General features: G+C 48.4%; 3 protein-coding genes across 4 annotated transcripts; all 3 read right to left on the bottom strand.

The window, feature by feature from the left end:
- Window positions 1-8,828: 8,828 nt before the first annotated feature.
- On the bottom strand, window positions 8,829-12,033 carry slc35d3 (solute carrier family 35 member D3). Its single transcript, XM_023797214.2, has 2 exons — window positions 10,998-12,033; window positions 8,829-10,347 (listed from the first exon to the last, which is right to left on the bottom strand). Exons 1-2 carry the CDS (start codon window positions 11,431-11,433, stop codon window positions 9,542-9,544), a joined length of 1,242 nt encoding a protein of 413 aa, XP_023652982.1. The 5' UTR covers window positions 11,434-12,033; the 3' UTR covers window positions 8,829-9,541.
- Window positions 12,034-12,500: 467 nt separating this feature from the next.
- Window positions 12,501-29,712, bottom strand: pex7 (peroxisomal biogenesis factor 7). Its single transcript, XM_023797232.2, has 10 exons — window positions 29,316-29,712; window positions 28,802-28,859; window positions 27,704-27,854; window positions 26,730-26,807; window positions 26,504-26,612; window positions 22,361-22,467; window positions 21,648-21,761; window positions 20,723-20,778; window positions 17,184-17,283; window positions 12,501-13,277 (listed from the first exon to the last, which is right to left on the bottom strand). The coding sequence occupies exons 1-10, from the start codon at window positions 29,419-29,421 to the stop codon at window positions 13,197-13,199; spliced, it is 960 nt and encodes a 319-aa protein (XP_023653000.1). The 5' UTR covers window positions 29,422-29,712; the 3' UTR covers window positions 12,501-13,196.
- A 3,596-nt stretch (window positions 29,713-33,308) lies between these two features.
- Window positions 33,309-39,115, bottom strand: hey2 (hes-related family bHLH transcription factor with YRPW motif 2). 2 transcript variants are annotated; one of them, XM_023797048.2, is made up of 5 exons: window positions 36,659-39,115; window positions 36,098-36,167; window positions 35,855-35,938; window positions 35,575-35,656; window positions 33,309-35,112 (listed from the first exon to the last, which is right to left on the bottom strand). In XM_023797048.2, the coding sequence occupies exons 1-5, from the start codon at window positions 36,739-36,741 to the stop codon at window positions 34,427-34,429; spliced, it is 1,005 nt and encodes a 334-aa protein (XP_023652816.2). In that variant the 5' UTR covers window positions 36,742-39,115; the 3' UTR covers window positions 33,309-34,426. The 2 variants fall into 2 exon arrangements, with proteins under 2 accessions (XP_023652816.2, XP_023652815.2); XM_023797047.2 differs by having other exon boundaries at window positions 36,098-36,170.
- Between the last annotated feature and the right edge of the window lie 26,995 nt (window positions 39,116-66,110).

The raw sequence follows: 66,110 nt of genomic DNA on the forward strand, positions 1-66,110 counted from the left end.
TAGGTCCTAAATTAATTATAATCCCAAATCCCAAAGATTTCTTTAACTGTATGCTACATGTTACCCCAATACAATAATAGCATGCATTTTCTAACAGAAAATGAATCATATAAATCAAAGCAAACCCAATAGCTAAAAGCCATATACGAAAAGAGCAGTTATTAAGGAGACAGCACCGAAAAGTGAATATCACCTGTTGTACCTTTGGCATTGCTTCTGTGAATGTTACAGAATGCCCTGATCTTGAGACAGACGTGGTAACTGAGGCTGTTAGTGGTTTTGAAGGGGTGGGGATCGATCTCGTCCAGGAAATGAGGCAGTGGGAATGTTCTCTGTTTGTCAGGCTCATCGTTCTATCTGTTCATCTTCCGCAGCAGCTTAGGCATACAGTTAAGATCACAGTCAAGTTATATTTCTGCAAAATGCAGTAGGACCGGATGCTTGTCTTCTGGGGCACTTTTTTTCTCTCTCTCTCTCTCTCTCTCGCTCTCTCTCTCTCTCTCACACACACACACACACACACACGCACGCATGCCCTGTGCAGAGGAATCTTATTCTAACCTGATGACAGAAGCCTCTACATTCATCTCACAGTTTGCTCCTGGTGACCTGCTCATTTGAGCATATTTTTTTTGCACCGAGTAAACTTCAAAAAGCTCTTTGATGAATACGAAGAGCAGCCAGCATCACTGTGTTCCACCACGATAAATTATCAACAGAAGTGGAAAATTAATGCATTCTGCTTTAATCTCTATATGGAATTCAAAATGGTAAAAACAGTTGAAGTCAGCATAAACACCAATGTGAAGCGGACATGTGGTACTGAATATGTCGAAGAGTAAACGAGGGGACCCCCCCAAAGAAAACATTACTGTAAACGGCTTTTAGACATTTCACGATCACCCGTCACACGTTCTGAGAGCAGAACCTGTTCTTCTGATACTGGTGCTTTGAATGCGAGCTGTGGGATTTCTCGGGTTTCAGTGATGGCGCTGTGACCTTCAAAAAGAACGTCTGACTAAAACGGTGCATGTGACTTGAGGTCACGGTTAAGACGTGACTTTTACAGTTACATTCTTTCATCTATCCAGGTCAGTACTAAGTTAACAGGAAACACTGTGAAACGTTTATTAATTTCGGAAACATGCCGGATACTAAAGGAAAAAAAAAATCCGCAAACGAATAACATCCGCAATCTGTTCTCTGCCACTAGATGGAGCAATTTATCCGTCATCAAGGCATAATTTGGAGAAGTAACAGTTTCATGATAAACGGGATTTTTAAACTTCATCCTTCTTCCACAAAACTTATCTAATACAACGTCGTGATGTGAAGGTTAGACACATCGAAGCATAGGGAATGAAGCAGGGACACCCTGGACAGGATGCCACCCTCTTATCTCACAGAAAATCAAGTTAACATTTAAGTTCAATTCCTTCATTTTTAAACATATCAAGCACTATGATGGCTACAATCTCACAAGGACAATAGGAATTTTTCAGCTCCATTATAATCAGTGCTTGTGTCACGTCCTGTCCGGTATGTATGCCTGACCCGCCTCTTTTCCCCCTGGGTGTAGCCTAACGTGTCACGCCTGACATCATCCTGCCTCTTTATAGCTGCCCTTATGTTAATGACGTCCAGCTGTCTCCCATTTGCCACTGCGTTACCTGTGCTTATAAGTGCTGCCCAGTCTTTTCTTCCCCAGTTCAGTCATTGTTGTGTGTTCGTCACATGTTCTGACGCTTGATGAAGTACCCCTGCGCGGGTTTGTTCAGTTCGAACGCCGCATCCTGGGTCATTCTTCCTGCTCGACGTGACAGCTTGAAGTGAGGAAATAACAGATACTGCTACTGCCTTTGTTATTCAGTACCAGCAGGTATTGAGGGTTGCCAGTGTTACAGTTTTAGTGTTGACCCTGTGAACTTGTGACAAGCGTGTTCACACACCAGCATTTATATGCAGTCATGTCTGGCAGACCAAGGCAACACGATGGCAGCAAAAAACAAAAACGCTTGTTTTAAGAAGAAAGAATATCCATTTATTAAAGTCCTTAAAAGGACTAAGACAGGCACTAAACTGCCAAACAACACATAATAGGGAAACACAGGGAGGTCAGTCGCCGGACACACTGGCGTGCACAGATAGAGACGCGGTGGTGCTGAAGCACTTGCCCTTTTGCCCTCAGTCCAAAAAAGTGCCCTTTTGAAAGACGTGATTTTTTTTTTTTTTTTAAAGCTGCGCGATTTAAAAAGGTGTGAAAATAATGGCTTGATTTGTGCCCCTTCTTCAAAGACACCCGAACCCTGTCGCTTTTTCACTGTCACCGTGTCACGTGAACACGCTTGCAGTTCATTTGTTGTGAGGCGTGTAGCAGCGGCATGACATAGGACTACTTGGAGTAGGCATAGTAGGCTAACTATAGCGACTGGGAGCCACGGCGGACAACACGGCAGCTCTTTCCCTTCCCAACCAGTCAGGTAACCCATGAATCGAGTGAAATTATTCTGTTTGCCCTCTAAGACCAACCTGCAATTGTTTTGTTGTGAAGTAGCCTGTCAGAAACTGCACATGACAAACTTTGCCAGCTTGCCCCCTCCATCCATCCATATGGATAAACAAAAAAACGACACATTTAAAATGTAACCTAAACCATTTAGGCAACCCCACTCTCCATCAATTCCAACCTTTTTGCATACACTATTGAAAATATCACGTTATGCTATAGGCTACATGCCGTTAGGCAGAGGGCTCTTTTGAGCCCATTTTTCGTTACAAATTTTAGGATGATCTCACGGAAATCTGTGAATAAATACAAAGTTTTCAAACTGAAGTCAGTGACGGGAAGACATCACACTTTTTAGAGATGGAACTGCAGAAAAACCTAAAACCTTGACATGATTATGAATAATAGAATTATGGACGTTTCTCCGTTTTTGTGGATTAGCCTTTCCATAACTAACGTCAACTACTGTCCTACTTTGGTAAGATTGAAATTAATGTCTTTGACTGTCTTTAGTAGGTGTGATTTTTGATTTTTAGAGAATGTTTTGAAATAAAAGTCAAATTGCATTTAACCTGTGCGTTTTTTTTATTATAAAAAGAAAAGGTTTTCCACATATGCAAAAACTGCCCTTTTTTCCCCCTGGAGCACTTGCCCCCCAAAATGTCTGTGCACGCCACTGGCCGGACAGTAAGTCATACTCGCGGTGGGTAATTTATAAGATGGCTAAAGACATCCGAGAATCAGGCGAGATTCACGCATGACAAGGGAAGGTGGCACACGACAATCGGCAACAAAACAAGTATTAACAATAGCACAAATGAGGGACTATTTACATTTTCCCAGCATGCTCCGGAGCTACACTGCCCCCCTCCCTGAGGTCGACCATCCCGGCGACCACCACAGCCAGTCCTTTGCCACATCCTCCAAATAGTCACAAAGGACTGGTGGCAGGCACTGGTACTCCCATTCCAGTGAGAGCTTACATGCAGAGCAGCTGGGGATTCCCCTGGCCTCAGCCTTTCTTCTTCCACAGCTTGGTGGGGACCTGTTGCTGACTACCAGGCTGTTTCTCTTGTGGGGCCTCCTGCTCGCCAGATTGGTTGGTGCCGCATAACCTCTCCAGGTCCTAGTAGTACCACCTATGCTGCTCCTACAGCTTGCGGCACTGCCTTGCCAGTTGGGCCCCCAGAGCTCGGCATGCCCCCTCACACTTGAACATTACAGTCTCTGCAGCCTCGGCCTCCTGTTCCCAGCGCTTGCGGTCATGCTGCCACTGGACGAGCTGCTCGTGTAGTTTTTCCAGTGTGCGCTACTCCTCCTCCATGTCCTGCCACAGTCACTCCTCATCCTGCTCGCTCTACACCTGCTGTTCATTCAGCTTATGACGCTCCTGAACCAGCCGGACCTCCATGGCACGCTTGCCTCCTCACCGGCGAGCAGTGCCGCCTCTGGTGGTCACGCTCACAGCTGAGGCATGCCGTGGGTTCTTGCAGGCGGTTGAGCTGAGAGCCCTTGTGGGGAATCCCTGGGAGCTCCTGCCCTCCTTTGTTGCCACCGTCTCGAATGGGGATCCAACGGGTGGGCGGGCAGGCAGGGGCAGCATAAGGGTGCGCTGTACAGGTTCGGGGCCTTTTGGAAGGATGGGACAGCCCCTTCCTCACTCTGCCGTCTCCTGCTCATCTGCTGGCAGGTTTGGCACAGGGTTCCAGGCAGTAATGTTGGTTTGGCACGGGCTTCCAGGCAGTTGTGTGCCCGGTGCCCTTTCTCCCTGCCGCACCAGCACACAAGCTTCTTGTGCCGTGATGTCCTCGCCGGAGAATCGCCTCCGTATCACTGGTGCCTGTGGGTTTGCCAAGCTCGAGTGGGCTGCTCGAAAGAGGTTGAGGAGAAGAGTCCTCTAACTTCTGGAGCCAATATAATGCTTGGCACACCAAGATATCATGGCAGTAGCAAGAAACAAAGAGGCATATTTAAAGAACGAACAACACCCTTTTATTTGTCCCTTAAAAGCAGTAACACAGGCACCAAACAACCATCAAGAAGTGAAACACAGGGAGGTCTCATGGCACACAGTAGGTCGTATACACGGTGAGTAACCAGACATTACAAAGAGACAAGTGGATCAGGCAAGGACCGAGTACAAACACAGGTAAACACAGGCACATGTGATGATTGGGAACAAAACAAGTATTCACAATAACACAAACAAGGGACTGTTTATATTCTCCCAGCATGCTCCAGTGCTCCAGTAATCTTGCAGATGTGTGGTGGTGGCAGGTCCATCAATTGTGGAAAAATTAATGCTTCATATATATATATATATATATATATATATATATATATTATATTCATAGGCATTCATGTTTGTCATATTTTACAAATGTGTGGGACGAGTCCTCTTCATTAGCGTATGTATTTTATTTAATTTATTTGGCTCTCCAAACTTGACGAATCTGCTTCCATCTTTTGCAAAAATAAGTGAATATGCACGCCGCGCGAACAAGCATGTCATCACTAGCATAACCACTTAAACCATAACACGGGTACTCGTAAGAGAAAAGTAAAGAGGTCCTGGTGTTGTGTACTGGTGAGTACTGCTGAGTACTGGCCCAATTCACGCACCGATTATAATCTTACGCGGTCTAAAGCGTCGTTATGCGGCATATGACTGTAATTGTTGCCAGAGGCAGGAGGATAGTAGGGTTTTGTGAAGCAACAAACAAGTGGGTGTCAGTTGAAGCAGGAAAGCAGTAAAATTTTTGATGAGAATGAAGCCAGTGAGTCTCCTCTCATTGCATCTCACAGACAGGTTATTTTTTTCCATTTAATGTATGTCCAGCAGGGGGCGCAGTATCGATTATGGATGTTTGGTTAAGGATGTGACAGTTGCCCAGCAGGGGCGCTTAAAAACACCAGACCTGGTTTGAGATGCTCCAGCAAGATGCCTGAATGTATCAAAGGGAAAACACACGTGTGACCTGAACGGCCAAGCTAAACCTGGATGTGTAATTCTGGAAAGATCCATCCAGCTACCCGACCTTCCACTGCTTGCTCTGATCGGAGTCACCTGGAGCTCATGCCAGGAAGCAGGAGGAGTTAGACTGGGGATGCCAGTCCATTCCAGGGCACACACACTGCCAAACACTCTGGGCAATTTAGAGGCACCAATTAGCCTAATTGCTTGTCTTTGGACTGGGGTGTGATAACAGTGCATCACCATACGAGTTCCACAAAACGCAGAACGCGGGGAGGATTCAAGTCCGCAACCTGGGAAGTAGGAGGCAGCAGTGCCACTCGCTCAGTCACCATGCCATCCCAGTTTGGAGAAATAAATATAATAAATACAGCCCCTCCTGTGGAATAGTCACTGGTGCTTCCGCTGATTCTCAGCGACAGATGCAGTGAGTAATCAATAAATCTGAGCCTATTTTGCGAGAGAAACAAAATTTTATGTCTATCCAGCATTCCCCCTGCCACCTTCCACCTCCTCTCCCCCACTACAGGAAACCCCTAACTAAGGCGGCATTCTGTAATTGCTCTCCAGACAGTGATGCATTACGGCACTTAAACCTCAAAGTTGATGGTTTATTAGCCACATGACCCACACATACATTCTGTGGCTACGCCTCTGCCTTTAGTTATGGGTCGGAGATGCTAGCAAGCGTTAGCAGCGGGTAGCAGGAGGAGCCACGCAGCTCAACCCATCGGCCGTGCTGGTCTGGTCAGGCCGGCGATTCACAGCAAACATGAGCCGTCTGGTGATTAATGGTGTAGCGTTTGGCTCTGTTGGTTAGGATGACTGACCAATGACTAGAAAGTTCAAATCCCATGCCTGAAAAAATAACAATATCACTATTGGGTCCTTGAAGAAGACAATTTACCCCAAAGACGGAGAGAACGAACACTGTACCCTGGTCCTGTGCTACACTCTCACTTGTATATGTGTGTGTGCTTGTGTGTCTAATAATACAGCAAAATGACATATGAGGAAATTGAATCTCGTTGCACTTGATTTCATCTGTACAATGACAATAATGGCATTCCGTCTGTCGGTTTCATCATTTGGTGTGGCTTAGGTGCACAGTGACAATATTCATTAATTCATCCTTCGTCTGAATTCTGCTCCCAGAGTCAGGTTTAATCTTTAAATCTGTTTTTATGAGAACAGTTTGTACACAGGCCAGTGTTTTACCCAGACTACTGCCAAGCCGCCAAATAGCTTACACTGTATATTCAGTGGGGCAGCGTGCCTGTGATTGGAAGGTTGTTGGTTCAAATCCTAGGGTTGGCTAAATGATTTCACTTCTGGGTCCTTGAGAAAGGCCCTTGTTCAGGCAGAAAAACTCTATGAGACTATATGAAATGTATTTGATTTCTAATTGTTGCATTCTTTTAATTTGTAAATTACTTTCTGCAGCACAGTCCATAATCAATGATCTAAGCAGTCAACCAATGACATCATCTTTTCTCCAATGCAGGGCCATTTTAGAAGGGCCCAGAGCCCATCTCATGCAGCACAGGCTCAAGGCTGTGGACACCCTGGGCAGGATGCAGGCCTCCCCAGGACAGGATGCAGCCCTCCCCAGGACAGGATGCAGGCCTCCCCAGGACATACACATATGCACCCAGCTGCCTGTCTTTGGGGTGTAGTAGGCAAACAGCGCAAACCCACACAGTAGAGTGAGATCATGCAAACTGCACACACACAAAAGGGATTCAAATCCCCAACCATAAAGACAGGAGGGGTTAATGCTATTCACTCATACCAGCTTTTCCATGGATATTCATGGTTAATCAGAGCCATTCTGATTTATGTACCTTGCTCAGTCTCTAATTAGCATAGGCCCTGTCAACCTGTAGCCCGCAAAATATTCAGCTTGTTCCTTAAACGCTTCTTGCTACCATAACACCAAGCCTTCCTGATGCTCGAACCTGCGGCATTTGTCTACCTGGGGGTTTGACCGGCCCCTTCTCAATTTCCACGCACCTCCACCGTGAGGCTTACTTGGGCTCACTTACAGGGGCTCAGGCGAGCTGCCCGATGCAGCACCGTCAGCAGGGCTGTCGTATTGTTTCGGTGGCTGGATCAGCCTTTAAATCACTCTGGTGCAGAAGAACGTCACATCCAGGCCGAGAAAATCAAGCTGAGCATCCCCTGCTTTTAGAAATCTGCTGACATGGGGCGGAATTGGCCTTACAGCTGCTGCCTGGCGCTAACACGACTCCCGAAGGCATGGAAACCTTCTCCCACTCCTGCAGTTCACGTCTTTCACTCCCAGACATGCCCAGCAGGAATACCACCTCAACTCAGAAAGTCTGAAGACAAGAGGCTGCACCGTGAATCTCTGAGTGAATCTCAGCTGTGAACAATTTTACACTTCAGCTGAATACAACATTTTGGTGTGTATGGTGTGTGGATGCAAGATGGATGGATGGATGGATGGATGGATGGTTGGGTGGTCATATGGTGGACAGATCACTAGAACATGGCAGGAAACTAGACTAAAAAAAAGAAACTCACACAAACAAACAAGGTCTCCCCACAGACAAACAGCTGATAGCAGAATTAGACCCAAAGTTTGGGTATCTGTGAGACAGCTACCCTGACCCTGACCTCCTGTTACCTGGCCAGCCTGGCATTACACTCAGAGAAGAGGAATCCACACCAATAAGGACATGAGATGTGCCACAATCGGAACGCAAACCTGCACCCCTTCCGATCATAAGACTTCCAGGCAACAATGCTGATGCCTTTTGGGTAACCCCCCCCCCCCCATCAATGTGCCTTCTGTCCTTGGAAAGCATGTGGTTTGCCAGGCTTCTAAAGAAGCTTTGTGAGGTCTCCAAAGCATGGGCAGATACTCCCCAACTGGTGGGACAGCAGCTTTTTCCAGCCAGTGATAAGGACTTTACCGAGACTGCCTTGTTGTGTCATATCAACCCTTTCCTCTCTCTAGTATCTCTTGTGATGTATAAAACTAAAGTCATAAAAGCTTCTTTCATTCTATTTATTCAGCTGCAAAGGTTGAAATAGCTCCTTTGGCCTTAGGAATTAGGAAGAAGTACTTTTAATACATTTAATCTTTAATGGAAACAGCCTAAGGCACACCAATATCCCAGTCTCACTTACATGTATATATCCCGATTACTGGTAATATGGCAAAATATAATTATCATAATTTAAATCCATGCCATTTTCTTCAACAAAAAAAGCAAAATTCTCCACTATACCAGTGAAGATAAATGTCATTAGTGATTCCTTTGAAAGGGAAACAATTTCTTTCACGAGAACTGTTGTTCAACACTCCAGAAAAACTCCCAGGACATTAAAATTGTACTTTAATATTGTTTTGTAAAAATAAATCATTGTGCCAGTGATGTTTGATTATCAATTATCCTGGTCCACAAATATCAGAAACACACAGAAAATGAACATTACATCAAATAGTCAACATATATCACGATATCAGAGACCCAGAAATGAGAGCAGCATCCCAGTACAGATTTACTTCAACATGAGTCTGTTTCCATTTAATTATACATTAATTCTGGGGTCAGTATTGCTCTTTATTTGTCCAAAACTATAATATCAAGTTCCTTGTCAGGCATTTACATGCAGTACATTAACAATTAAAAAAAAAAAAACTTAACATGTCAGTGCATTTTGCATGCCTGTATGTCCAATTGAATTTCCCATGTAAACATATTATGCAAGTGTTTTATTTAAAAGTCTATTTCCTAAATTCATACCCCATGGAGGAACAGATGATACCTTTGTTTTCTTTATCATATAATTATCTCGTTTTTAAAAAGCATTTGAAATTTCTGACTGATATTTCAGTATAAAATGTTTCCCCCCCCCCCTCCTTGCAGTGAATACAAAGAGTCAGACTTTTGAAAAAATATGCAGCACTGTATAAACCGGTGAAGATAAAAAACAAAAAAAAACTATATAGCCCAGGTTACTGACAGACCAGTCATTCCAAAAATGACGATAACAGAACATGCATCCTTTCAAAATTGAAAGATTTAACATCAGGGGCTCTGCAGCTCCTCATTGTCAATCAACGTGTCCTTCTTGAAGAACTTGGCGTTGCGAATTGAGCGCCACACTCCAGCGTAAGTGTCACTGAAAGACGTGCTGTTCGTTTCACCGTTGGGACGGTTGACCCAGTTTTGCAGCTCGATGGATTCTGTTATGCCGTTTTCTGTCACGGGACACTCTGTTTGGTCGGTCACGCCAACAACGTCACCCGATTGGTCCCCCGTGTCCCCGCTTGGCTTCTTCTCTTCAGTGTAAGGCTCTCCAGGCAGCTCCTGGTCCTTGCTACTCGCCTCCAGGTCCTGGTAGTTACTTTTCTTCTTGGTCTCAAAATACTTCACGGCACAGTAGGTGATGGAGCCCACGGTGTTGACCACGACCCCGGCCACGAAGAGGTTAGTGGGTTCCACGTCGCTGAAAGCCAGCATGCCCACGGTGATTGTGGCGATGCTCTTGACCACTCCCACGAAACTGGTGGTGACGGCCGAGTTGATGTAGGTGCAGTGGAGGGTGGTGAAGTTCATGGCGCAGCCGATAAAGATGGAGGTCATGAAGAGGGAGGTGATGTACGGATTGTTCCAGCCGGAGTATGACCACATGTGTACGGCGTCCATGCTGATGAACGAACATATCAACAGCACCGGCGTCGCCGTGACGGCGATGGCGTACTGAGCCGTCAGCGGGCCGTAGTCACTGTCTCCACTGGTCTTCTGAATGAGCACCAGGTACAATGCGTGGATGATCACAGCCAGGACACCAGTCACGTAGCCAAAAGGGTCCCCAGTAAGGTCTCCGGCTCCTGAGGGGAAACCATGTCACAAGTGTCCCATCAAAATAACACCACCTGCCTCTTTACGTGTGATTTATCATTTTTTTGTTCCTAAATCGTCACTTTAAAGCACCACCAACAAAGCAATTAATTTCTCATCATTTTATTTCCCATTTTCTTTCACATTTAAAGGAAAATGCAACCATAAATACACACTCTCCCAAAAAAAAGGGTATAAATTAATACCTTTGCTTGTAACTGGGGCTGCACCCCCAAGGGTCTGTTAGTTGCAAGTCGTAAATTATTGTAATTTTAAGATACAGAAATGGACTTTGATGAACATTTCAGTACCTTTGGTGGTACATTAATGCTATTTGTACCTTTGGGATGTTCCTCAGAGTCCATTTCTGTACCTTAAAAGGTACAATTATAAGGGTACAGCCCCAGTGACAAGCAAATGTACTTTTTTTTACCATTTTTTTCCGAATGCAGGCACAAGACTGTCAAAAGGAATGAATTAAATTAAGGAATTAAGTAAATTAAGATGCGCTAAAGTGATTAAAGCAGTTTAACTACTGCCACACCCCTGTGCGCCAAACGCCGCATATTCAGGATTGCAAGTTAAAATGTCACATCGCAAGCACACAGTACAAGTTAAAAGCAAGAATATTCAGAATTACCGGCTAACGCGGCTCCTCCGGTCGTGATCAGCACCGCCGTTATCACTCCAATGGACGGGATCCCGTTTTTCAAGACGCAGACGCCGATGCTTAGAGTGACTAAAGGCAAACAGCGTTTAAAAACCACATACATAGGGAGACTCAGTCCCCTCAGGGACCAAAGAGTTAGTGTTGATTGTAGCGTGGACAGGATGCACACGCTGGCGAAAACTTTTGCTAAATTGAAGCTGTAGGGAGGTATGTCCACTTTGCCGAGCCTCCGGAGGAGCTCCAGGGACAGCGCCGCAGTGCCGCTGGTCAGGAACTGTATGAGGGTGATGTACCTGAAGCTGTAAGTCGTTATGAGAAATTTCAACAAAATGTTTAACGATCCCGAGAAAAATCCGTGCGCGACTGCCACCGAAATGCCCAGTAAACGACCTTTGCAAACTTCCATGGCTCCTTAAAATTAATCTCAGGCCCGCAAGTGTAATACAGGAGGCGATAAGGGTGCGATCAGCCCCAAGTATACTGTCACACAAACCTCCCCCTTCGAGCAGAGAGCTAAAAACGTCTAAGTTATTAATGTCAGGCAGAAATCAATCGGCAAACACTGGCGTTTATGTGAAGGAGGTCCACTTAAGCAGAGTCATGGTCAAAAAGAAGGAAAAAAAAAGCTTCGACCTGCTGACGCATTTGATTCAGCGGCGAAGCTGCGCGGTTTTCATTTTTTTAATTAGGCGTCTCGGCCGGGAGTTGAATCTCCATTTCTCCGCTTCTGAACCCAGCAGAGCTCGGACGGGGCTTGTGTGCCGTATAACCGAACGGCACAATCCCCCCCCAATACCCCCACTCCTGCGCAGGATGCGGGCGGCTCGCGCTGCTCCTCTCGCCGAAAGCCAATGCGGACATTGCATCGTCCAGGACACCTACCTTCTTTAATCCTTTCACTCACTTTGACAAACTTTCCCCACATAAAAAAATAATTATATAACTAATTACGCTGCTCATACAAGCTCCTCTAATGCAACTTTATCCGGGAAAGTTTTTGAAGTCAATTATTCTGAGTGGGCTCATATACTTAGGACCAGAACAAAAACCGCAATAATAATTTATGGTAATTATTTTAATATTATATTATAATTTTTTAAATTGTAATTTTAATTTTTAATTGTAGCCGCGTACGACTGAAAACCCAAACCTCCGCTTCTACAAACCGCATAGACTTGACAAGGCAAATCATTAAATATAATAGCCTAATGATAATAAGCAAACATCTGCGTGGAGATGGCTTACAGTTTATTTCGTTTGTTTAAACTTAACATGCATAAATGTATGTAAACGAACCATAATCTAGATGCTTGTTTGTACCTCATATTTCATTATGGTCTTCCGATATGCTTTGTGAAATGAGCCACGCTGCACGGTATCCGCATTCACCAGTCGTGAAAACCTCAACCTCACCCCAGACAACGTGATGGCAGATTTTTTGATGCAAATGTTTTCAGGTTACAACCACAAATGTCTGAGCACGATGCAGGACTTTTAATATATATTTTTTTAAAAACAGGGATCACATACAGCCTGATTGAGAATAAAATTCAACCATCATTTTCTCGTTACCAGAAATTTGACAAAGCGATCTTTGCAACAAATCTCAAAGCACATAATATTTTAGATACCATTCAACACTCCCGGTAGGGAAGTTACATATCAAAGAATAACCCACACATCTCTCCATCTTCCACAACCTTGTATTCAATGTAGTGAAACTGAAACCTGAGGAAACACAAGGCACCATGCAGAGTGGACCCAGGATGGAAAGAAGGGGATTTTATTATTTTTTAAACCGTTTTTGCATATAACCTAATTCCTCTATGTTCTATCAGACTTGGTAAACCATTTACCCGAAAGAACACGTCATTTAAAAGTAATCATAGCAGGTACACATGCCATCAAACGCCATTAAAATAAATGGGGGAAATTTATTGAACACCTTTTAACAAGGTATAAAAAGCACGCGAGAACGCATGCGGCACCTGTAGAGTTACATATGCAGAGTACATCGCGTCCATTACGCCATCGGCCTCATTCATCTCCGCACGGCCCGTCCCAAGGCTCCACTTAATAGCATCATTAAGAGAGCTGCAGTAAGTCTTTGGCAAAGTGCTGCCGGCGACTTGAACCGCAACGAGTCCGCGGTGCTCCCCCTCCGCCTCCCTAGTCGGCGCACGGCTGAAGGTCGGCCAGGCTCGCCGGGATGTACACCTTCACCGTCTCATCCCAGGCACAGTCCACCACCTGCAATCGCAAAATATGAAACTCAGAGAGGAGCCCAGGAGCGGCGGATAACTATCAAATTAGGCACATCGTAATTACCGGTAACCGTCAAATACTACTCATTTTGAGGTTTTAGATTAGTCAGGATCGTAGAGTCAATTTCCATCTCTAAACATCCATCCATTAAAGGGAAAATCTCCTGAGAGATTGTGTTAAAGCACAAACTAGCACAGACGCGGCCATATCAAGGCTTTAAGCCTGACACCTGCTGCTTAAGAACGATCACCAATCTGATACGGACGGATTAATGGCGATCACCAGTCGAATGTCCCTTAGGTGCTTGCTGGTGTCAGTGGCACTGAGTCAGTCTCCAGGGAATGATTAATATCAGTGCTTCACACAGCCAGTCGTTCTCACTGCCCCCATCATGCTTAATTGTTAAACTTATATTCACGGCGCATTGATCGGTCTCAGACTAATCCAGAGGCACCGAAAACAGTCTAAGAAAATAAATAGGGGTGGGAAAGCTGAGAGCAGAGCCTTACTGGAAATCGTTAAATCGATCAGGTCAGCTTTTGTGGTAAAACTAGGCAGAACAAATGGTGATTTATATGTATTATTTGGGGGGGTGTTCCACGTGACGCGGGATCACAAGGTCCACTGATAAGGCGATTATTCTTCCAACCTGGCGATCGCACCACAGCCTCGAGGCGTGTGGCACCAGCATTTCCAGCAGGGAGGGTCGCCACGCACTCCGCCAGCTCGGAGTTAACCCCTTATGGTATAACAGGCCATAAATGAACTGTGATACTTTTCGCGTTTGAGGATTAACAGTCGTTAAAACATGCATCCATCACGTTTTAAATAACTCGTAGGGACATGAAACGGACATTCCTCTGAGAGCTGACTGTTACCGACTGCCCTGGGGTGCAGCTTAGCTAATAGAACAGGCAGCTGGATTTACATTTTGTCATCTAGCTGACATTTATCCAAAGCGCCTTACAAATTATTCCCATTTATACAACTGCTAAATTTTAATGTAGTCGTGCAGGTCACTCAAGGGTACAAAAGCCGGGAACCAGCAGGTTACAAAGCCATGTTCTTAACCCCTTTTTGAGTACAAAAATGAGGAAGAAATAATTCAATTTGTAATGTAACGCATTTTTGTGCAAATTGCCTATTATGAAATTTAGATGGCGATGATCCGGACACCATGAATGGCAAATGAATAAGACTATGAATAATCTTTTCCCACACTCTGGTGACTGGAGCCGCACTGTGCGTACAGCTCTGATAACCGGCCGTGCCAAGAACACGCGTCCCTGTCGCGGTCACCAAACGCCGGTGACAGCAGGTCCTGTCAAAGAGAGATCAGCTGCACAGGGCTGAACCGCGATAGAAAACATCGGCGTTTTATCGTAGGTGAACCCCCCTTACGACTGGGGCTTTGGCCGTTTCATTCAGCTTTCTCCTCTGCGCGGGTAGGTGGGGGTGGGGGGGGGGGGAGTCGTTCATTACCGCTGAGTACCATAGCAAAGAGCTCCTGCAGCTTCATTGCCAAACAGTCAGGCTGAGTCATCCATTGAGATTAAACAGCCTGTGTTAATATCTATTCTATGGGAAAGTCAAGATGGGAGGAGGTGCCTGGGGGGCTGGGGGGACACCGAGGCTGCAGGAGAGGAAGGAAGAGGAGGAAGACGCAGGGAGGCGATTGGAATCACAAGCCACGTGTATCTCCTCTGGCCCACAGTGTCAACTACCATCTTCACCTTATTATTACATTTGCACTTTCATCCAAAGCAGCTTCAACTTTGATCCATTTATACTGAATCAAAAAGCTCAGGCCAGCACAGCAGAGCACTTGCTGGGAGTTACTAAGGAATAGGTCTCAGAGATATGTACCCTCTCCCCAACCCATGTGCGTGGAGGAGAGCCACGGTGGACCCTGGGGCAACGCCGCGGAAACTCAGGTCAGGGTCAAGCGATGATCGTCGAAGCTGAAAAGGAATGTCTGTCCCCAAAACCTTATAGCACGTAACACTGCTAAAACTTACGGCATGTAACGCAGCTAAAACTTACGTCACATAACGAAAACTTACGGCACGTAACACAGCTAAAATTTACGGCATGTAACACAGCTAAAACTTACGGCACGTAACACAGCTAAAACTTACGGCACGTAACGAAAACTTACGGCACGTAACACCGCTGAAACTTACGGCACGTAACACAGCTAAAATTTACGGCACGTAACAAAATCTTATGGCACATAACACAGCTAAAACTTACGGCATGTAACGCCGCTAAAAATTACGGCACATAACAAAAATTCAGAGCTGATGTGGAAAGCTCTGGGATTCTTCCTTTCTGCTAGAGGCACAGGTGTTGTGTGCGAGGTTTTGGATGGGTTGTTCTAGAAAGGGCTCGGCCCATCGCCAGTGATGTCTGGGGGCAGTCGTGCGGAGCTAGCAAAACTGGGGCTGGGGCTGCAGGCCACCAGGGAAGGGCCCTGTGTGGTGGCTGCATCCGGGTCCTCGGATTGGCAGGGGGAGAACTGCTGATTTGCCCAATCAGTGCAGAGCCCCTCCCTCCAAGACCGCGTCATCTCCAGGGGCCGCTCCTCTAAGAATCGCTCGCACTTGGACATGTTCAGGTTTTCCCCAAACTGTCCTCGATTTGCCAGCTGTGAAGGTCGTGTAGCTTTATCAATGAGCTGCCTCTCTGTATCCCTCAGGATGTCATTACACAGAAACATGAGGGGGGGCGCCATCTTCCCATATGTTGCCACTCCTGCCTGGGCCATATAACCACCTTGGCAGAGTTTGGGTTGGACGGGTAGCGTGACGGTGACCAGTGCAGGCCTAACTTGGTGTTAAGGATGGGCAGATGAGTTTGGTCTGGCTGTACTACTGGGTTAATCCCTACCCCCAACACTTCTCTTCCAGCCGCATTAATATTGCCCCTCTTCGAAAGGGCGAGTCTTAGTTGCCTGATAGCTGACGCTTGTCGTTGTAGGTAATCTTCAACTTCAGCGGACCTGATAACACGTACAAATCGCATGTGTTTTGCTGAGGTAAGGATGCAATTTGAAATTCAAATGTACTTATTTACAAAAGGGCCGAGTCTCACGGGAGTTATGAAGAATGGCCGTAATTTCAGAGGCGAAATTGGTTATTTGATTGGTCTTTTGACTCCATCACGCTGGCATTGGTCTCCCTGGCTCTGTGCCCGTCCAGCCTTCCATCTCACTCGGTGACAGAGCTATTACTCTGAATGCCTGTGCAGTTCCTTCTCTGGCCATAGGCGGCGCTAATGGACAGCCAGGTTCATAATGGAGCAGCTTGTCAAAAGCCAACAGCGAAAGTGACGAGCTGCATCACATGACCTGCTGTCCACCACTGGGTACTGAGAGAGAGTTTAGACAGGCTGTTGAAGTTGAAGCTTAGATTCTGGAAAAGCTCGACATGAAATCACAATGCTATGTTCTGGAAATGACACCCAGATCAGACTTGTCTCTGTGTGACAATATGGGCCTTATGGACGACAGTACCTCCTCATCTCGGCGACTGCTCCATCACGCTCTTTTAAGGAATCATGTGACCTATTACTACAAACAGGTGGCCTGGTGGCCCTAGCTAGCAGAGGCTGACTGGGACAAGCAGATGCGTACGGCAGAGGAGGCTCCCGCTATGGCTGGCAGGTTCTGGCCTGTATCCAAGGAGGCAGCGCCGAGGATAATGATCCTGCTGCTGGTCGCCTCACATCTCAGGGAATTCCTGCGCTAAAGTGAAGCGCCCAGCACTGCATCAGCACTGGGTAATTGTGGATGTCAGCTGCATGTCACGCTCCGTGTTCCCGCTCAGCTCATTCTGTTAATCGGCACGACCGTGGTGGTGGGGGTGGGGGGGGGGGGGATGCGGGGGTTACCTGGTTGGGTATGTGGAGGTTGAAATCCAGGCCGCATACAAACTCCGTGTGGTGCTCCAGAGTCTCCAGCAGCGGCTCCGGCCGGGAGAAGTCCCAGATTCTGGGGGGAGGAGGGGGGGGGGCGCAATCAGGCTAATTGAAAGGCTTTCCCTCTGCGCATGGGCACGCACCCAAACCCCTGACACAGCACCCACCCCGCAACCACTGCCTGCTGAGACAGACCCATCCACTCTGGAAATGTAATTAAATCAATTCCTTGGGTAGAAAAAATATATGTACCCCTGACTTGCACAAATACATTAGGAGAGGATTTATGCCAACACTGGGACGCCGTGTGGCCAAGACGCTGGTTACGGGGGCTGATGGGAGTGGGGGGGGGGGCACTGAGACTCAGACACCGACCAGTGATTTCCCACAAAGCTTTGAGGATCACACATAGGAGGCCGGACAACGGAGTTGGGGCGGACAAAAATATATAAGACATCGGTGATTTCAACAAATGATTAAACATATACGGTACTGGGCAAAAAACTTGGGTAGTCAAAGAAAATGGTTGAATGCCTATTGAGGTAGTAAGTGTATATTCGCTCTGGAAAATAACACAATTTGACAGCAATAAAAGCTGACAAGAAATTCTTCTGTACTCTCAAAAGTTACTGATATCTTGTTGGACGGCTAGATGAACACGCTTCAGTTCCCAAACATCTCCTCAGGGGCACCTCAGCCATTCCATTGATTTGCTAAATTTCATAACCAGCTCACTTAATTAACTTAATTAATTGAAGAACTCAATGAGGTATTGATTAGCCATTGATTGTGCTAGTGGTCAAGTCAGAAGATGCATTGGTGTACTGCATGGCTAAGCTGACACACTGCTACAGACATATCAGTTACACCAACATGAAGATTATTAAACATTTTCTTTGCCTAAGACTTCCACACAGTATAGCCGCACACACATGGTAATGCTAAAATTAAATTTAATCACGTAAATGCTGCAAGCATAAAACATAAGAACCACCAACCCTAACAACCTTCGATCGTACATTTGAAGGCAGAGGGTACATCGGCAAAGCAATCTCTGCGGGGGGGCGGGGGGCGGGGGGTTATGATAGAATACAGGCCTTATATAAATAAGAAGCCTGAATTGGAATCGATGAGTTCAGCACAGACACTTATTTTCACAGGAAGGTAGAAAAAATTTCCACTGGGGCAGTGATGGTGGTGGGGGGGGGTGGAGTTCCATTCAAGTAAAGCAATATCCTCTGTAAGGAGGCGCAAATAACACGGCCTAATGCGTGCACTGAGCGCCCCCCCGCCAGGCCGGGCCTCTTAATTAAGGGCCTATTAGCTGTTTGAGCGCACCATGGTAACCCAAGGTCTTCAGCCATCCTCTCAATGGAGAAGGACATTTAATCTTGTGTAAACAGCGGCGTCTGACACAGTGAAAGGCCCCCCAGCGGGGCACGAGGAGACCAGCGTGTGGGAGCAGGTGCGTTTCTGCACACGCGTCCGGAGGAGGGGGGGGGGCACGTGCACATTCGTCACTAGCTGCCCCGTGACGGGGTGCACACTTCGATCCCCCCCCCCCCCCACCCCTCGGATGGACCAGCATATGGTCAGTGGCAAGCGCAGGCTGCAGGAAATGTTGCAGCGGCGTGCGGGACGTGCTGTGATTAAAACACCTGCTGCGCCCCTCCCTGGGTGACTCATCAGGCGGAGGCGGTCACTAAGCAATGGCTGCGGTCCAGGAGACAGTGGGTGGGGTATAGCACTTTAATCAGGCGGGGTGGGGGAGGGGTTGGGGGGGGGCACAGGTACGGGGGATGCTGACATCCAGGGTTTATTTTCCATCCACGTGTCGCTGAGGCTCCTAAATTCATTTGACGTTCCAGAACAAACAGTTCCCATGACGACCGGCCGCTTCCTGCCATCGGACCAAACCAAGGGAGGAAATTACTTTTCACTGCCTGCAATCAGAAATCATTTATCTGATCCTAACAGGGGTCTTATAGGGCCGTGAGGTGGAAGACTCCACTGCGGGTCGCTTAGCACTGCTTGTTAATTTAGCCTCTTTAATAAACTCGCTCCTTCCGTACAATCATCACGACAACTGATTAAGAGAACATTACTCTGATCTTTGCATGTGCCCGTTTAAAGACGTCACTGTCATCGCTGCATGTTTATATGCAGGGTAAAGCCAGACGGATGGAAGGTGCCGGAATTTCCCAACGCTGTCGGAGGGGGTGGGGGGCACTGATACAGAGCCCCTTTAAGAGCGCACTCACCAGTGCTCTAGGGAAATGCATCCCATAGATGCGAAGCATACGTTCTGATGCACAACACAACTCGTTGAATTAACCTCCGGGACCGCAGCCCCTGGGAGCCCCCCCCGCCCCGCCTCTCATTTCCCTCAGAGACCAGCTCTGTAGTTAAAAGCCTGCACACTTGCAGGGCACTTCCTTCAGGAGAAAGCAAACCACTCGAGCTTGAAATTAAGAGCCGGTGTGATTGCGACGTTTAACGCTGCAAGCGCACGGCCGCCTCCCATTCACGCCACGGCGTCGGGACTGACCTTTCCGAAAATGTCAGCGGGAACGTCTACAGCGCGCAGTCGAGAGAAAGGGGCAATTAAACCACTGACAACCCACCGTGTCCTACTTGCGTGTTTTTGTGTACCCTCTATCAGTATTTCTCAATCCAGTCCTCAGGGACCCCCAGCCGGTCCATGTTTTTCCTCCCTCCCAAGTCCCTGGAAGCTGGGAGACAGCAAAAATGTGGACTGGCTTGGGGTGACCGAGGACTGGATTGAGAACCACTGCTGTATATCATCAGTACTGTGCAAAAGCCTTAAGCACTTAAAGGAAATGTTTAAGTCTATTTATCTGGGTAGTAAGTACATATGCACAGAACAAAAAGCACAATTTAACATTAGAACATATACAAATTAAAATTAACACAATAAAAACTAACAAGAATGTCTTCTGTTCTCCAAAAAGTTACTGATATCTTGTTGGACGGCTAGATGAACACGCTTCAGTTCCCAAACCTCTCCTCAGGGGCCATTCCATGGATTCATTAAATTTCACAACCAGTTCACTTAATTAACTTAATTAATTGAAGAGCTTAGTGAGGTATTGATTTGCCAAAATGGTGTCTTAGCGGTCGAGGCAAAAAACTCATGGGTTGGTTTCTACAAATACTGGGGTGACTTCAGGAGAGGTTTTTAACTGGATAAGGAAAATCATTTAAACATCATTTTCTTTAACTGGCCAAGACTTACACTGTACTATATATTGCAGTATTGTAAATACTGTACGCATATTGTAAATCATCCATGTTATATATATCGTTCTGCAGGGACGTGTGCAAGAAATTCGTACATTGTACTGTCATGACAATAAGTCTCTGGAATCCTTTGATTGCTTATTACTAATAACTCTGACGGTGATTGTGCCTAATTTGCTGAATTTAATTAGCCTCTTATTCCCGCTAAAGCAGCCAACGGGATCAGACGCTGGTATACGGGGGCGCCTTACCTCACGGTGAAGTCGTAGGAGCAGGAAGCCAGTAGAGTCCGGTGAAATGGGGAGAACTGGGAGGAACGGGGGAGGGGCAATCAGTACAATACAGAACGTCTGAGCAGCAGCAGGACGCCGGCAGGACGCAATGCTAAACACACAGAGGTGCGTGTTCAGTAAACAAACCAGATAAAGGTGCTGAGGCTGGGTTTTTTTTTACCGGTGCCCCATCTCGGTGCGCATCTTCAACGATAACAGCTGACATGGGCATATGCCTAAATAATTCACCGTCTACACAGAAACCATGTGACACACAGCAAAATTCTGGGCAAAATGCCCCAGGGCAAGGGTGCTGCAATCTTTTAAAAGAAAAACTGAAATAAACATCTCTTGCATATGATCTTGCTCTTTGTCTCCTGACAGACAAAAGGCCATATGCGTGTTTATGAAACGCGGCACAAAAGCACACAGGTGCAATTTGTCACAGATCACCTGAATCACGCCCCGAATTCCTGTTTGAGGCTTCGATTTTATTCATCCCGGAGATGGAAACGTTATTCTTTAACGTTAACGTATCATTTCATGAATGACTGGGAGAGGTCAGAGCCATTTAACGAATTGGTCACTAATTAAATGAATATACTGTCGGCACAGCCGGTGTGGACTCAACCAAACTAATTCTTCAGCAGAAAATCCATATCAGTCTCTAGCTATGCGCTGTTTCGAACACAGACCCACATTAAGTAGGATGTGGGCAGAGCCTGTCAGAGTTCTTCCCCTGTTCCACCACAAATGATCCAGCTGTAGAGCTGGATGGTAATTAGCACCAGGAGTTGAATCAGGTGTGTTAAATGAGGGGAAATCTAAAAATGTGCAGGGTTCCGGCCCCCCAGGACTGGAGCTTGACACCCCTGGTGTAGATGCAAGGCGGCGTAGTACCCACTTTGAGCCTCCGGATGGCGTAGGAGTGGCCCAGGAGCTCGGCCACGGGCTGCCGGGTGCTGCGCAGATCCCACACGCGAAGGCCGCAGTCCACCGCCCCCGTCACCAGCACATTCTGGACACGCCGCCCAAAAACATGGACCAATCGCAGGATCAGTAAAGGCCCTCTCTATATGCCACTGGTCACCAACTGGAATTTGACCCTTGGGGATGAATAGTTGGGGACCCCTGATTTAGGAGCGCACTGCACTCCAATTAACACCTCTTAGGGACTGTTCTTTTGGGTTGTGAACCTATGACCTACAGGAAACAGAATACTGACCCATTCAGAGACATGGACACTGGATAATGGATCGCGTAGGTTAACCAGCACCCCCGGGAATTGGGGGAGGTCTGACCAGGGGCCCCACTAGAGATTCGGGGCCCCATCAAAGAATATCATACTGAGCCCCCGACCCAGTCACTCAGGGCCCTTTGAATCAGCCTAACTTCCTCACCCCCTTCAGGGAGCCCCAGGGCCAGACGAGGGAGGAGGGACACACTGCGACACGCCTGCTTCCCCAACCCTGAACATCACCCTGACGGGGCAGAGAGAGCCACTACTGCGGCACTGTCATGCTCCGTCGAACCCGAGGACGAGCTATTGAGATGCTAATGTGCAGAAGTGCTCCCGGGACGGCGTTCTCGGGAAGGGCGGGGGGGGTTTGATGATACCTGGTCGTACTTGCACCAATCGCAGCTGAGGATTTCAGCATTGTGGGCGGGGATCACCAGCCTGGACACGCCCATCTTCACATCCCACACTCGGAGCGTCCCGTCCCCTGCAGAGACAGGCGGGGCAGGTTAGCACGGTGGGGAGGGGAGGGCCAGAATCTGTGAGGTTTCATTCCCCATTTGGGCTGGGATAGACATGGCTCCGAGCAGGACAGACCCGCATGCACGCAATCACACGCTAAGGGTCGTTCAGGGGGAACAGACCGGGAAATGGAACCCGAACCTCTAACCCATCAGGCCACCACGGCCGTGACTAATGGCGTAAATATCAGCCACCCCCCAGGCCTCAGGCGTTACGCCACTGCCAAGCCACTGGGAGGGGTTCGTGTGCTCAACTTCAACCAATCAGGGAGACACTACTGGATCACCTGATCATGACTGTTGCTGTTTATATCCCTGTATGAAATGTTAGCAGGTTATTGTTATGGTTTTTGTGATCGGAAGGTCGTCGGTTCAAATCCCATGGTCAGCAGAGTGATGTCACCATTGGGTCCTTGAGGAAGGCCCCAGTTGCCAGTTTGACCCTGCTTTCTCAAAAAAAGAAATAAAATTATTTATATAATGTATATGTGTGTGTGTGTGTGTGTGTCACTTTGGCTAAAAGCGTCTGCTAAGTAAATAATACATAAAAGTAATGTAATTTTTAGCATCTTGTACTCTACAGAGCATCAACAGATGCCTGACAGACACATAATTACAGCAAAGAGCACAGAGCAGCAAAAACCCAGCATCTGACACCAAGTTAGGAATTCAAGGAGTATCTCCCCCCTTCGCCTGCGTCTGTCCTTCTTGGAAATGAAATGGAAAGTACAAGCAGTTGTATAATTGATGCATCAGCTCTGTTCAAATTAAGCGACTTCGATTCTGAGAATTAGGCATGTCCGCAACTCGGGGAAGGGCGATGGGCGACAGCTTTGATTTGTAAGTCGTAGGAGCTGGGGGGGTGGGGTGGGGTGGGGGCTGGAGGCTGACAGCTTTAATTAAAGGCGACTCGGATCCTTTGCAGAGATTTCTGCAGCCTGCAGCACTTCGGGACTCGCGTGTGACGGCAGGGGGCGGCTGGCCGCCCCCCCCTCTCCGGGCTTCCCTGTCGAGGGGCCTTATCCTTCCATCTGAGACACAGGGCCTGCTAGGCTAAACGAACCCTGACAGACATCCAACTGGCCAACAGCACATCCATTGTGCCGAGCAACAGCTGCTATGTAGGAGCAAGAGCCACAGATAATCGAATGGCAATGAAAGTGCGGCCCATGTTTTCAAGCCTCCAATTTCTATTTGTTTATCCTGTGTCAAGGTCACCTAGGGGGCAAAAGCCTGTCGCAGGCAGCACAGGGCACAAGGCCGGCATGCACCTTGGACGGGATGCCAGTCTATCTCAGGGCATAAGGCCGGCATGCACCTTGGACGGGATGCCAGTCTATCGCAGGGCACAAGGCCGCGATGCACCTTGGACAGGATGCCAGTATATCGCAGGGCACAAGGCCGGGATGCACCTTGGACGGGATGCCAGTCTATCGCAGGGCACAAGGCCAGGATGCACCTTGGACGGGATGCCAGTCTATCGCAGGGCACAAGGCCGGGATGCACCTTGGACGGGATGCCAGTCTATCGCAGGGCACAAGGCCGGGATGCACCTTGGACAGGATGCCAGTCTATCGCAGGGCACACGCAAACACAAAAATCACACTCCAGGAGCAACTCGGAAAGCTGTTACCTAACCGCACGTCACGTGAATTGAGGGGAACACGCGCACACACGCTGAACGGAGGCAGGATTCAAATCCGCAGCTCTGGAGGTGTGAGGCAAGAAGGCCAACCACTGAGTTAACATGCCATAACCTAACTCAACCGTAATAACTAATACATACTTATCTATGGGTTGTTATGCCAGAAAAACAATTAGAGTAAATTGAATTTAAATTGAAAATCTAAGGATGTCCTGAGGGAAATCTCGTCATGAGGGATTTACGAGGCATGCCTGAGGAGGACTCCATGCACCTGTCCTCCTACTCCCCACACCGTCTGCGCCCGCGAAAGACCAGCCCCGCCCCCTCTCCCACAATGCCGTGCGGCCGCAGGCAGCGTGAATCTCGCAGATGCGGTAATCTCATTCCCGACAAAGAAACAGCCTTCCCCCGAGGTCCTGAGTGTGCTCGCTGACCCTGCCAGTTCCCGAAAGCCGACCGAAACACCCCATGCCTGTCACGTACGTCACGGCACGGGGAAGCTCCACGTTGCTCCGGGTGTGTAGAGAAGGCGCGATGAAAAAAATTACTTTTCCACCAGACGACAAATTCCAGCTTTGTCGTGGCCACCGTTCTGCTTGACAGGACCCATGATTCACCACCCCCCCATGCCATCTTCGGCACACCTTTGCCTCCTGCCACACCAAGGGCAGTAGGGCCCCTTGGTGACGCCGAGCCTGTTGGCTGTCAGTACACTCCACAGCCACAGTGTGGTGCTGTAGAGCACGTGTCAGCTGAGATCATACCTGTGGCACACTCCGACACGCACGTACACATGGACACATGCGCCAGCCTGCAGACGGCCTCCCCTCGAGGCATACAGCTCAGCCATGATGCACTAATTCATACCCACTACCTCATCTAGCTGACTACTGGACAGCAGTCGCCAACATGTGACCCACAGGGAACCAATGAGAAGCTCACATAACACTTTTTAGAAAAATGACCAATTACGTTTCATTTTGGTTTTTATTTGACTTATGCACGTGCACATCTGGTTGGCAAGCGTCATCACTCCCCCCCCCCCCCCACATTTATTTAACTCTGTATGAAACATGTAGTTCCCCAAATTACTCTATCCGTAGAAGTGACTCTCACCACAAATGAGGTAGGAGACGGCTGCCATAAGATTTCCGTAAAATCAGCTGTGAAATTCAGCATTCGTCATCTTCTAAGGGGAAGACTATAGACTTTCCAGGGAAGCTGCCAATGCAGAGATTTTCTATACTGTAATATGCTGTAGAGCAGTGTTTCCCAATCTGGTCCTCGGGAACCCGCAGACAATCAAAGTTTGCTCCCTCCCAGCTCCGGAGCAAAAATGTGGACTGTCTGACAGGGATTTGTGAGAGAGTGAAAACACAGACTTGATGTGGGTCCCCGGCGATGACCAGATTGGGAAACACTACTATAGAGCTTTACTATAGAACTCGACCACAGCACTTTTATGAGTGTGAAAAGGACTGCATTGACCTTGTCTACCCTTAATTCATCTTACTGAAATTCACAACAAAACCCAGTGTCTTAAAAATTAATGAGCTGGCAAGAGAGGCAGTTTGAAGCAGCAAGTGTGGATGGTTTTATAGCACAAAAGATATGAATAGAGATATATGCATGCCAATTTAATATCACACTGATGCAGAACAAATAAATCTGTACAGGCATGAAAAACGTGAAAACCTTAAAGATTCTTACAATGCAGACAACCTGAAAGCTGCTTGTCTACATGGTGTAATAAATGCAGACAATATTACAGAGATAAGAATGCAAAAGTCACATGACAAGGATGCAACAGAACAGGTTTAACTGTACGGTCTGTTTCTGGTCTGTTCTGAATTGAATTTTTTACATACATTTAGATCTTATTTCTACAGGTATAAATGAACATCTCACCAGCCCTCCAAACACCTAAAAATACAGGAACAAACGATTTAATTCCACAAAGAGCCAGTTAATACCACTTTAATCAATGGCAACCCTGGTCATCCTGAATCAGAATATTGTTCATTTACCAGCATTTAAGGTGAATCCACCAACAAGTCCTTAGCAAACAAGGCACTGGGCTGCCTGTAACAGTGACATTCAGAACCTCCCATTTTAAACGGGCAGGCAGTTTTTATAAACAGCACACCTGTCTATAATCAGAGCTGTGCTGTCAGTCACGCTGCTCGGACTCAGCGTTGACCAGGCTTGAATGTTCAGCGTCTCGGACCTCAAGGCTTCGAAGCCCTTTAGTGACACCATGTGGCCGCTTTGGGTATTACCAAAGGATGCAAATTAACAGATAACAGAGAGAGTGCAGTTGATACAGGTACAGGAAAGCGGGGAAATCAGTCACCCACCTGAAGCAGAGGCGAAGCAGCTGGTGACGTGGGGGGACCACACTGTGCTGTAGACGACCCCCTCGTGGCCCCTGAAGGTGCAGAGTGACTGGGGCCGCTCCAGGTCCCACTATGAAAACAGATCGGAACGGCCTAATTATGAAAAGTGCAGCAATTAAGACGAGTGGGTCGCTGACTTTGCCAATCAGCAATATGCATGTTTTTATGAAATGGGGGGGGCACTCACCAATTTAACGGTGTGGTCCCACGAGCCGGACAGCAGCAGAGCTTCGCCCCGCACCTGGCTCCAGTCCACACTGTACACCTGCACGGGGAGGGGGGGCAGTTACAGGCTTCACCCGCGCCGCTAACATGGCTGGCATATCAGAGCACAAGAAGCCCCCCCCCAGGGGAGAACACAGCATGACAGCTTGGGGAGTCGCTGGCATAAGAGCGTGACCTCACCCGTGTGATGACGTATCACTCGCTAACATTAACCCCAAATACGCTATCCAATCTACGTCCAAATCAGGGCGCCTATTCCTGGCACCAGTGAGCACAAGACGGGGGGGTACAGCACCTCACACACACAATCGGACGCTTCTGGCAGGCTTGTAGCTAGAAAGAAATAGACTTTGGGAAGGGGTCCCCTCAAGAGATTTGTCCGACCAGGAGGACGTGTCAAACCTGTAACTTTACTACCGGTCTATGTGCCTGTAAGGACAATTAGCCTGACTCTATGCCTCTGGAATGTGGGAGGAACCCCCCCCCCCCCATTGACAGAGAGAACGTACAGCCTCCACACATGCTGAGTGGACGAGGTGTTCAAAATCCCAAACCTGTAAGCAAGAGAGATACCTTCCCAAACGCACAGTAAAGACCAAGATGACCAATTGTGGACACAAGGGATCGTTTTCAGTAACTACGTTGCCCCTAAGTTTTGCCTTCTGGGTGAAATAATGTAAAACAATGTTTTGGTAAAATGCTACATACCAGGACTGATCACAGTCAAGGTTATATAGGGCATTCAGCGAACTGCTAAGCTCTGTGACTTCCTTTTCAGTAACTGGGTCAAGTGCACAACAGGAAGACTCCTGCAGGAACTCGAGCCTCCAGTGGCACCGGCTCCTTGCAGTCTAAACCGGCTCGACCAAGCGAAGCTGAAGCAGGACCAAAGGGGGGCAGGGAGGAGGTGAGGGGGACCAGGAGCAGGGCGCTCACCTCCTGTGTATGCTCCTTCAGCACCTGCAGGGGGCCCCGGGGATTCGCAGTGTCCCACACCTGCACAGATCCGTCCCCGGCCCCCGTCACCAGAACATGCTCGTTATTCTCGCTCCACGTGACGTCGAATAGCCCGTCGTTCCAGTCGAAACTGCAAGAGTTTCAAATGATTATGCAAGTGCAATTAATGCAAGCGATCCTTGTGATGCAGGTCATTTCGGAATAACTATTCCTTTAAAATACAATGGACCCTTGACTTATGAACTCAATTCCTTTGCGAGGGCTGGTCGTAACACAAGTTTATCGTAAGTAAAGAGTATTTACTATAAGAAATCATGGAAATACCCATAATGCATTCCGAACCTCCCAAAGCACCCCTTACCTAACCTTTTCATAATAAAAAGTTGAATAATGTGCATAATTTACCAGAAACACCAATAATTGTGCTCACACACTAATTGTACTTTATGCACACTAATAATAGCCTTTCTACCTCGTCTAACTCTATGAATCGTGACTTACTAATTTAAGTAATAGCTTTAGCAACACTAGCTTCCTTATACAAGTCATTTCTTTGTAAGATTATAGAGATGGTGGATTTCGACATATTAGGGAGATCGGTCACATAAATTCCACTCATATTTCTGCACAATTTCCTTCTTTTCGATTGTGATTGGTTTCTTTATCTTCTCTTCCTTCCTTAGCTTCTTTTCTAGATTTTTTTTGGGGCCAGTTTGATATAGTAATTAGCGAAATTAATTATATAAAATACTGCAGTGACCGAAATGACGCCCACAAACAGGCGTATCTGGGCTCAGACTGACGCTTACAGACGCCTCTCGGGCATCTCGGCTCTTTGTTTACAGCCGCACAGGCGTATGCACGTTTCGTCCTCGACCGGCATTCGGGTCGTAGCTCAGGACTTTGGTCGTAAGTCAAAACTAAAATTTTGGTCGTAACCCGAGTTGTTCGTATGTCAAATCGGTCGTAAATCGAGGATCCACTGTATATAGAAAATGATACAAATAATGGCAAATATTCAGAATATAAGCAAACCTCTCTCGGTGCATATTCACAGGATAGAGTAAGGTTTTTTACCTCCTAATGAGCTTGATACCACCTTCATCCTGATCCAGCACCAGAAGCGTCCCACATCCTGAACGAACAAGCCCTCGTCAGCTTCATCCTCAGTCTGCAAACATCGCTCAAATCCACCCTGTTCTCTCCGTTAATATGTCAATCAAAACATCAAATACCCCCTATCCTTCATTATGAACGTGTCATCGTAAATTATCAATACAACTGACAATAACCCTGTATTGTGTAGTAATGTTCGGTTATTCTAATTTTACATAAATATATCTGACCGCAGCCAACATATATCATTAAACAACAATTTTTAGCTTTTTAAACTTGTATTTGACCAAGTTATTACTTAGAAATAAATATGGCTGCATCATATCTTTACGTTACTGGAATATTAGTATCCATCAACTCCCACGAGTTTTCATTGAAACATGCTTAACTGAACCCGCCGGCTATGCACTGGTAAGGGATCAGCAAGCCCAGTTACAGGCGCCGTGCAGTCGATCGGCCCGTAACGTGGCAGCACCTGCGATGCCATAGTGCTGAGACGCGGCACATGCCAGTCTGGAGGGCAGAAACGGGGATATCTCAGCAGCATATCCGTGTCGAGAGGGACACCTGAACGTCTTCATGGCCGCAGCCTTAAAGCAGCCAGACCACCGAAAATATACCGTGCGGCTTATCGATGAGCTACAGCATGTCAGCGATGACCATATATTCTAACTAATCCTCAAGTAAGAAGAAGAAGCGCCACTGGAATGCAGTCCTCCACCATTCGTGTTGTGTCGCGACAAACGGAACTTAAGTGACGCTAGATGACACTCGATTGACCCCACTGCGACACTTAAAATGCCCCCAACTCGTCACTGTAAACGCTGTCCATCGTATCACACTGACACTCTGTCTTCAGCTATATTTCCGTAATCAAGATACGTCAGAGTAACTGCGGAAGGACTACATTTGGGAGCATTTTGATTGGGCCGTGAAAAATAGACCCCTGTGATTGGTCTAGCAGTTTATATGGTGGTTCTTCACTGGTTGAGAAACTGAATTATAAGATAGGCCAAGTTTAATATATACATGTACTGGCAATATATATTCAAAGTTTCACATACCCACATCAACATCCACATTGAAAAAAATTAAAGTTCTATCCATTCTTCGTAAATAACATCTAACTAACAAGAGGAAGCGCGTGTCTCGCCATGTGTTATACAAATGTTCAGCACAAGGTGTCAGTGTTCGGCAAAGCGTGAGACGGCGTTGCTCGGTTCCCCCCTATTGCCAGGGGAACTCTCAGTCAGACCCACGCATTTAGGGTCACCCTTGGGTTTCTACCCTCCCACACAATATGTTTCTGTGCACCTCAGAATTCCATTGCCTCATACAATAACATTAAATAAAAATATTAATAATAATAATAATAATAATAATAATAATAATGAACAAGGTCCCTGCCTTTGACTGCCACCGGATCTACATTGCACCTTATCCCCACAGCTCCCCCTACAGGTGGTGGGCCCACAGGAAGATATACCCATATTATTTATTTGGGTTATGCCTGGCCGGGCCTCATGGCCGGAGTCCCACCCCAGCTGGCTCCAGGGCGAGGCCCGGGTCTCCCCAGTCAGGACAGGGTAACATGATCCTTGGTAGAAGTCCTTATGATAGTCTGTTTGAACCGCACTTTATCTGGCCACTCACCTAGGACCAATTTCCAATTTCCTTGCCCCCGAAAACATAGCTCCCAGGATCACGGAGGCACACAAACCCCTCCACCACTGGAAAAGCTTGCCCTCTCCTGGTGGGGGATGAGTTACCGCCTTCGAGTGGAGGAATTAAAGCATCTCAGGGTTTTGTTCACAAGTGAGGGGAAGAAGGGAGATGGAGATCGACAGGCGGATCGGTGCAGTGTCGGCAGTACATGCGGACACTGTACCGATCTGTTTTGTTTGCCAGAAAACAAAGCTCTCAATTGGGTCACAATTCTTTGTGACCCAAAGAATGACTGAAATGAGCTTCCTCCACTGGGTGGCTGGGCTCAGCCTTAGAGATAGGGTGAGGGGCCAGCATCTGTCTAGAATGCCTCCTGGACGTCTCCCTGGGGAGGTGTTGCTGGCATATCCAACCAGGAGGAGGCCCCAGGGCAGACCCAGGACACGCTGGAGAGATTATATCTCTCGACTGGCCGGGGAACACCTTGGTATTCTCCTGGAGGAGCTGGAGGAGGTGGCTGGGGAGAGGAAGGTTTGGGCATCCCTGCTTAGACTGCTACCCCCATGACCCGACCCCGGATAAGTGGAGGAAAATGGATGAATAATAATAATAATAATAATAGCTGGCCCCCCTTCCAGGGTTGTTCCCTGCCTCGTGCCCATTGCTTCCGGGATAGGCTCCGGACCCCCCGCGACCCAGTAGGATAAGAGGGTTGGACAATGGATGGATGGATGGATAATAATAATAATGAAGAAAAAGAAGAAGAAGATGATGATGATGATGATAAAGAAGAAAAAGATCATCATATTTGGCCGTTTTTAATAGATGTCCCTTTCTAACTTCTTTTCTCTTTCTTAGTCTGTTTACCTGTCCTTGTAAGCTGTTTATTCACTAAACGGTATTTTAACGGAGTAAACGCCTCTGACACGAGCCTTTAGTGATGTGAACAGCAACAACAATTTAAAAAGTACTTTAGAACACAGTTAAGATTTATTTATTAAAAACGTAAATAAAAACGAAGACAACAAAAATATGGGTATAACGGTGATTAATGCTTACAAAGCACTGTATTATTAATATACTATTAGCTTATTAAGATATTAATTAAGATTGGACAGAAAGTAACATGAAAGGGGAATATATACTTTTTATCAGTATTTGTTGTAACAAGCCATGTAATTTAAAAACAATCCTTTTGTAAGCAGTTACCATTAAAAAATTGTATACATTTCTGGGAAACGTGAAATAAACATTTAAATCTGAAATTAACATTTAATTTTATACATTGTTCTGTCATTTGCACAATTTGCTAGTTAGTCCTAATTATTTGAATGTTTTATTATACTTTTCCCCCGCAATAATCATTTTGAACAGAAGTCAGAAAATTTTCAGCAACCGAATCACGAAATCCCTTTGAACTTCATGATCAGAGAACTCTTTTACATTTGGGTTTCACCTTTATTATTATTGGGTTAATTAATGCTTCATTGTTCATAATAAGGTTATTATTTGCGTTCGTTGTGTCTATTTCCACGCCATGCACGCCGCGTATTTGATGTTTCCGTGCCCAGCGATCACGTGTAACTGTTTTATGACGGCCACTTCAAAGAGCGGAGCCCGGCGTGAGAACCAGCCGGAGCAGCGCAGATAACCCGCGGATTTATAGCCGAGCGCTGTTCCCATGGTTGTCGGTGGACAGCAGGCGCTGTTTGTCGTAATCCCCATTCACTTGGAAATGCTGATACTTTTCTCTTAAGGAATTTAATGGTGTGACAGTGATTTACTAATGTAAATCTTTCTAACAGACCTCGGGATAAAGAGAGTGGATTAGCCTCGCATAAAGACCCATCTTGCGAGGAGTGACCGGACTTGTTTTGCTTTCATGTGTTGCCTGCTTCGTGAAACTTTCAGTATGTTTCAGGCAAACCAGCGCCTTTGCACACATTTCGGGGCTGCTTGAACAGAGCTGCGTGCTGTTATGCTAAAACTATAGTTCGGAAATTGCCTTTTTTCTGGTTTTGTTTAGAATAAACGCTCGACAATTGATACTCTTTCGAATGCGGGATAATATACAGCAAAAAACATGTTTTAAAAATCACGATATTAAAATATTAGTGTAAATCAAGCATTATTATTTCCAAAATCAGCATGTGTTACTGTTACATTGTAAAAACACCATCCAATTTAATTTTAAGTACTTTTATTGTATCTTACTGCATTGCTTTTAACTCGGCACTAGTACAATAAACTATAGGCTACAATTTAAAAATGAAAATGATAGTTGATCATTTGTTTTGTACCTCGTTTCCTCAAATTGTCTTGTTTTTAAGTTTGACTGTCAACGCAAGCAAGTATCACTCGGTCTTTGTTACTTATAATTTGAATCCCTTCATACCGATGTTAATTACAGCAATTTAAGAGACATTCAGCCCAAAGACCAATACGATGGTACTTTGTTTGCGTTGGGACGTCAGATTAATGGGCTTTAACCGCAGTCTGTGGTAGGAAGAATCAAAGGAGTCCCGATATCTTTGTAATACATAAATACCACAAATGTGGCTTGTTTGTTTGCTCTCCATCGCCTAAATGGCCCTCTGGGGGAGTTTGTTTTTCATCAATGGAAAAAGGCTTGCGTGCATTCTTCGTGGCACTCGCCTGTCGATATTCCCCACAACATTCCTCCCGGCATACCATATACCGGCTCTCACCAGGAATATCGTGCCACGAGCAGATGTGGTGGCTGGATTGCTGGGGTTTGCAAGCACGAGCACGGATGCCAAGAATGTCAACATGTTCCCAAAAAAATTGAGAAGTGTTTGTTTTTAATAAGTGACACCTTCAGCGCTTCTGTTTGCATAGAAATGTTTTACAGCTTACAACACAACGTGGGAAATCAAAAAGAAAAAAAAAAAGTGAAACACGTTACACCAGAGTTGTTATAGGTAATACTACTCTTAGTGTTGTTTTTATTTTTCCTGCGTGTTTCATGTACATTCTCCCCTGGAGGGTTTGAGTCCTTCTTCACAAAGCTGAGGAGTGACGTGCATCATCCTAATAAAAGACTTTAAAATCTCTGATAGAACTCCTACTTTACGATTTCAAACATATAATTATTTACAGGCTTTTTAATTAGTTCGTAGATTAAAACACACCATATTTTTCACTTTGTCTGATTATCTCACTGACCTTTGGTTTTGCTTCAAGGTTTTCTTTTCTGATTCATTGAAAACTCAAAACCACTTGTATTGTCTATTGTGTATGTGAGTAAGCGAGTGTGTGTGTGGCCCGGCCCCAGACTACATTGAGGCAATATCCTGCTTACTACAATGCTCATAGTTCTATTTGTTACAGCTAAGAGCAAATCAGAAATCACTGCGCCTTGGGCTGTAGTTCTGTTCTCGAATAGATATCGTCGATATTTTCCTAACTGCGATATAGGCCCATAAACATCAAAGATTTTGGATTACTGGAGAAATATTCTAGGTGTCATGGCTAACTCAGGTGTCTGATGCCACACGTAGCCGACCAATCGAAACAGAATCATAAATGTTCACGTTTGTACGGTAAGATCCTAATGGACAAGAGCAGTGTGTGGGCCAGACACTGACTCCTAACAGCTTGGAGAAAACGATAAAAGAGTAAGAAGCTGACAAATAAATCGAAAAGATCCACCGGTTTCCATTTACCAGACCTTAAAAAAAGTAAAATTCAGTCAGACTTAAGGGTTAGTGTTGTTTGTTAGGTTCACATTGGGTGAAATAATGTCTGTACTTTTCCATGCCTCACGTACTACAACCGGGTGGAAGACAAAACAGGTGTCAAAAGTTCACGGACAGGGCGAGATATATCCAATGGAAGAGCGAGGAGATGTTTCAGTCCGAGAGTGTGGAACGACTTCCAAGACGTCCACAAAGCGAAGGGTTAAAATGCCCCCACTTCCGTCCCCCAAGGCCGGTAGGGTTTGCTGCTGTTACTGCTGCTACTGCTGCTGCTCCTACTACCGCCCCCGGCACCCGGCTGGGATTCCGACGGGGTGGACGGCGAGGGACTAGCGTCCGAGGAGGCCGCGGACGTAGCCGTCACGCTGGGGCTGAAGATGGGAAATCCTCCGGGGAAGGAGAGCGGGAAGGTCTGGGCGGCGGCGGCGGCGGCCTGCACCGTGGCCGACAGGGACAGGAGGGAGGTGGAGAGCGGGGGCACGCAGGGCGCCACGCTGCCAGCAGATGGCGCCCTGAGGGCCGAGTCCACGGGGGAGAAGGCGGCCGCCAGGAGCGCCGAGCCACGCGTGGGGACGTCGGCGAGCCGGCCGGCCGTGCCCTCGGCAGTGGAGAGTCCGTTTTGCTGGAGGAAGGCTTGCTGTAGGGGATGGAAGGCGGCAGCCCACTGGTGCGGGTGCAGTGCGTGCGGGTGATGTGCCATGGAGGACGTCATGGCGGCGGCCTCCCTCTGGGTGGCGCAAGTGCTGAGGTGGGAAACCAGGTGCATGCGCAGCGGGTCACTGGTGTCCAGGCCCTCCACAGAGCTGAGGTACCGGGCCACTTCCGTCAGACACTCCCTGAACCCGACGCTCATGAAGTCCATCGCGAGGGCGTGGACATCGAAGTAGCCTGCGGACGGGAGACACGGCGGTAAGTGTCTGTAAGTACGGCACTCGCACGCGGCTCGCGGCCCCCCTGAAGGCAGCCGGCGGTCAATGGGAGAGGCACGGCCAGTCAAACGCCGCCTGCCAGACTCCCGCCGCGCCGGAGGTGTAACCTAAACAGGCCACGCTGTGCTGTGCCGTTTGTGTTTGTTTTGTCTCCCCCGCACACCGGTTTTAACACCCTCTGGAAGCCCCAAACAAGCCCTCAATAGGCCGCCCGGTGAATGCGGCCCTCTCCCCTCCCACGGACTCATGAAAGCAAACACAATCCGGGGGTCAAGTGCTTCTTTTGTGCTGGCCGCGCTTTCCCACGAGTTCAATCCTGCCATTAGCATTGATTTCCACTCCTTTAATCTTGTCAAAGGAGCTGCTCGCTCGGATTTCACTACAAAGTATGGCGGAGAATAGCAGTCAATTATCTCCTTACCTTTACCTCCGGACGCCTGCAGCATCTTCAGGTGATCAACTGTCATCTGCAATATTTCTGCTTTTTCTAGTTTAGCAGATCCCTGAAGGAAAACAAAAAAAAACATGATCTCCTGTATAATCATCTAATATTGCTAATAATAACAATAACACAATAATAACCAAAATACTGCTAATAATCACAACCTGCTTCATCTTATTGTTATTGTTGCAGCAGAAGTTACAACAATTATAATGAAAGTGATACATGATGTTGCCGTCGTGCATCACTGCAAACATACCTGCTTTTCAAATGCGGTTGGAACTAGTCGACGGAGTTCCGATAGACTATTATTAATTCGATCTCTCCGTCTTTTTTCGATTATCTGAAACAAGCGAAGACTGTTAGCATATCAAAACCCACATTACAAGAATCATTAACTGATGTATAGTTTCACTAAACATGTGCCATATTCACACATTTACTATTTACTACTACTACTACAAATAATAATAATAATAATAATAATAATAATAATAATCACCCCTCGTCGTTTTTTTCGTGCCATGACTTGGGAGGTTGTTGTCGGAGAATTTGATCGAATAACTGAACCGCTGCTGTCACAAAATAATTAAAAACAATATTTGGATTTATTTATTATTATGTAATACTCTATATTATTCTATAGTCAACATTATTTTGTAAAAAATATGACATTTGGGAAATGAAACAAAAGAAAAACTAATAAACTAAAAAAAACTGCAACGATTGATTTATATTTCACAAAAATTTCAAACGATTTCATTTTGCATTTGTGATCACTGCTTGTAATCGCATGCTGTTGTTGTGCATTTGCATGTTAAAATAACACAGATTTCAGTTAAGGATGTACAACAAAGTACCATAAATAACCTGTGAGGATTTAGTTGTACTTTATTGCATTTAGCAACAAATTTTTAAAAAGCAATTTTGCGCCAAGTACGCTTTCCCAGTGTACGCACATCCAGCCGACAACTTCTTAAAACTTTTCAAAAACTTTTTTGCAAATTATGAAATAACACGTGCGCGCGCACCAACAACACATTAACACAATAAAATCATTTACCCTGAATAATTGTTCTCACTGCCCACATCAATGGTTTCATCCATGTCACTGTCAGAGCTGGTCTCCTCACAGGGTCTCTTCATGGTGCTGTCGCCGCTTCGTGTGCGTCCAGGTGACTCGGCGGATCCCTCTGAACTCGTTTCCCACGGACCGCCGGAGCCTGAGTCGCAGTCGCGTCGCCGCCCACGTCCTCCCCGGGAACACCCACATGAGGAAAACACGCCCCGAGCCGCCGATCGGGGGCTTCCAGCCGCACTGCCCTACAGCTTCCTCGGAGGGCTGGGCTCTGCCTACTTTCAGTGCTGGCGTGACACCTCCTCTGCCCCCTATGCTTTCGTGAGAAACGCTGCCAGCCCAGAATGCCAATTTAAATGCCCGAGCCGCAATGATTTGATGAAACCTACAAAAGCTTTGCCTTGGTGGCAAGGAGACTGGCAGCGGCATTAGACCAGGACAGAGTATCTTAACATAAATGAACTGTCCAACTAAATACTTGTTGTGTTTAAAGTTAAGTCAGTTGTTAACTTGTTTCGTATTAAAAAGGGTCCATAACAGACGGCTTTCACAGCCCTGCCAACGAATAGCCACGCAGGCTTACAAGCCGGAACAGGAAACCAGTGGCAGCTATCCCCTAAACCTGCCCCCCCCCCAAAAAAAGAACAAAAACAAGACTAATAAACATTATTATTCGCGAGATACATTTTTTGTCCATTCCGCCAGAAGAGAAAAAGTGGTGATGTGTAATCTGAAAATGAATTGTAGCGGACTATAATGAATAATAAAGTTAATTGCCTTGGACATTAAACTTGTTGGTGTGAGTGAAGCCTGCAGTTTAATTACTTATTAATTAAAATCATAAACATCCATAAATGATCAGCGTGCATAAAAGTTACACCAATAAAAAAATCTCTAATGGCAATGTCTTTAAACTGATGAAGATATCACAGATAGCCACATTAGAACACGACTTCTGTGATTTGGGTTGTCCTGGGTGTTGATGGGTGATTAGATCCGTGACCTACAATGCCGCTCAATGAAAATTAAAGTCACGAGTTTCTGCAGGTGCTGCTTGTGGAAACGCAGGAGCCCCATTCAGCTGTTAGCTGAACCACGAGGACCCGCAGGGTCATTTCAAAAGCCTGGAGGAACGCGTGCAAAAGCATCACCTCTTAGAAATAATCCATCCATCCATTATCTATACCGCTTTATCCATCTGGGTCGCGGGGAAGCCGGAGCCAATCCCAGCATCATCGGGCGAGAGGCGGGGTACACCCTGGGCAGGCCGCCAGTCCACCACAGGGCTTAGAAATAATCGCCAACACCCAATCGACAGTTTATATTATATCTACACCCGAGGTTCACGTGAGTCGTGTGACAGGCCCGCACGCGGCCGCAGCTTGTATTGGATGATCAGAACCGACATCATCATATTTCACTGCTTCGTTTTTCCATGTGGAATATGGACTAAATATAAATGAACATATAAACATAGAATTAAGCCAGACCATTGTGACAGAAAATCATTGTGGAGAACTGCGCATAGTCCAAATATTTTCAATGATTGTTTGGTAAAATAGGGCTAATTGGTTTTAATTGTCATGAATTTAATAAAAATGCATTGACTAGACAGCAAAGATGGGCTTGTAAACATGCACACACACACACACACACATGGTATAGTCTGACAGGGGGCTACAAGTCTGCGCGGATTATCTCACTCGTCTTCACTTTCAGTCTCCATAACAGCGAGTTACCACACTCTCTCACCTGCTCACGCACACTCACACGCGAGCAGTCACGCACAATAGCGGGCACGCGCAATCACAGTAACGCACACACACTGATGAACACACACACATGTCCTGATGAATCACCTCCCCGCCTGCTGGATGCTCCAGCTGCAGCCGGCTTCACGGGGTTAAACGGTGAAGACAACGCATTGTTTGGAAGGAGCCCCCCCGCGCCGTCATGCGCCGTGCCCCCGGCGGAGAGCGGCGCAGTCTCCCAGGCAGCCTGCCAGCGTGATGACTTGTTCCCACAGCTCACCGCACCGCCGCTGAAACCCAATCGCCGTGTGAGAGGCGGCCAGGAGCACGGGCGGGGATCCGTACGGCGGGGAGGCGCCCCCTCGCTCTCCTCCCAGCGCGGCCCGCGTCGCCCCCAGCGCCGCCGTCTGTAACCCTACGCCTCACATTGTTTGTGTTTGTTGTACGCTCGCTTGAACCCGCGTGCTGGCGGACCCGAGACGCGCGACCGCGGCTATAAAAAGCCGCGCGGGCTTCTGGTGTCTCGCGCTGCGTTACTTACGGGCTCGCGGAAGACGCGCGTGGTTTCCCCGCAAACTGTTTTTCAAGGAAGATCGAGGACAAGCGCGCGTGCCATTAATAAAACTGCGACCAAAGATTATCAGGCGCTGAACAATGAACTATGTCGGATGGATCGTTTGAGGCTGCTGTCACATCGATACAATTTGGATTACTGTGAAAATATTTACGTGTGTTTTGAGACCCCTCCCAAAAACATGCAATGCCCCCTCCCCCCCTTTACAGTGGTTCCTGTAGCCTTTGGCCGTTAGCTAAACTGTGTTCTTTTCCTGGCATGGCTCCGCTGAGGCGTTTATTCCAACCAGCTTATCGCCTTCACTCTGCACAAGACCTCCTGGGGCTTCAGCTGGTGACCTTCAGACTAACATCTCCACCACTTTGCCCACCACTGCACTGAGTACTGGAACCAAAATCGTCTGCCAGACCCCGCTGTTCGCTGGCACGTCCCTGCCATTCGGACTGGGGGTTATAATCCAGTTGTCAACACTCACTCATAGCCCAGGACGGCAGAATGGGTTTTCCAGGTGTGCCCCCAACCCCAGACTGAAAAGACGTCTTTAAACTCGTCCGACCTCTGGAGCAGAACCCTCCTCAGGCCTGATGCTCCAGTGGTCAGCATGAAAGAGGTCATGGGGTCGGATCCCCATCTGCCTTTGGCTGACCGCACTCAATTTAATTCTCGTTTCACGGTCAGAGGCTGTTTTGTGTGTAAAGGTGTAAAGCAGCTCATTTCACCTTAGTATGTGTTTATATATAGATTTTTTTTTTTGCCCAAGATTATGAGCTGGGCTGTAATTACTGCCAATTTTCCATCAAAAAGTTTATTATAGTTTAATAAAATATAATTACCATCTACTGGATAAATTGGCTATATAATAAGAAACAACAAAAAATTCAGTTCAGTTTATTTTTATATTGCGCCTTTAATAACAGAGTCTCCGCAAGGTACTCGTAATGGCCGTGCAGTTAAACGTCACTATATCATTTACTGTAGTAAAAAACATCATGGTATACTGATTAAATACACAATTACAAGTACATAATTACAAATGCACAATTACATTTCCCATCAGTCTAAATATGGATTTGAAACATCTCAGAGCAGCGATTCGAAGTGTAAACCTTTCCTCATTCTGTGAATGTGTTTGGTTCCCGCAGTCTCTGCACAGCACGTTCAGTGACTGAAGCTAAGGCTGAAGGTCCGCATTCGCCAGCACGCCTTCGCCATCAGCAGCCACTCGCACGATTGTTCCGGCATGTTGACGACGTTTGGCTGCTTCTGCCGTGGCTCGCGGCGGCCATGCGCTTATCCGGCAAAATGCACAGATGGGAGAAACTGACACCCCCCCCCCCTTCTGCTGTCCTGTCTATTTCCACATTTCATCCTTGAACAACAGTAAACAAGGGGCTCCGATAAAGGCAGAGAGCACAACATGAGAGCGAGAGCCAAGACTCCCCCGGTGGGAGCTCAGAGGGGTGGTTCTTGCCGGACGCGGAGGAGCTGGAGGTGGGAGAGCCTCTGGGAACAGTGTGGCGACGAAGGGGTCTGGCTCTGAAGATCTGTGTGTGTGTGTGTGTGTGTGTGTGCGTGTGTGTGGGCGTGCGTGTCTGCATGCGTGCCCTCCATTCCCAGGCAGGGGAAGGATTCTTGTCATCCCTTGCATAGCTCCCCCGCGCTGGGCTCCGCCCTCCCCCTGGCCCTGTGTGGGCCGATGCAAGGCCAGCCCCGGTGTACCACGGTATCAGCGGTTCCCAAGAATTGCCCGGCCTGGGAAAAGCTTGATGGAGCAGTTCCAAGATCAGCATTACATGCATTATTGTTCTTACCCTCCGCGAGTCGCCGGCACACAATGAAAACAGCAGCGGCTGCCACAGTCTCAGGCCCTTCTCCCTGCACAGGGCACTCTCTCTCGTCAGCCTCTCTCAAGCCACTGTTTTTGTTCATTTCAAAAAAGCATTAAGTTAACTACTTCATGGCTTTGAAGGCCTGCTTCCCTGTGCATGCCACAAAAAAAAGCACTTGTTACGGGGTGGTTGTTGGTTCAAGTTACCGGGTGGTTGTTGGCTCAGATCCCAATTTGAAAACGAACATCACCGTGTTCTTTAAAGCAAGACAGTAAATGTGATCAGTTAAGCATGTCTTTGGAAGCACTTCTGGAAAAGTGTTGCATGGGAAATGATTTTTCTTATCAATATGGAGATCGGGATGCTCTGTTCTTGAACGCCATCTAACTCCATCTAACCTCTAGTTCACATCAAGCTAGCGGCAGTAAGCGAAGTGATCCGTACTCAGTCAGAGAATCGCCGTGTCGGGCGCCGCGGACAAATAAACGGGGGCTGGCGAATTAACGATTTCCGTCTTCCGCCTGCCAACCTGGAACCATTTTCACTATGTAAGGCGAGCTGAAACAACAACCAGCGCTGCACAAACAGGCCGGACCCCCTCTCATTGTTGTGCGACTTGTCGCGGAATAACAGGCCGCTGTTTGTGTTCCCTGGAGTAGGAAGGAGCCGCGGTAGCGACAATGGGCCCCGCCGGCGGGCTGCGCGCCCCCCCACTCCCTGCTACATTATAGCCGCTTTATTGCCGTTTAAGGTCACCCAGAGACAAGCAACTGCATCCTATATCAGGAAGCAGAGCGCCTCTCAGGGGTGAAATACTCGCCCCTGACAAGAGGCCGCAGCCGTGAGTCGGACATCCTGGGCAGTAAGTGCATGTCAGGCGGGCTCCAAGCTTTCGATCCAACAACGCTGGAGAGAATGATCCAGAATAATGGCCCCCTTCCTGCCATTCTCAGCACCGGGCAGTATTTCTGTCAGGGCTCCTGAAAGCCACCCCCCCCCACCCCCGCCCCCCGTGGGGCCAGCGACGCCATTCTGCGCCAGTGAATGGACCTTAAAGGCCAGACTCGGACCCACGGATGTTTTAGTGGCTCTGTGTCTACAGGTGGCCTGAGTCAGTCCTGGAAAAGAGAGACAGGTCTGTTCCCAGTTTCTCGTGGGGCAATCTTGGCTTGCCGATGGCTTTCTTAAAGGCACGAACATCTGAACAGAAGCACGAGGACCTCGTCGTCGTGAAGGTACCTTCTGCTTTACTGTTTCCTGACACAGAAATCCTTCTATCTCAAAAATCTTATTCCGGTAAAACAAAACAGCGACTGAAACAAGAATTATGAGAAACATTCTCAGAACTCTGCAACAGGAAACCACATCAATGTCCTCGCAAGGAACTAAATTATTGTGAAGCTTTTCACCTATTGTGAGTCTAGTTCCTCAACCATTGCGCCACCTGGTGGTCATGTAAAATGGTTATAAAAACCCAGCTCAATAGAGACAAATACAAACTGTCAAGCAACATACCACAGGTGTGTGCATACGGTGGCTTCCTGTGGAACACCTCGTGACTGCACTCTCTCCTGCCTGGAGACAGCAGGCTGTGTGACCTGCTCAAACAATCAGCGGCAGGGGGGGAGGAAATAATCAGAGGCACCAGTCGCGACCTGTGACACCAGGGTCCCCGTCTGCGGTTCGCAGAGTGCCGTAGATGCAGGGCGCGGCAGCTGTTTTTAATGGGCCCTGTAGGATGGGTCAATTTGCACCGTGACGTACGTTGGGCACGAGTAGCAGGAAGTGATGTAATGAGATACCAGTTTGCTGCCAGAGGTTATATAGCAGTATGATACAGGATGCCGGGGTCCAACACACAAATAGGGTGGGGCGAAGGGGGGGCGGGGTCAGAGTTTTAACAGACACGGCCACGTTAAAGGCTACGGTTCAGCAGCTGCTGTATATCCAAGTGCTATGCTAGTAGTGCAGAGGTTGTGGGTTCAAATCTGCTGTAGTGTAGTTCAGCAGTAACCCTTAACTAGTAACCCTAATTCTGTAATATTGAAAAACTGCAGCCGACAATTCAGATGGGGCTCTCTGCTCGGATTGGGGCCTCCGCTGTAGTGGCACCAGGCAGCGCCTGAGAGCCTCTCCTTGGCCCGCAAGGGCGAGACCGGGGGCCACGTGACTGCAAGGAGCCGCAAGGCTGCAGCGGGATCCAGGAAGGGCCTCCACGCCCGCTGTTATCAGGGCAAGACCGACGGCCAGCCACAACACTGATACCCAGAGTCACGGCTACGGGGGAAACAATGGTAAATATTGTTATTATGGGCTGTACCCCGCGCCCCCTATCGGGGTGTTATTACGATCGTAAGGGATGTTTTTCGAAATCAGAGCAACTTGCCGTTCATCAAGTAATGAATAACACAAGTGAAATACCGATCTCACGTTTGCTCATCATTAATGAATTTTGACGCATCTCTTATCTCGAGTAGCAACTATATTTGTTAATGATTTGTACTTCAGGAGTAAGTTAGTACTCAGTATTTGTGCCCCATCAAGTAAATTGTTACCCAATATATATTACCAGTAAAACTGGAGAAAGTCACTGGGATACAGATAAGAAATTTTTGCCAGTCAAACAGTTCAATAATTCCTTGAGAGAGGACCAACTTTTCGAGTGTAAGGATGTTAGATATTTCAACCAAGAGCTCAATAAAAGGAGTAATTTTTAAAGATAAAAGTCCATGGTTCTGCTGCCCGGCACAGAAGGGCGCTGACTTCAGAGCCCAGTCTGTGTGTGAATGATTGTTTTCCCCTGGGCCGTCCAAAGCGCTTGTGGAGTGACTCGCTGCTTTTGTGCATTGTGTCGCACTCGAGGCTCCGTCTCCTCATCCAGAGGCCGGGCCACGTTGCACTTCAGCACTCCGGGTCTCCGATAAGAGCTTGCGAGAGCCACATGGGCCGCTTGACCTCCGCCGCTCCCCGTCGGCTGCTCTCGGCCGCCATAATCTGCCCCCCTGCCTAATCTGGGAGGGGGAGAATGTGCCAACAGCGGGGTCAGCCGTCTTATCAGAGGCGTGAGGCCCCTGGGGCGGAGACGGCCTGCTGCTCAAGGGCCCGGGGTCAAGCACACATCACGCAGGGCCTTTCACGTGCTTCGGGGAGGACGATGACGAGACAGAGGTGGCAAGGGGGGGGGGGGCAAACGAGCCCTATGGCCAGAGAGGGTCACGCCTGGGAAATAGCTGTCATCGAAGCTGGGGGACAGGCTGGAGGGATCTCACCACCTTCACACGGACGGAGGTGTGGATGGAGAGGTGTCCACAACAGGGTACAGACACCTGGGGGGGGGGCATTTATCCTGGCATGTGCTTCATGAGGGGGAAAAACTATTTTAGCAAGTGAGCAAAGCGAGGCAGATTTTAATCTCCATGTTGGTTGACCAATAGATCAGTGGCTCTCTTTATTATGAAATACAATGGCTGTTTAGATACGGAAACAAGGAACATCTTGATTCACTATCTGAATTGAAACTTGTTGATTTTAAAGATATTTGTGAAGGAGACCTGGCCCATAGCTGTGGACAGTCAGCGCCTGTGGGATCTACATTCTTCCAGGTGCTCCAGTGATCATCTCGACCCTGGGACACTGCAGCAGTGAGGATCCCCAATCGCACGCAAACTGCATCCCAACCACACCGCGGGGCTTCTTTCCTGGCCAGAGGTAACCTGCAGCTTCCCAGGCTCCAGATCTCTCTGATAACCTCAGAAGAACCTCCGCACATTGTCTCAAACGGATGCAGTGAAGACATTGTAGGAGAAACCATTTGGGATCACATTTACCTCCATCCTCTTTCCTTAACTGCCCCATCCGCCGTTTTCCATTAACTGCTCAGCAAATTAGGGTGATGTGTCTATGGTCATGACAGAAGGATGAGCTGGACCAAGGTGTGGGATTCTATGCAGCCGGGAAACCCTTCATGAAAGTCAAGGCACCGGGGCTACTGGATGGAGGAGCTGATGGAGGCCCAGTGCGGCCCGCTAACAGGGTTCCGTCACAGTACCGTAGACCTGAGAACCTAAAGGATAAGCTCCCTGAGATGAGCACGACAGCTGGCGTCTGAAAGCACGTATCATGGAGGGGGGGGCTGCCGCTGTTAATGGCAAGGGCCCTGCAGGCAGCCCCTGTGCTGGGAATAGTGGGCAGGCGGGCCGGACCCTTGACCCAGGGACCTGTCGTAAAGCTGTCTTGTAAAGCAGCACTTGGCTGTTGGACGTAGCTTTTCTTTGTGTGTCTGTGGCATCGGCTCTGGGTTTTACGGCCCCAGGAAGGTCAAGGGAACCCGTACTCTGGGCGGCAGAAGGCAGAGAGCGCGGTCAGGACGAAAAGATCAAGATGGCAGCATTTATACATATACAGTATAGAGTCCTCACAACACGTGAAGGCGGACTGGATCTGACCAAGGATTATGGAAACAATGGGTGGGGGGGGGGATTTGAGGCCCGGATGTGTGATGTTAATCACCTGTGGTGCCGCCGTGGTGCCCCACTCCGCCCTTGGGGGGGGCAGATGGTTCAGCTGCTGGCTGTGTGACCCCGGACGCGTGGTTCCGACCCACAGTGGTGGCTGTGATTCGCTGTACAGCCCGTGGCTCCTCCCATCTCCAGGTTCAGTTCCTGCTCAGAGAGTCAGAGAGCACAGGCCCGGAACATTCCGCTCGTAAGACTGACGATTTGTGTGTTTTGAAAAAAAAATTCTGCAAACGTTATTACAATATCAATATGATTTATTGTACTATTGCCACATCATTATTTGTTAAAGCTTTCATTAGCGATTCTGCATGGATATTGCGTGATCTTCTGCAGAGAAACTGAGGCCTCGACCCGTAACCGGCGGTCGCAGGAAGCCGCCATGCGGCGCAGTAGTCCGCTGCAGCTCCGAGTTTGTAATTAACAGAAATTAAATACATGCCACGCCTCGTCTCTGGCAGAATCGGGCGGCAGACTGCGACGGGGGGTCGGTAGGGGGGTGCGGCAGGATTTGGGGTTTTGCTGAGGCTGTGGTGAAGCCGGGGGGGGGGGGGGGGGCAGTGGCGTTTATGCATTTATCATGGGACTGCTGGGAAAATAATAGCCCTAGGGCCCAGCGCAGCAAACAGGAAGGGTGTGGGCAGGATCGCGGCTCACTGCCCCCCCGCCGGCTGCCCCCGTTCCCACACTCTTTGATGTGCGGGCACACGGCGCCCTGCTCCGGCAGATAAATGCGGCAGCCGGGTGGCTTGTTTGTGTTACACATAGCTCCGTAATGAGATGTGCGGGACCAGCAGCCCGCGAGAACGGCAGGAGTGGGTGGGAAACGTGCAGGGACGGCGTCCGCGGGGCGCTGACTGGTCGCCGCCGAGTGCCACGCCGGCCTATTTTGGTTCCTGCCGTCGCTGCCGGTTCCCTTGGGAGACCCCTGACTCCCCACCCGCCTGGCCGCTGTGGTGACACCCCAGAGCAGGACTGTGAAAAGGATAGACCCCAAATGCTAACAATAAGACCTCTGAGGTTGACACGAAGGCTCGCTGTGCGAACAGACCCTGGCGTGCTGTCGCTGCTGTTCATTTAGCTGGGGGGGGGCGGGGGGTATGCCCAGAGGAGTGACTCCCAGAGCCAGTAGCATGGCAGGCTTCAGGAGGACAGGCCTCAGGAGGACAGGCCTCAGGAGGACAGGCCTCAGGAGGATAAGTCTCAGGCAGACAGGCCTCAGGAGGACAGGCTTCAGGCGGACAGGCTTCAGGAGGACAGGCTTCAGGAGGACAGGCCTCAGGAGGACAGGCCTCAGGAGGACAGGCTTCAGGAGGACAGGCCTCAGGAGGACAGGCCTCAGGAGGACAGGTCTCAGGCGGACAGGCCTCAGGAGGACAGGCCTCAGGAGGATAAGTCTCAGGAGGACAGGCCTCAGGAGGACAGGCTTCAGGAGGACAGGCCTCAGGAGGACAGGCCTCAGGAGGACAGGTCTCAGGCGGACAGGCCTCAGGAGGACAGGCCTCAGGAGGACAGGCTTCAGGCGGACAGGTCTCAGGAGGACAGGCCTCATGAGGACAGGCTTCAGGCGGACAGGTCTCAGGAGGACAGGTCTCAGGAGGACAGGCCTCATGAGGACAGGCTTCAGGCGGACAGGTCTCAGGAGGACAGGTCTCAGGAGGACAGGCCTCATGAGGACAGGCTTCAGGCGGACAGACCTCAGGAGGGCAGGCCTCAGGCACAGAGGCTCAGTCGCATTGGGCTGCACCCTGCAGCTCACATGGTCACACAGATGACCCAGCGTCCCCTCGTCTGTCCCCATCTGATCAGGCGTCACGGCCGAAAGGGCAAAGCCTCCCCAGAACTGAGGCGTATCTGCCCAATCTACAACAAGCCAACGTAATACCTGTAATCAAGACCAGGATTCATTATATTAAAACATTTTGTTATTTGTCCATCCACCCATTTTCTGTAACCACGTGTGCTGTTCAGGGTCGGGGGGTCCGGAGCCCATCCCAGAGGCTACGGGCGCAAGATGGGGAAGAAGCCAGGATGTGGGCGCCAAGCCATCACAGGGCTTGTATTATATGTTATGTATGTATTATGCATTTTATTTAAAAACAAAATGAAAACATAATAATTGATACTTTATTGATCCCTGTGGGGAAATTGTTTTTACGCCTCCCTCAACTTGCTCTTTGAAGAGTAAGTTGCCCGCGAAGGACAGCCACCTGTAGCGGCACCCAGGGAGCTGGGGGTTAAGGGCCTTGCTCAAGGACCCACTGACGGGCTGAGGCTGGGTTTGAACCGTCAACCTACTGATGACAGGTACACAGGCTTAGCCCACTGAGCCACATGCTGCCCTCATGCAAACTGCATGCACAGAAGACTGGAAGTAAGGTTGAAACCCTCATGTTTGGTCGCACTGCTGCCCACTTAACAATAACAGGCCCACCAGCCTGAAGTTTAAAATGAACATTTGCTTAAAAACAAACAAACAACCAGAAACACTCATTCTGAAATTGGAGGGGAACGTCGCTGGGAGTCCAGAGTGGTGATTCGGCATCTCTCTGCTGGTCCCAGGTCTTCCTCAGGATGGAATTTCTCTCTCCTTTGTATTTGTCTTAGTTTGGGAAAATCGCGGGTGATTATTTTCCTGAAAACGCGCCCCGTCGTGCAGCCCTCTTTATTTTCCACTTTGCGGTGCAGCAGGACGCTGCTCTCAGGCTCCCCGGCTCCCGTCTCGCGCCGACCGCTTGGCCGCCTTTTTCTCTGACTGGTTTTGACCGCCTGTGTGTGTGGACAGCCAGTCTGCCGCCGCCAGCGACTCCTCTGTGCGGCCTGACTCCTCTGTGCGGCCTGACTCCTCTGTGCGGCCTGACTCCTCTGTGCGGCCTGACTCCTCTGTGCGGCCTGACTCCTCTGTGCGGCCTGACTCTTCTGCGCCGCCTCTGCTAGGCACCTCTGCGACATTTTTACAGTTTACTGGGCAGCTACTTCCTTGCATGGATGATTTAGTTATTTCCTTGTGCTGAATTTGTGAGACCATTTTGCATCTGAATTCTTGAAAATGTCGATCAAACAAAGGCCTAGACCTTTGGTGGAGGCCTCTGCATGCGTTCAGGACTGGGCCATGCAGAGCCTTTCGCTGCCGCCTCTGGCCCCACTGCTCTAGCAGAGAAACGCCCCCCCCCCCCCGGATTCTGCTCCCTCATCAAGGTGAAGGCTCTGCCATCAGGACTGCTGAATATTTCTTTCTGCAACATTGTGTTTTGTTCCCAATATTTGTGCTGAAGTGACCCCCCTCCTGTAACCTTAACAGTTTACTGACTCATCAAAGCTGAATTTAATGCCTGACTAATGTGACTTGGCAGCAAGCAAAGGAAACCAAAAGGCTCAGTTTATCCTTTGGAAAAATTGTGTTTTCATAGATTCCATCATGCTTTCCATGAGACACAGACACAAACGGACAGGTGACAGCAAGTTAGGAGGGTCACAGAGTCAGCCATCATCCAGGGCCCCTGCAGCTACTGGAGGTTAGGGGCTGTGCTGAGGAGCCCAATGGTGACATCACTCTGCCAGCTATGGGATTTGAACCGACAATCTTCTGATCGCACACCATCTCTCCCCTGCCAACCACAGGATTTGAACTGGCAACCTTCAGATCACGGAGCCGCACATCGCACCACAAAATTTGTTAAAAAAATAAAAATTGATGTTCAAATTTTCGTTTCCTTTTGAGCACTTGTGACACCCAGTACTGATAGCTGTTGCCGTATCATACAATGCGCTGATTGTTTTCTGGGAACGCTTTACTAATGACAATTTCAACTACTGCAGAGTGGTGCAATTTTCAACAATGACCTGTGATACCGAACCTTCACAGCGTTTTCCAAATAATTTCCGATGGAAGGAACATTCAAGACCAGCTTTGCTCGGCCACTAAAAATACAGTTTTGTTTCACTTCAGAAATTCCACGTCAGTATTGGCCAATATTCATTTCATAACTGCGGAATTAGCCAATGTGTGACAACATATACCAGCTCCGTCCAGGTAGGCACAAGGGACAAATGAGTAAAAGACTGAACTTGAAGGTCCTTAAAAAAAGACTTTTAATTTGAAAAGCTTCTCGCGCAACCTAGAAGTCCTTGCGACGTGTATTTAAACAGAGGCAGCCTTTGCCAAGCTGACGAGGCAATAATCCTCACAAACAGAGGTTAGGCCGTTTTTCCCTTCTTCTGAGAACCCGGGCTTCTCACTGCAGACACATACTCACAAATCTTTGGCAGGCCCTATTGTCATTCTAGCTTTCTGGTTTGTGACACTTATGCGGTCTACAAAATAGACAATGCCGTCTGCGAGCCATTGTTCCGGTCTATTTATAAAGCAACGGAGCAGCGAGACACAAACAACCACACAGGTCCCCAAAGTGGAGCCCGGGGCAGCCTCTGAAACGACCTGCACGTCAAGTAACCCCATAATTGGACATAAGCAATTGGGCAAAAGTGAAACTTCAAATTTGTTTTGACTGCCCGGCAATAGAAAAGGACGAGGCTGATCCGGCAATTCACTTTGTAATTCTGTAATGTGATGCCATCGCATTAACAATATATATATTCAGCTGAAGGCTCAAGACTCACAGACACACAGACACACACTCACAGAAACTGTGCTTCTTCCCAGTTTGCCACCTTAATAGCTGTAGTGGGGTGCAGGCAATAGTGAACACTGTTGACCGGGAGGTGGGTGGCAATAATAAAATGAGATTTATGATTCGGGTACCACCACGAATTAGCAATTTAGCAGAACGTTCTAGTACATTTATTTACTCCGACATTTTAAAGTTAACCGAGATAAATGTGTCTCACTCGTGTATTTTCCAGGGACATCTTTAAAAACTGTAGGACACAAAGATCTTTTCAAGTTTGCTAAATGCTCCAATTTGGTAAATCACCGAAATCAGATTGATGGTCATTCAGTGTGAAACAATATGCCATAGACATACTTTGTTCTACAGTATCCGCCGAATGCATACTAAACCTCAGCCGAGATGTAAGACGTCTTTCACGTGTCCCATGATTTGTTATTATAATGAAATCAGAATTATTCGTTGTGCATTACCATTGCAATGGAGCCTTTGGTGGAGATGTTTACCATTTCCATATCCAAATCCGCTTTACAAATGGCGGCATTCTGAATGGACAGTCATGGGCAGCGATAGAGGTGGCTTCCCTTTAAATGGAAAGACGGGGGTTGATTACCGCAGTTCATGAGCTGCGTACTCACGTCTCCTGAGCACAAAATCACAAGCTGCTTGCGGGTTAGGAAAAGGATGGTTCATTTTCGGGCACAAGGGGTCAATCTCATCAGCACCTCTCATGATTATGCAAAGCTAGCAACACAACCCCCCCCCCCCCCGAAATAAGACAAGCTTTGTTGAGGCTTGTATTGTTATTGCTGAACCCCACACGTTCCAGAGATGGTATCGGAGGGATGCAGGGTGTGGAATCTGAGGTTCAGGACATTCCCGGGCAGTGAGTGGGGTGTGGGAAAGGCCTGGGGAATCGAGGCCTTCATCCATCAGCTGATTCCAGCCCATGTTTTAATTCCTGATAGGGTGTTCCACCAACGTGCAGGTCAAGTTTCTGGGAAAGTCCGCCAGACAAAAGTACGGAACGTGACCAGAACGTAGCACTGGCCACTATTAAAGCTAGATTGTTTCTGATTGTTTTTTGTCTAATTTATGCCTTTGCCCAGAGAAAAGCCCTTTGTGTGGTGGGTTGTATTTCAGAGTTTTCTATCATTAAAATGTTACTGTAGCCCATTCGCCGTGGATTATGTTAACAAGCGCTTGGCAAAGCTTAGTAAACAAAAGTTCCTTCTTCCTTATTCCTTTCTTCTTGTCCTGGATTTTAGCTATCCGTGACATCATGCAATTACAGGGGATAATGTATATTAAGGTTTTACACTCGGCGAGATGTGTGCACAGAATGGGAGATGAGAACGGAGGGATCGCACAGATGCAACTCTCTTGTGGGGACAGTAGATGGATGGATAGATAGATAGATAGATAGATAGATAGATAGACTTTACTACTTCCAAACAGGAAATTTTGCTGTAACAGCAGCGTCAGAACTCAAAATGCATGAAGAATAAAAACAAACATCCACCAATAAACCAGCAAACAAACAAACAAGCGAACAAACAAGCAAACAAACAAACAAGCAAACATATGGGTGGGTGGGCCTGCTTGCTGCATGTTCGCTCTTACCTAGCCTCGACCTTTCCTGACTTTGGCAGATGTGCGCATCGGCGTGCCACGATGGAGCTGCGTGTGGTCATGACGTTGTGGATTTCTTCACGGCCTCATCCTTAATGCCGAAAGCCAAATTAATTGCCCCGTGCGGTGCAGCGGGGAAGAAATGAGAGGCTCAACAAGTGTGTGAAAAACAGAATGCACAAACATGCCCCAAATCAAAATGTCACGAAGAATGCTCTCCCCAGATCTTCCCAGAGGAATTCTATTCATTTCCGTTAAATGAAAAGGAATATTCTGAAGCAGGCTATTGAAAACAAGCCCATGATTTATAACTTGCACTCCAAGACCCTTTATTATGCCACACACCCTGTCTGTTGGATTTTTTTCCACGCTACAGTCTGGGTACCCAGAAGCCTTACAGTCAACAACATTCATACGCAGACGGGCTGTAACATCTAGCTGTGCTGTTCTGCCGTTGAAATCTTGCAAGCTGTACGTTCTGCTCGTTTGCTGCCCTCCTTCCGGGGAAAATTCTGCTTAGGTGAAAGGAAAAGAATATAGACAAAACGGTGAGCGTTGCTACGGAGATTTGAACAAAAGTGAGAGGACGATAATGGGGGAGAGGCGAGGTAGGCAGAAGATGGAGGGGAGGGGGGGGGATATTCATAGGAACCATCTCTAATGAGCCAAAAACACACACAAAACACCTGGACCCTATTAACATATAGATATGATATAGACACATTGATACGAAGGCACTCTGACTCGTTTGATAAAGAATCAAGGCTTTGTCAATGCAAGCTTTTTCTTATTAAAGAGTCAAAGAGACACAACAAGGTGACATCAAATCTTTGGAAAGGATGCTGGGTGTGTGTTTTGTGCATGAGAGTGTGTGTCTGTGTTGGCGGAGATAAGAGCAATTCATTGGATGGTAGAGATGGAAGAGAGGAGAAGTAGGGGCTTAGCCAACCAAGGCAGGCTGGGCCTACAATAGAAGTTATCTCTGGGCCATTACTGGGGGGGGGGGAGCAGTAAGGGCATGGATACCCCGGCAGATTCAGGAGGCCCAGCACCTTACAGAGGCCCTTCAGTATGCAAAATTATTAATTTTATCGGGCAGGGGGGCCCAAGGTAACATTTTGTCGGGAGGCCCAGAACTTGTAGCTAAACCCTGGACCTGAACCAACATGCGATTGCCTAATTTCTTCAAAAACATTTTCTCGATCACATTTTTCCTACCGGACATTCGTTCACGTGAAATGTTCACCACTGAGAACCGTGACTCATTGGCGACTTTGTGTACCAGGCCCTGTCGCCATGGAGACGTCATGGCGGCCGGTCAGTGTGCCTCCCAGGCGCCACCTCCAACACAACACAATTAGCACTGGCCGGCGGCGGATGGGAAGATAGCGGCGATGGTAATTACACGTTGATCACAGTTCCTCCGTCTCCATCAGCGGTCTTGTGGGAAAAAAGAAAAAAAAGTCACCAAAAATGAAAAAAAAATTGTCGACTTCTCCGTACGTGCAGTTGGGACACACATGCTCTGAAAATCATTGCTGCAGCTGAGTTTTATCAACACCCAATATAGCCCAACATCAGCACCTGTAAATAAATACATGCAATAAACTCACACGCGTGTCCTATGCCATGGCTGAACTGCACTGAGAGCTAAAGATAAACAAGCTTTTTTTCCTCTCTTCTGGGGGGGTAACAGTGCTCAGCCCCTCCCCACACACACATGCTAAACACTAACATGTTTAACAAGCTAACAAGCTGCGTTCGGCAGAAGTAGGTAATCCTGGATCAGAGAGCAAAAGTCCAGACCAAGATTTTGTTTCAACCACCCAGTTCAGCACTCTGTGACTGTGACTCTTTATACTCAACTGGTTGGTTGAAACGAAATCTTGGTCTGGATTTATACTCTCTAATCCTGGATTACCCACCTCTGCCATTCAGAATGCTCAGCTTTCCCGACTGACCGCGCGTGTTTGGACAAATTACGTTGCTGATTTATTTGCTTTCTGGGTGGGTGGTGCGTTTAAGGTATTGGGTTGAACTTCTGTGTTTTTTCTTGGTTTGACAGAGACATGCAGTATGGGCTGGGGGCGGGGGGAGGGCAAGGGGGCACGACGTGTTAATGTTTTAATACCGGCGGGTGAAATCTCTGTGGGACCACCAGGCTGCCCCCGGCTCAACACGTGCCCCCACCCCCTTCTCTTTGCTTTCCTACGCACACCAGCTGAGAAGACGAGAGCCACCTGCAGGACTTGCATACCCATGTTCCGTTCCAGGTGGGGGATGGGAGAGGGGACAGCTGGGGGGTGGGAGGGCAGCTTATGTAAAAGCATGCTGAGAGACGTTTCGCACTCACTGAAGACTTGGTGCTCATACCCTCATCCCAAGGCCTGGCGACCAGATACAAATATACAGCATCGTGGTGTGACGCAATTACATCATCGCCCAATAGGGCGGCGCTCCTCCACATATCACACCAGCACGGCCTCTGATTGTGAGCCTGTTTCTGCTCATTAGTACCTTGTTTCTGAGCCAGATAAGCCTTTTCTGCACCATTATATCTGGTTAAAAATAATTGTCCTGGCAACATATTTTGAAAACGTAATATCCTCCTGAGACCCGACCTATTCATTTATGTCCATTGTAGTGGACATTGTATTTTTGCATTTATTTTTTTACTGATGTTGGGAAACGTATTTATTCCTGTTGTACACTAAAGAGGACATGCTGTGAAATTAAAAATAAAAATAAATTTGAAAAAATCTGAATTGTAAGATGTCTTATTTCCTCCAAAGACAAATAACCTACAATTGAAGGACACTTTTTTCCTTGGGTCTCAGGAGGTTAAACCGCCATCTCTCTGTGTACTGGATGATACAATGGGCGTGCTGGTGGCTCGAACCCAGCCTACATTGGGTTGGGTTGGGTGAATCAGCATCTCCCATTTACCCTTTGTGTTGACCAGCATCCTGTGTATGATGTTCCCTGCCCTGTCTGCCTGAGTTGCCCCCCCCCCCCCCACCATGCAAGAATTTCTTCTCCAAAAAGTTACTTTATGTTTGGGAAAGCTTCAGTTCCCAAACCTCTCCTCAGGGGCGCCGTAGTCATTTCATGGATTTGTTCAATCTCGCTTACTTATTTAATTTATTAGTTTAATAATTGCATGAGTTATTGATTAGAAAAAGGATGGTATTCTAGTTGTGAACTCAACAAATACATGGGTATATTGGGTGGTTAATCCTAATCCTGGGGTGATGTTAGCAGAGGTTTTGAAATGGCTCAGATGACACAGTCATAGTTTTGCACCAACATGACGATAATTTAACATGATGCATCATTGTCTTCCATTGCCTAAGACTTTTGCGTAGTACTGAGTTTGGTAATAAGTATGTAGTCACGAACGATTTTAGGCCCAGACAAAAGTTGATATAATGCAGTGTTTTGTTTCATATGTTATGTTTAATGTATTTATGTAAGCCATTCCGTTCATTTAAATATTTAAATCTGGTAAACTTTGGTTGGGATTCTGAGGGCGTCTTTCCACTGGCCGTTGCGATTTTCAGTTCTGTAAGTATATTCAAATTACATGTTTTTGTGTGTGTGTGTGTGTGCATGTGTGTGTGTGTGTGTGTGCGTGCGCGTGTGTGTAAACTGCAGCGTAAAGCTGAGCAGTCCTTAGTGAAAAGCAGGTCATTTATAGTGAGTCCCCCTGCCCTGTTTTCCCGTCACATCTAAAAATAAAGGACATGAGAATGGAGCAGTTGAGCTGAGTTTACACAGCGGAGATGTTGCTGCTCTTCTGCGTGCGCCGGTCTCCCTGGCCGTTCTCCACTGTCCCGTGGTTGTAGCCGGGCAGTGGGGGGGGGGGTGGGCGTCCTCAGGGCCGCACATCCGCTGTCCGACGGCGGCGAAGGAGGTGAAGGAGGCGCGGCCTGCAGCCCAGTGGAGCCCAGGCACGCTGCAGGAATGTGCCGGCTAATCAGCGGCGGCTGTGTTGCCCGTTTCACCTTATCTCCTGTCACCGCCGGGCTGCGCCCTTTCCCCTGCAGGTTGGCCAGATGAAAGGACCTTGGAAGCGGGGTCAGCGATGATGTCATGGATGCGGAATGGTGGGATCTATCCTGGGCTCCTCGCTCCCCTTCCGGCTGTCGTGTGCGTCTCCATGCCGAAGGTTAATCTTCTCCTTTCCTTTGGAAATTTAAATCCATACTGTTCACTGTTCATATCCATCCATCCATCTATGTACTCTCCAAATGTTTAGTCCTTTGAGTTTGTTGCTTCTCTGCGATCTCTCTGCTGTCATCTCCCGTTCTGTTCAGACACCGCTGTGAGCGTAAAACCATTATCTATCTATCTATCTATCTATCTATCTATCTATCTATCTATCTATCTATCTATCTATCTATCTATCTATCTATCTATCTATCTATCTATCTATCTATCTATCTATCTATCTATCCACCCACCTTTGGCCCACAGAGTGCAACGCCTATTTTAATAAGCACTTCTGTTTCCCCTCCCCAGGCCTGCCCCCCCTCCCTAGGCCTGGCCCCCCTCCTCAGGTCTGGCCCCCTTCCTCAGGCCTGGCCCCCTCCCCAAGCCTGCCCCCCCTCCTCAGGCCTGCCCCCCCTCCCTAGGCCTGGCCCCCTCCCCAAGCCTGCCCCCCCTCCTCAGGCCTGGCCCCCCTCCGTAGGCCTGCCCCCCCTCCTCAGGCCTGCCCCCCCTCCCTAGGCCTGGCCCCCTCCTCAGGCCTGCCCCCCCTCCCTAGGCCTGGCCCCCTCCTCAGGCCTGCCCCCCCTCCCTAGGCCTGGCCCCCTCCTCAGGCCTGCCCCCCCTCCCTAGGCCTGGCCCCCTCCTCAGGCCTGGCCCCCGTGGCCGGGCTCGGTGCTCCAGGTGCTCTGGCTCTCTCCACACCCCTGCGCAGGGAGGTCCGCCAGGAGGCCCCCGTGCCCCACTGCTGCCTCTGCACCCCGGCGCCTGCAGATCCACGCCTGACAATGAAAACATTGAGCAATCTTGCGGCTTGGTGAGCTTGTGCCCGGGGAGACCGGGGGAGAGGGGGGCGATGGGAAGGGGGGGGGGGGGGAACGGTAATTGTATGTGGCTGCGTGAAAGAGGGCCATTCATTTGAGAAACCAACAGGAAGGCTGGGGATGGGGGGGGCAGCTTATTTTTATGGCAAATGCAAAACAACGCAGAGGAGGCGGCTGGGAATCTTTGTGGGAGATAATATTTTATACATCTTGAGGAAACAAAAGGTGAGCAAGGAGAAAAAAAAACAATGGCCTGATTTAAAATAGGCCTTTTCTCACTGATGGAGCAGAATCTGCAGCGTTCAGTGCATGTCAGTGCGGCCCCCAGCGCCCTGTGTGCATGCGCGTGCGTGCGCGTGTGCGTATGCATGTGTGTGTGTAGTCAGATGTACACAGCCCCCGCCTGTGTTAGGGAGCTACTTCAGGGTCACACTATAGGAATTTGCTGCAACATCCAGGTTTTCCTGACACAATAACCACAGTCCCTCTATAGCTTCCTGATGCAATAAATACAACAATGAGCACATGCACACTCACGGCCAACAGCAGAAAAGAACACAGACACCTGCAGTTAAACGCAAGCAGAGCCATCGTACAATAAAAATCAGTATAGCTATAAAAGTCATTAAAGTTTTAGGATGCAACATGCTTGGGGTGACAGCATGGGTCATGCCTGCAAGGCTGAGGGTTCGAATCCTGCCTCTGCTCTAAGTGCGTGCGGCCTGCATGTTCTTCTCATGTCACATGGGTTTGCTTCCCTAGGTTAAGTGGTGCCTCCGAATTGCCCATAGGCAATAATTCTGTGTCCCTGTGATGGACTGGCACCCCATCCAGGGTGACCCCCAGTCTGGGACAGACTTCAGAGCCTGTGGGGACCCTGATCAGGATAATAAGCGTTATAAGGATAAATATACTTAGCAGTTAGCTGTCTCAGGAACTCACTAGAAGTACTTAGAAATACAAATGTACTTATTATACCAATTTTACTCACTTGCTTGAGAGACAGATGAAATCAGCATTTGGTGGGCAAGGATCCGCTAATCTGCTAAAAGCTAATTAGCAAGGCTAACATTTTCGTTAGCAGATTAGTGTTTCCGCTGACTTAGAAAACCGTTAGAGGACCAGTTAGCTTCTGCTAAATTTAGTCCCGCTAACTGTAAATCTGTTAACATTTTTTGCAAGTAAAGTAAATAAAGTTTGATTCACAAATGGAATATCATTGAAAGAAAATTTATTCCAGATACTCTAATGATCTCCAGTTGGGTAAATCCTAAATATCCCCAGGTAATCACTCTAGCCCTACGGACCTAAATTGCTAAAAAGGATAGAATTTCAGCTCTTTATTTTTTTAAGGATTTCAGAGCCTAAAATCAAACCAAACCTAAATTCATATAATAAAAGTTAGCAATTAGCAGTTACTGTTAGCTTCCGCTAAATTTTTCAATGGTTTATCGGCTTTAGTGTTATCATGTGCATTGAATTTTAGAGTTAGCGGATTAGCTAAGCTTTCAGTTAGTTGTGCCCACCACTGGCCACTGCAGATAATGCTGCACAGCCTGTGGACCAGGAGATGAGGGGGAGAGCAGGATCACAGCTCCACCGTGCATCAAGGCCTGGGTCACAACCTCGACTGCCACCTCTGCTGCGGAACACTCTTCTGCCAGCTCTGAGTCAACAGAGATTGTGGTGGATCAGAAATGGGGGGGGGTGTTTGAATGTGAGAATAAGTGAAGAGCAGGGAGAGATGGGGGCAAGAGGGCAAAGTGCCTGCGATGGGGGGGGGGGGTGACTGTGTGTGTCATGTGTAAAGATGACAAAAGGCCCATAGAGAGGAGGAGAGGGGAAATCGTGAGGGAGGGTGGGGTGTGGGCCCAGACGGTGTCAAACACAGAGGGTAACACAGGGACAGACGGTGTCAAACACAGAGGGTAACACAGGGGAGGAAGGTGTCAAACACAGAGGGTAACAGGGACAGACGGTGTCAAACACAGAGGGTAACACAGGGACAGACGGTGTCAAACACAGAGGGTAACACAGGGACAGACGGTGTCAAACACAGAGAGTAACACAGGGACAGACGGTGTCAAACACAGAGGGTAACACAGGGACAGACGGTGTCAAACACAGAGAGTAACACAGGGACAGATGGTGTCAAACACAGAGGGTAACACAGGGATAGACGGTGTCAAACACAGAGGGTAACACAGGGGAGGAAGGTGTCAAACACAGAGGGTAACAGGGACAGACGGTGTCAAACACAGAGGGTAACACAGGGACAGACGGTGTCAAACACAGAGGGTAACACAGGGATAGACGGTGTCAAACACAGAGGGTAACACAGGGATAGACGGTGTCAAACACAGAGGGTAACAGAGTCGGGGGGGCATTGTGTGTGTGAGCAGCACAGGAGACTCTCGTGGGGTTAAGTGTGGCAGCCTGTGAGAGGCGACCGCCCGCGCTGGCGCTCATCCAGCCCGCCCCCCCGTCCCCCCCGCCTGGCCTTTCTCATGGCCCCCCGGCCAGCGGCTCAGAGGGACTCCACCGCTGAACCTCCCCTCGCCTCGCTGGCAATCACAGAGGCCTTTGTGTGCCGGGAGCCCACGCCTGTCACTCGCATTCAGCCCCCCTCCCAGAGGTGCGACGGAGCAGCAGCCCACGGGGGTCGGCCTCTGGGGCCAGGATCAGGTGACGTTCCCACCCCCGCTCTCCCCCCATCCTGGAGAAACGTGTCCCCTGTGACTGCAGCACCCCTTCTGCACCGCCAGTGTGAAAATAAATAAACAAACGAAACATACCTGCGTTTCTGCTCCCCCAGAAAGCTGCACAAGTCACAGGCATTCCTGAGTCAGCCCTGGGGTCCTCGCCCTGCCATTTGCTCACTTGGTTAGTGTCACAAGTTAAGATGGCTGGCAGTAATGGAAGAATTCTCAGCTCTTAAAATTTCAGCTCCACACTGTCACATGAGCATACAGTGGTGTCTATGGATGGAAAAATCTCACTAATGTCCGCTCGGCAAGAAATTTCGACAATTGCCTGCTGAACATATTCCCAGACCCAGTTTCTCACATCTCTCGGGCATCTTTCAAGACGCCCTAATCTGCCTGGGAATTATGGCCAATCCGGATGCATTAACTGATCCAGTGACTCACTATCTCACTGTACTTCCCCTCCGTCTGAGGCTCTCTCCCTCATCTTCTCATTCTCTGAGGCTCTCCAATGGACAGTGGCTCCAGGGAGAACAGTGCCAGAGGAGTAGTTGGTCTCATGTAGATGACAGTGATGAACAGTGCAGGCACAGTAATGGCGAATTCAAAGGTGACCCAGTGACCAGAGTGTCAACATCCATCATATATGCTGGGGCTGCATGACGCGCAAAGCTAATGACATCATAATGACAAATGCAATTTGTCTTACTCTGTCTCAGGAAGCAACACTTAGCAAGCTTTGCAATTTTAATGATTGTTCATTTTCAGTATATTGGAATAATTCAGTCTAAAGTGTACTGCTGCTGGTTTTGCATGAGAAGGAGAAAAGTGAACAAGAACTGCTCACCAAAAGACTTTCGACTTCCTCTGTATGGAAATATTTTGGAATCCATAAAGATGATATTGAGCAGAGGCACGTAACTTATGTTGGCACAACATCGCAATATATCACAATATTTTGATTTTTTTCCCATCTGGACATATGTTTCAAGGACTTGGTGGTGCATATGTTGATTAGAAATCAGACATCTGATGGATTATCCATCCATTCATCCATCCATCATTTTTTTGTAATTTCTTATACAGGTCCATGGTGAAGCACTGGACTGGATTTTCTAACTGAAAATGAACTGGCACACAGTAATGTGTAGCTTTCTCTCAATATAGCTTCTGTAACGTTAGGAAGTTGCCTAAGAAAGATGACGGTGTGATCACCATCTGAGGAGACCACATAATCATGGGTCACTGTGCTGCCCCCAAAGCAGGCTAAACTAACCCGGCAGTATCTGTAACCAGACTCCCGTCTCGGCTGGGGGGGGGGCACGTCAGGCCGAGGCAGGTCGTGTGAGCGCATGGAGGCCACCAGCGACTGGGACATCACAGTCCCCATGCAATGTGCTTGATCTCCTCGGATGGCGGGGTGGGGGGGGAGGCATACCCCCGGACGCTTGGCGGTATCCCGCCAGCGGCTCGTCGAGAGCCCGGCCGCGCAGCCGCTCTCCTGCTCCCTTTGATTTACTTTCATTACAATCGTTTCTCACTCACGGCTCTACAAGACAGCCATTGTGTGCCAACATCTGCAGTTTGGGGTGTGTGTAATGGGGGGGGGGGGGGGTCGAGGGGGGAGTGACACAATAGCTTCTAAGCGAGGTGCTTGCAGCTACTTCCCCTGGCAGATATGGGCGACCCCTCCGCCCTCCCCCTGCGCTATCAAGATCGAGAGGCGCTCGCTGCCGCAGCCCAGTTCCCACGTTGGGCTGGTGCATGCTCCATGGGGCAACGGAGTGGGCCCCCCCAGGGCCAAACTGGGAGAGGTGTTGCAGCCAAGGGGGTCTATGATGGCAGAGAAAGCCAGCGTGCCTGGTCGGTGCTGACTTGGATCTGTGGGCAGATGCTGTCATGTTTCCTGAAAACTACCAGCGCTACCGCAACCAGGGGCTAAAATTTTAGCTTTGAAATCTTGCCAGATCACTGTCATACAGTAGCTTGTGGTGTGCCCACCGTGTTTGCCTTTGTGAACGCCGTGCAGCAGAGAGGAAAGGTGGGCCTTTTCACCATCTTGAAAGACAGACGGGTGGAGGTGGTGTTCCTATGAGCTGTGACGGAGAGGGAGCCGCTGGGAGAGAGTCACTCTGAGAGAGAGTTCCTATGGGTCTCGGAGAGTCACTGAGAGAGTCACTCTGAGAGAGAGTTCCTATGGGTCTCGGAGAGTCACTGAGAGAGTCACTCTGAGAGAGAGTTCCTATGGGTCTTGGAGAGTCACTGAGAGAGTCACTCTGAGAGAGAGTTCCTATGGGTCTCGGAGAGTCACTCAGAGATTCACTCTGAGAGAGAGTTCCTATGGGTCTCGGAGAGTCACTGAGAGAGTCACTCTGAGAGACAGTTCCTATGGGTCTCGGAGAGGGAGTTGCTGGGAGAGAGAGTCGTTTTGAGAGACAGTTCCTCTGAGAGAGTCTCTCTGATAAAGCGTCGCTTTGAAAGTTCCTATGAGTCTCGGAGAATGTCGCTCTGATAAAGAGTCGATCTGAGACAGAGTTCCGATCAGTTTCTGAGAGAGAGAGCGAGAGAGAGAGAAAAGCCTGTCGAGGAGAAGTGATAAACACTGAAACAAAATAATTAAAAACCGCAACAGTAGCTGCACATTCGGTTACACCGTGGTAAATCTGAGTATGACCACCAAAGTTCAAAACACTCAGGGGAGCAAAACATGCTAAATTAACACAATGGGGGGGGGGGTCGTGTCAGTGGTGGGGGGTGTCAGTCCCATAGAAACACATCCTCTCGTCATGAAAAAACTGCGTTCCAGGCCATCATTTGTCAGGAGGAGGGAGTCAAGAGGAAGACAAACAGAGACGCACAGACATGCACACGCACTGGGGAACGCGTGCGGAGCAAATGGGCCACTGTCGGAAATGGAGGGGGGGGCTGACCGGGGAACGAACCACCGGCGAGCTGTCGGGTAAGGAAGCGGCGCTGGGGGGGGGGGGTCGCATCTGGTCACTAATGAGCCCTTCAGTGCGGGGGGGCGGGTGGGGAAGCGGGGGCTCGACGGCGTTCTCATCAACTCTGTTTGTTTTCACAGGCCGCTCCGTGTTGATTCTGGGATTGTTTTCCTTGGTAGGTCCCGGAGCCTTTCTCAGGCCTGGCCATCTTAATTTATGAAGTGCCTGCCCTTTTCTCGTCTGGAGCAGCGAGGAGCTAAATTTAAATGGCGCTCCCTCGATCTGTTGCTGCATTGGGGCCTAGAGAAGAGAGGGAAGCGGAGTCGAAGGAGCAGAACTCCCTTCCCATTGCTTTAACCTCCTGCTGCCTAACTTTCAGCATGCTGGACTCCGCCAGGATTTCGGATCACATATTCCCTTCATATTTGTATGTGCGATGCTTGGTATTCCTCTCTTCCTTATGCAGAGTGACAGAGTGCTGATTTACTTTGATATTCACTATGTTCTTTGCTTGTTAGCTAATTCTCCCGCTTTTGATTCAGTCAGACTTATTGTTGGGCCCTGACAGGAACATTCTGTTCTTGTGGGTGTTTCCACTGAAATAAAATGAACATGTACTGTGGCACGCGAGCCGCCGTCGTTTAGCTGGAATCTGACGGATTCCGGCCATGTCACCGCATCGACCTTTGACCTTAGAAGTTTTTCAGCAGCTGAAAGGCTCAGTGACACCGACCGCTAAGAGTTGCCGAGAGACGCTGGCCAAGCAGATGAGAAGAGTGTGTGCATGCAGTCACATGGACACAAGCACCATGTGGAACAGCATGGTCAGCTTTTGCCAAGTATCACGCTTATGCTTCGTCTGAATTAGCATTTTGTTTTTACCACAAAGCAGCTGGCTCAGTTAGCATACACGCTAAACTTTCTTTGAAGTCTTCTTTTTTCAGGCCAAATCTAATGGCAAGGTTACGTAACGTAATTTTCTTCCCTCGTCCTGTAATCTCTGATTTGGAAAAAATAAAGGTGGTTACACCCAACGGCTGAAAAACGATAACATATAGTGCAGTTAAGTGAAAAGCCCTTTTTATCAATTAAGATAAAGTCTTGATTGTCTTAATGACCTAATTTGGGCGATTTGATAGGAGCTAATCCTCATAGCCGGAGATGTGGCTGTCAGCGATGGATCACTGGCGATGCTTATCACGCCAGCTTTCTCAGGGTCTATCAAAATTGAACATTTGTCAGAAGTAAAAGTTTCAACAAAAGCGTAACACAGACGTTTTCCTGGCTGGAACGTGCCGTATCGACAGGACGCTGCGCTGCTTCCAAAAAGCACGGAGGCTACGTTCACATCCGTTCCAAGACCTGTGCTACAAAATCATTTCTTTTTATATTACCCACACGCACAAAAACCGTCTCCAGTTACAGATTAAATATATTTACATTACACTTTTTTTCTTTAGCATCTTTAAGTGCAGCTAGGCTGAGCTTCCAGGGAATGACCAGGGCTGAGTTTCCCGAAGCGTTCTTAACGCTACGTCGTTCTTAAGTTCTGTGTTAAAAGATAGAACTAACGAACGACGTAGCGTTAAGAAGGCTTCGCGAAACTCACCCCAGGTCTACAGTATGTGTAATTAGCAGGCGTGATTCTCATCTCGTAAATCGGGATGGATTTTTAGCCTGGCAGTTTTATGCCAAAGACCAGCCCATTTAGTCTGCGTTTCGATAAACTTTGCGAAACACGTATTTGCCTGTTGCTCTGTGCGGAGCAATCGTAGTCTATTGTGTGTGTGTGTGTGTGTGTATATGTGGGTTATGTATTTATTACATTGTGAGGATTAAATGTCCCCACAATGTGATAAAAACCTAATATTTTGACCTTGCGGGGACATTTTTTAGTCCCCACAAGGGGAATCTCAAATTTAAAAAACCTGTGACTGCAATCAAAGAACTAAAAATGCCAAAAGTAAAGTCTTGTATTGTGTTTGGTTACTTGTGGTTAAGGTTAGGACTGGGTAGGGGTTAGGATCGTCATTGCTGGGATTAGGGTTTTGCCCATACAAAGAAATGGATGGTTCCCACAAAGGTATGAATACAAACGTGTGTGTGTGTGTGTATGCATGAGAAACCTGTTGGATAACATTCTGAATTGTTGTAAAATTATTTTGTTTCTGACCCGCTCGACTCTTTAGCGACTCACTGGGGATTCTCCCGAGTCACCAGTTTTTTTCTAAATTTTCCAATAGCTAAAATGACTCATTCTGCTCCTTCCTGTATCCTGATTTTGCATCCCTAACTGGCTGTATTACGCTTTTTCCCATTTCTCCGGAACAATGAGGCCACCACGCTGACAGATGGAATCCAGCAACGTCTCCAAGATGAAAGTTGATTCTTGGACCTTAATACCCCCTGAATGAGGGCCCCTGAATGAGGGCCCCTGAATGAGGGCCCCTGGGTGGGGGCCGGGGCTCTGATCCACACTGCACTTCCGACCGGCGCTATTCAAGCGGCACGCCGACTCCTTGGGGTCCCGCATTGGCTGCGCCACGTCACCGACAGCGCGGCTAAATCGTCATGACCTGTGATGTCACCCCCCTCCCCCAAGTCTGAGGCCTGTTTTTCCCAGAAGGCCCCCGCTCCCCGGAGGCCGGTCTTTAAACTGGCCTTGTGTCTTTCAGCCCTGCTTTTAATCCCTTTAAACGGTCCTCCATTATAAACATGCTGACAAAAGTCATGACCATCCCGGAAGAATAAGAGGTCACTTCTCGTTTTTGTCAAGATCGTGACCGTCGGCTGGTTAATGGCCCCCACCCAGTGCCCCCCCTTGGCGGGGGGGAGGGGGGGGGTCTTTTTGGGGTGGCACATAATCATATTTTCCCTCTTATGGGGGGGGGGGGATTCTCCCCAGATTCTCCGTTTGAACCCCCCCCCCCCGCTTCAGACAGGAAAGGAGACGTGTGGTACTTTCATGGAGGGACTGGGGGCACAATGTGGCACAAACCATGGGGGGGGGGGGGGGGGGGGTGGTGGGGTGGCGTATTGGGAGGGAGAGCCTGTCTAGGACCCTGTGCCTCTCTGGGAATCGGGTGCAGGGGGGGCCTGAGTAGCTGCAGAAAGCTGCTTCCCCCATAGCCCCCCCCTCACCCCCCCCCGAGGTCCATCGGAGGCGAGGCAGCTTGTGGCTCTCGTTAGGCGCGTCCTCCTCTCTTAGGACACAGAAGCGGATGCAGATGCCATCTGCCTCGTTACTAACACTGCGTGTCTCATCTGTAACGACTAATGAACCTGCCAGAAGGTTTGTGAAGTTCTTCAGCCAGCCTCTAGGTGGCGCAGATGAGGCTCTGTCCTGGCCTCTTCACTCCATGTGCGGAATGCCAGCCTGCCGTTGGCACGTTCGCCATCTTCCCACGGAGGGGGTCTAACGTCACTGCTCCGGGAAAATCCAGGATCAGAAGTGGGACATTAAAAGTGGACCTGCACACGGCTCTGTCCCCAGAGCGTAATGTCACTCAGGCCGTGCTCAGTGTCACCCGTCACCCGTTATCAGGAACGGGGCGGCCACAGAACCTGCACTGTGTCACAGCCATCAGCAGGGGATTACGACAGGCACAGCTGACTTAGCGCAGGTATGCGAGCGAACTAATAACCAGTGCCAGCAGGGGGCGTCATAGTTAAGGGGCTGGACACCAAAATGTTTGCAGGTTGGGGTCCCGTGTGGGACCTTCTGGAACCATTAAGATAATATGTGAAAGTTATATATGACAATTGCTAACTAAAAAAACCAGAGAGGATCAGTATTTTGCAAAAGTCTTAAGAAAAGGAAATGGTGTTTAAA

Source organism: Paramormyrops kingsleyae, chromosome 19, assembly GCF_048594095.1.
Source record: "Paramormyrops kingsleyae isolate MSU_618 chromosome 19, PKINGS_0.4, whole genome shotgun sequence".
Lineage (NCBI taxonomy): Eukaryota > Metazoa > Chordata > Actinopteri > Osteoglossiformes > Mormyridae > Paramormyrops > Paramormyrops kingsleyae.

What these genes read in the sequence shown, in the direction of transcription:
- slc35d3 (XM_023797214.2), bottom strand. Translation starts at nt 11,433, where the DNA reads ATGGAAGTTTGCAAAGGTCGTTTACTGGGCATTTCGGTGGCAGTCGCG. An exon ending in CGGAGGAGCCGCGTTAGCCG is followed by an intron (nt 10,348 to 10,997) that starts GTAATTCTGAAT and finishes GTTTCCCCTCAG; the next exon opens with GAGCCGGAGACCTTACTGGG.
- pex7 (XM_023797232.2), bottom strand. Translation starts at nt 29,421, where the DNA reads ATGAAGACGTTCAGGTGTCCCTCTCGACACGGATATGCTGCTGAGATA. An exon ending in TGAAGGAGCATACACAGGAG is followed by an intron (nt 26,808 to 27,703) that starts GTGAGCGCCCTG and finishes CTCCCCGTGCAG; the next exon opens with GTGTACAGTGTGGACTGGAG. An exon ending in ACGCCATCCGGAGGCTCAAA is followed by an intron (nt 20,779 to 21,647) that starts GTGGGTACTACG and finishes CGTTCCTCCCAG; the next exon opens with TTCTCCCCATTTCACCGGAC.
- hey2 (XM_023797047.2), bottom strand. Translation starts at nt 36,741, where the DNA reads ATGAAGAGACCCTGTGAGGAGACCAGCTCTGACAGTGACATGGATGAA. An exon ending in CAACCGCATTTGAAAAGCAG is followed by an intron (nt 35,657 to 35,854) that starts GTATGTTTGCAG and finishes GTTTTCCTTCAG; the next exon opens with GGATCTGCTAAACTAGAAAA. An exon ending in GCAGGCGTCCGGAGGTAAAG is followed by an intron (nt 35,113 to 35,574) that starts GTAAGGAGATAA and finishes TCCCGTCCGCAG; the next exon opens with GCTACTTCGATGTCCACGCC.